Source organism: Garra rufa, chromosome 7, assembly GCF_049309525.1.
Source record: "Garra rufa chromosome 7, GarRuf1.0, whole genome shotgun sequence".
In the NCBI taxonomy this organism is placed as follows: Eukaryota; Metazoa; Chordata; class Actinopteri; order Cypriniformes; family Cyprinidae; genus Garra; species Garra rufa.
Genome location: NC_133367.1, coordinates 52,059,425 through 52,131,513, shown reverse-complemented (window position 1 = coordinate 52,131,513; position 72,089 = coordinate 52,059,425). Strand labels below are relative to the sequence as shown.

Sequence of the window (72,089 nt, the reverse complement as noted above, 5' to 3'; positions counted from 1 at the left end):
CAGATTGAATTGTTTCAGTTATATCACATTTAGAAAAGATGCTTCGATATATGAGAGATGTGAAAAGGCATTGCCCCCTGTTGTGGTTATTCTAATTTGTGTAAACAAATAAGTCATATAAAAAGCAAGTATTTATGTAATGTTCACTCTCCATTCTGCTATGCAAACCTCCACACATAAATTGGCAAAGCAAACAAATCTGCAAGCGTTTACTTGCAGTCTAGGTTACTGAGGACCTGATGGCTTCTATCCACCTTCCAAGAACGCAGGTAAGACTGTATTTTGTTATAATGTTTAATTTTAATTTTATTTGTACTGGGCAAAAGAAACTTATTTTAAACTTTTACTTTAAAACACTTTGATTTTTTTGAATTTTAATTTCCTCCTCTATCATATTTTTTTAAAATTATGTGATTCAATTTTTAAATTTTGTTCAGTTCAGCATCTTGGTAATGTTGAAGAATCTTAGTAATTTATTTACTTGTACTTGTTTGCTTTATCTACTTGTATTTTGTGATTATTTCACCTATTGAAATTGGATTTAACAGGTTATAACATGGTACACCACTCTCACTTGGTTCCAGTTGTTTACCAACTGCTTCATTATCCAATGTAAGATTAATTTCCAATACGTTTTTTTTTTTTTTTTCTTAATCTATTTTAAAAGACAGCGATTTTACAGCAAGAACATTTAAGGGGATTTAATAGTAGAAAAAAACATCCATTAAAGGATTAGTTCACTTTCATAACAAAAAATGTACAGATAATGTCATCTAAGACTTTCATGTCTTTCTTCAGTCTTAAAGAAATTATGTATTTTGAGGAAAACGTTTCAGGATTTCTTTGTATATAATGGATATGTATGGTGCCCCCAAGTTTCAACTTCCAAAATGCAGTTTAAACGCAGCTTCAAAAGGCTCTAAACAATCCCAGCCAAAGAGCAAGGGTCTTATGTAGCAAAATGATCAGTTATTTTCGAAACAAATATATAATTTAATTTTTAACCTCAAATGCTTGTCTCATCTTTTTAAACTGCATTTTTGGAAGTTCAATCTTGGAGCCGCCATACATATCCTTATATGGAAAGAAATCCTGAAATATTTTCTTCAAAGACACAATATCTTTCTGACTGAAGAAAAGCAAGACACGAACATCTTGGATGACAAGGGGGTGAGTGCATTATCTGTACATTTTTGTTCTGAAAGTGAACTAATCCTTTAATTAACACACACATACCACATTTGTCCACTGTTATTACCTAAAATACCACATGCTTCATTCAGGTTGTGCACTTTCAGCTCTCTTGCTAGGCTCTGTAGAGTCGTTAAACTGTTCTGAACCAACAACAAAAGCGCTCCTTACTGCCATGAGAGATGAAGTCCTCGTCTACAGCGATGCAAGGCCAGTTATAAGTCTGAGTACTCCCACCAACGTCACTTTGGACTTGACTCTCTATGGAATCTTAGGAGTGGTAAGCAACAAAATCATGAGATTTTTAGGTAACACTTTAGAATAGTGTTCGGTTATTAATGAATAACTACACAGGAACAAATGACTAAAGCACTATTTACATTCTAGTAACTACTATTAACTAACAAGAAAGCACTCAGTTGAACATGGTTGTTCACTTATCAGTAGCTAATCAGTAACTACAATTTTTTTCATATCTCCTGGAGATACTACTACTTAGATACTACTAACAACTACAATATATACAGTACAGACCAAAGGTTTTTACTCTACATTTGTGCAGTGTTCGGTGGGTTAGTGATATTTTTTTAAATATATATAAATTAAAAAATAAATATTTTTTAAATGGGTTTTTATACCCATTATAATATATGTAAAATTCACTTTATAAAAGACCCACATTTCTAACTTTAATTCATGGGGATAACATGGATAATTTAACATGGTTTAGTGTAAGATTTTTGCCCATCTTTTGAAAAATCCAGTTTTAAAAGTAAAAAAAAACAACAACTACAAATAACTTTTACCAGTAGGTGGCTGCAGAGCTCCACTATTTGCTATTTGCTATTTGACCACCTGAAATATATTTTTTCAAAAGTTTTTTCAGTTGAATTCATATCTACAGTACAGACCAAAAGTTTGGACACAACTGAATGAGAAGGTGTGTCCAAACTTTTGGTCTGTACTGTACATCTTAATAATTAATGTGAATAATGCAACATATATAATTAAATCTAAAGTAAAGATCATGGTAACGCACTAGTAATGATTCAGGTATTACCAAATCCTCTAATTTTAGCCTAGAAAAATGTGCACTGTTGAAGTGTCTGTGCGGAGTGTGGAAACTGAATAGTAGTGTGCTTTCGACATTTATTTGTGTGCACTCACAATAACAACAAAACATGGTGTTTTTGTAAAATAATGAAAGCAAACAGGATGCGCTTTCTGCCGTTTCAGTCTCTGTAAACTTGAGCATGCAAACTCGAAACTCTGTGTGCCTTAGAGACATGAAAATATATATCTATAGAGAGTGAAACGTCTACTTTTGAATAAGTCAATTAAAAAAGAAAACAAATATTTTCAGATTATGTAATCCGTATGAAACAAGTATATCTGTGCATCACTACTGTGGAAATGATGAGTCAGTGTCACCGACTTAATCTCTTAAACTGAAAAAAGCACTAATTTATTAATAAATTATTAAACACATTCATTATTATTATATCTGCCGGTGCACTGTGGCAACAAAATGTGGTGCTTTTATTTATAATAATTTATAATAATAGTTACTATAATGTTAACAGTGCATTACTCATTTGTTCCTGTGTAGTTCATTAATGATGGAACAGTATTTTAAAGTGTTACCCATTTTTATAGTACTAGTCCTACTTAATATTATAGAAATGCTTACAGATTGCATATATTTTCCTTTTCAGAATGAAAAAATACAGGTGTTGGAAACATATCTGTGGGTGAGGATGGTAAGTGTCAACAAATGCATGGTTTAGAATAATTTATTCAAACAATTCATTCAAAATGCCTGATTTGTTTAGAAATGATGTAAGTAACCAGTGGTGGGTAGATTACTTATTTGGCTCAATTACAAATTACATGAAAAAAAAAAAATTGTAGTTAGTGTCACGATCTGGCTGAGTGGAGTAGTGGAGAATGATGAAGAGAACCGGAGTAAATGAACATAAACAGTTTATTAAAAGAAACACTGAAACTAATACAAAAACAAACCAAAACACGGAGCAAGAGGAGAACATGTAACGTTAACGACGGACAGCTGAGGAGTGCTCAGACACAGACTTTATACACAGAAACATGGGCGTGGTCACAAACAAGATGATGAGGGGGAAATACAAATATGGGCAAGAACAAACCAAAAGGTCTAAACCAAAAGGGGGAGAACAAGGACTAAACCAAATGACTATGAAACATAGGGGGGGAAACACTAGGAGAACAGAACAGGACAGGACAAAATACTGACATTACACCCCCCTCCCCAAAAGGCGCGTCTCGCGCCGTCTAACATCCATAGGGGAGGGGGGGTGGGCGCCCTGGAGACCACTAGACAGGGATACAGGAACCAAAGGATACAGGGGTGGTCTCCAGGGCGGATCAGGGAGCTCCGGAGGCCATGGTCGGGTAACCAGTCCAGGAGGCCATGGTGGGTCTGGGAGCTCAGGGGGCCATGGCCGGGTAAACAGTCCGGGAGGCCATGGCGGATCTGGGGGCTCAGGGAGCCATGGTCGAGTAAACAGTCCAGGTGGCCATGGCGGATCTGGGGGCTCAGGAAGCCATGGCCGAGTAAACAGTCCAGGTGGCCATGGTCGAGTATACAGTTCAGGTGGCCATGGCCGGATAAACAGTCCAGGTGGCCATGGTTGAGTATACAGTTCAGGTGGCCATGGTCGAGTATTAGTGATGCGCGGGTCGGGGTTTTTTTCAACCCGCGGGTCCCGCAATTATGAAATTATTTGGCCCGCCCCAGCCCGCCCCGCAGTACTGTGTCTATTTTTACAACCCGCCCCGCCCCGCACCCGCGACAATTAAATAGACATACTATGCATTGTAATGCAAATGAAAACCGAAAGTGCTTTTCGCCCTTTAAACTGGCAACAATACTGTACGATTATGAATATGAACCATAAATCAAATCATATTAATAACAAGATAATCAGTGGTGTAACGTTAGTGGTGCCGGAAGAAATGTGGGTATATAGGCTATATGCTTCATTTATGAATATCGTTTTGAACTTTCTGTTTGAACGCATTCGTTTACTGGATCCTTGGACTGAAAGGTTTAAAGGTTCACTGGTTTAAGGAAGTTCTGATCATGAAAATCTGCTTCTTTTTATTTGTAAGATATTGTTTTCGTTATTATGTACTGTTTAAAATGACTAGGGTGCAGGAAACGCAGCGGGCGCAATCACCAAATACATTTCAAAGCAAGCCGGCGCCACAGTCCTGACTACATCATTGCTGTCTTTATTGTGTGTTTTTAGCGAATATTTACATTCATTCACATATAACTGGATGTGGTTGACTGTCATGATTTTGGCTAATGCAGGATAATGCGCATCAGAGGAGATTTAAACACGCATAGCACCAGGCCTGCAGAGCCGAATGAGCGTTCGCTTGATGCGCTTGTGGCTGGCAGCGGGAGCTGCTTGGCGCTTTCGTGACGTGACGTGTTGATAACCTTATTAAAGAACTTAATAAAATATGAAAATAGATATTCCCAAATATGTAATATGAGCTATAGGGAATTGCACGCAACATACATTGATTTTTTTATTTTATTTTGTATTTAATGACCCGCCCCAACCCGCCCCGCAAATAAAGTGACAGTTTCTTTACCCGCCCCAACCCGACCCGCGGGTTACCCGCGGGGCCCGCGGGTTATGAGACGACCCGCGCATCACTATCGAGTATACAGTTCAGGTGGCCATGGCCGGATAAACAGTCCAGGTGGCCATGGCCGGACAGGGGAGTAGCCCCCCCCCCCCCCAAATTTTCTTGGGGGAACCTAGGGTATAGTCCACCCAGGAGAGCACGGAAGGGCACGCAGGAGAGAGCTCCGGCTCTGGAGGGCACGCAGGAGAGAGCTCCGGCTCTGGAGGGCGCGCAGGAGAGAGCTCCGGCTCTGGAGGGCGCGCTTGAGGAGCGGGCTCTGGACGGCGCTCTTGAGGAGTGGGCTCTGGACGGCTGGACGACCCCAGCGGGGATTCAGGAGGGCTGGGCGTCTCCAGCGGAGATTCTGAAGGAGCAAGCTCTGGGCGAGCAGTCACTGGAGGGCGCTCTGGCGGCGCAGTCACTGGAGGGCGCTCTGGCGGCGCAGTCACTGGAGGGCTGGGCGGAACCAGCGGAGACTCAGGGAGGCTGGGCGGAACCAGCGGAGACTCAGGGAGGCTGGGCGGAACCAGCGGAGACTCTGATTTGACAGTAGCCATCTTGGGTGCAGATTCAGGCTTGGCGGCCATCTTGGCCGGGGACTCAGGCTTGGCGGCCATCTTGGCCAGGGACTCAGGAACAACGGCCATCTTGGCCAGGGATTCAGGCTTGGAGGCCATCTTGGCCGGGAATTCAGGAACGGCGGCCATCTTGGCCGGGGATTCAGGCTTGGCAGCCATCTTGGCCGGGAACTCAGGAACGGCGGCCATCTTGCGTGAAGACTCCTGCGTGGCAGCCATCTTGTGTGCAGACTCCGGCGTGGCAGTCATCTTGCGTGCAGAATCTGGCGTGGCGACCATCTTGTGAACTGGCGTGGCGGCCATTTTGCTTGCAGAATCTGGCGTGGCAGCCATCTTGCTTGCAGAATCTGGCATGGCAGCCATCTTGTGAGCAGGAGTGGCAGCCCTCTTGTGAGCTGGCTTGGCGGCCATTTTGTGAGCTGGCGTGGCGGCCAGAGGTACTGGGCTGAGGACCATCGTGGGGCTTAGGAGAACTTGGGGACACGTGGGAGGCAAGGAGGGAGTAAGGTCGCTGGAGTGATATGCGGAGGGTTTTGGCTTTTGGTGAGATGGGGTGACTGCATGCCTCCAGGTGGGAGGAGGATTACCATCCTCCACCTCAACTTGGAAATTGGAACCACATAAATCGAGAACAAAGTTGACAAAATCTGCTACGGGACGGTAGCAATCATTAGAGGTTATCTTTTGGAACAAAAAATCATCTTTGAGTCCCATCTGGAAGCATGCGTTTATCATTTTGTCACTCCATCTCACCAGATGGTAAACACTCAAAAACTCCTCCACATATTCCTCCAGTGAACGCTCACCTTGTTGAAGGTTCCAGAGGAGGTCCTCAGCCCGAGTCATGTTGTATTGGTCCGTCGTTCTGTCACGATCTGGCTGAGTGGAGTAGTGGAGAATGATGAAGAGAACCGGAGTAAATGAACATAAACAGTTTATTAAAAGAAACACTGAAACTAATACAAAAACAAACTAAAACATGTCAAATGTAGTTCTTCATTCGTTTGAGAATGGTAAAAGACCATTCCATTAATTGTGTCCAGTGTCGTGTTCACATTACATTACAATTATTATTATATTTAGATTTTTTAGATTAATTTTTAAAGACCCAACAATGAATGCACATCACATCTCTCTTCATCAATCTGCACTGACTACCAATAGCTGCTCGCATAAAATTCAAGGCATTAATGTTTGCCTACAAAACCACCACTGGCTCTGCACCCCTTTACCTAAATTCATTACTTCAGACTTATGTGGTGTCTAGAAGCTTGCATTCTGCAAGTGAATGGTGCATTATTGTGCCATCCCAAAGAGGCACAAAATCACTTTCACAGACTTATAATTGTCCCCTCCTGGTGGAGTGATCTGCTAAACTTTAGCCAAAGTCCTTAGCCATCTTCGAGAATCGGCTAAAAACACATCTCTTCCATCTTTACATGACCCTCTCACTCTAGCAAAAAAAAAATAAACAAATAAATTGCCCTTTTAGACTCATACTCTATTCATTTACTTACTGGTTGTTTTCTTTAAAAAATAATAACACTAGCTTCTCTGTTCGTTTTGTATTCTTTGTAGAGGTGGCAGATTGAAGGTTTGACCTGGGACCCTGTTGAGTGTGGAACAAAGAAGATTTCACTACCAAGAGAGAAAGTATGGATTCCAGACGTTGTCATCAATGAATTGTAAGTTGCAAATATTAAGTGAAATAGCTATGAATACTTAATAGGGGGGAAAAAATGTTGTACACACTTGCAATGAACATCCATAACATTTAACCTGCTACCCACCCTCATTTTGCAGCATGGATGAAAACCGAGCACCAGAAACGTATTACGTCTATGTGACCAACAATGGTCAGGTCCTTGACGGACGGCCGTTTCACGTGATCAGCTCCTGCAGACTGGACATCTACACCTTTCCGTTTGATTTTCAGAACTGCACCTACACTTTCAACTCTTATAAACACTCTCGTGAGTAAGCAAACCCGAGAAAAGTATATTCCTGTTTGGCTATTTGTGATTATATTCTACCTATTGGTCTCTTTTTCCAGGTGACGATGTTCAGTTGTTTTTCCTTCTGCCAGTGGAGCAGATATTCAAAAATTCTCTTGACGCAATAACAACTAAAGGAGAGTGGGAGCTGATAGACATGCGGGCAGAAAAACCTGTACAGCTCTATCTGGATGGGGGATGGGATAACCTTATTGTTTATGTTGGTGCCATTTTAGTTTTAGGGGCAATTCACTAAGAATCGTAGCCGATACTATCACGATTTTGTGCATGTTACTGGGACTGTGCACCACTGTGATCCAGACGCCAAAAAAAAAAAAAACAGCTAAAAGTGTAGTTTGACTTTACCAGGGGTGTCCAATCTTGCTCCTGGAGGTCCAATGTCCTGCACTGTTTAAATGGCTCCAACAAACTTGCCTAAATAATGCTCCAGAATTATTTAAAATTATATTTTAGGGTTATAATGACTTAATTATTTTATTTTCCAATGTGTAATGTGACAAAAGGTCAAGGTTTTCACAAGGTATGATGGTTTTCTATAGGAACTGTACAGTACAAGTAGGAAATACCACACACAAAAGCTGCAGAACTTCTTAGTGAATTTGCCCTATGTGTTATTTTTTCTACTGGGACATGAGATTTGTATTTGATAAGCACTAACGTTCTCACTCGTTATGAACTAGATTGTCCTGAGACGTCGAGCTACGCTGTATGTGGTGAACCTCCTGATTCCCAGCAGCTTCCTGCTTTCTTTGGATCTCTTTAGCTTCCTGCTGCCTCCTCAAAGTGTGGACCGTGCTTCCTTCAAAATGACCCTCATCTTGGGTTACACTGTGTTCCTGCTGCTAATGAATGACCTGCTGCCCGTCACAGGAAACAACTTACCGCTCATAAGTATGTTCTCAAACTTTCTTATTCACTTATTTTTCATGTTTTTGTCTTTACTCTGTGGTCCCAAATGGTCATCAGCATAAACTGATGGTCTCCATAATGGGATGCTGGTGTAACCTACACAGCAATACTTTCTTGGCATACCAAAGTTTGCAGTCAAAGTTTGGCTGGTTGGCATGGCCCAGTTAGGGCTGGTATATGTCAAAACTCAGGGGTGTCCAATCTTGCACCTGGAAGGCCAGTTCAGCTTTTTGTCTTTACTCTGCTAAAAAGAGGTGCCAGATGGTCTCCAGTTGATGATCTCCAGAATGGAATGCTGGCGGAAGGCTAGTATGCTCCAGAGTTTAGCCTTTTGTTCATCTGGTTAGCATGTCCCAGTTAGGGCTGGTATATGTCAAAACTCAGGAGTGTCCAGTCCTGCTACTGGAGGACCAGTATCCTCCAGAGTTTAACTTTTTTGTCTTTACTCTGGTAAAAATTGGTCACAGATGGTCACCAGCATAAGTTGATGGTCTACAGAATATGAGATGGTCTCCAGCAATACTTTCTTGGCAAACCAAAGTTTGTGGTCAAAGTTTGGCTAGTTTGCATGACCCAGTAAGGGCTAGCATATATCAAAACTCAAAGGTGTCCAACCCTGCTCTTGGAGGGCCGGTATCCTACAGAGTTTAGGTTTTGTCTTTCCTCGGCTAAAAAGTGGTCCCAGATAGTCACCAGCATAAGCTGATGGTTTCCAGAATATGTGGTATCCAATCCTGCTTTTAGAAGGTGAGAGTTAAGCTTCAACCAGTTCTAACAGAGTTGCCTAGAAGTTTCTAGTGAGCCTGAAGACCTTTACTTTGGTTCTGGTTCGTACTTTTGATTAGGATTGGAGCAACTGCACACATATCCTAAATAGTGAAGCCAAAACATTTTGATCACCATCTGGTGGCTGGCTGCAGTAATGGTCATAAACCCTGCCCTCTCCATGAAAACGAATCAGACGTGAGCCAAAACAGAAATAAATAAATCAAATTACACTTAAAATGACGTCCAAAAGACATGGGATGTTTTGGCTTCACTTTTCTACAGTGGAAGAAAGTGGAAATGCATTGTGCATGACAGCGGCTTTCCAGGACCAACGTTGTCTATCCCTGGTCTATGGGTTGGTGCTAGGGGTGCACAATTAATCGAAAGCGATTGCCATACGTATTTTGCAAATAAAGCCGGTTCTGTAATCAGTAGCAAATCTGCAGCACATGCTTTCAGATGGAGCAGCATTTACTACACAGAGCCGTAGTTCACTGACAAGCTACGCAATATAGCACTCATTATCGCAGATGTTTTAATCACACAATAATGTAATTAAAGCCATCGTTCTGCGATAATGACAGGTTTGCATAGCTTATTTTTTTTTTCTTTACTTTTGTTTGTTGGTCATGCTGAATCAATAAAAACAGTTAAAACTTCTGTTTATTCAGCTGCAGCGATCTTGATTTCCTGGGTTTCTTCTTCGGGGTGTATTTGGAGTTTCTGCGCGAGAACACCCTCTGGCCTTTGGATGGAGATTTACTGCTGATCACAGAATCGTGCTTCCCTGACAAGATGTGCATGACAATCGCAGCTTTTGCTTAACCATGATTGCGATTTCATTTCAAATTATCGTGCAGCCCTAGTTGGCACTAAACTCTGCAGGGCAGTGGCCCTCAAAGAACAGGTTGTTGGACATCCCTGTCCTAACTTAAAATAGTAGGAGCATATTTCTTCATTGACAGACATCCTTGCGATGAACTGAAATGGTAACAGCTAAATTTCTCAAGGTATTACAGACCTCTTTGAGCTGTCCAGTTGTATCACAAAGATTATCCTGGTTAATCAGCTTAAGTCCAGGTGCCCAATCCTGTTCCTGGAGATCTAACTTCCTGTTCAAGTTCAGCTCCAACCCTGATTAAACACAACTGAACTCTGCAAGTAGGTTGATCTCCAGGAACAGGATCAGGCCCCCCCTAGCTTGAGTTTTTTTGCTCTACTAACATAAACATTTCTAAAAAGCTTTGTACACCATCAATAGTGTCAATGGTCTCCACAGCGGTTTACAATGCTTTTGGGAAACAAAGCCTAGGCCTCTAACCTGATCTTTTCAGAAGATTAGGTGATCCTTCTTAACCTCCAATCTTATCTTTCTCTCTTGATCTAGATGTGTTTTTCTCACTCTGCATGGCCTTGATGGTAGCAAGTCTCCTTGAGACTATCCTCATCACCAATGTTCTGTATGGTTCCAGTGACTTGCCTCCCTTACCTAATTGGCTAAGGATTCTGGTTCTGAAATATCTTGCTCGACTTGCTTGTATGAAGAAACCTTGCGACAGACACCTTGAAGGTAAAACTCTTTTTGGAAGCCAATATATTTTTGTAATATATCTTCCAGTATGCTTTCACATTATTGCTGCTCACCTGACGTTAGAATTCATATCATTGGTGTAAAAGATGTTGGAATTGTTTCTTGCAGCAGCAAACAGACCTGAGAGCCCTTTCTACAAAAACCCCATGACTGATAACGCCATGACTAATATTCCAAAGAAAGAATTAGTTAGTGCAAATCCAGTGAAAGTCTGGGAACAATGTCTTGATGAAATGAAGAAGATGAGTCAGGATTTATTGGCCATTCGTCACCAAGTTGAAGAGCACTTGAATAATGACGACAAAACAGATGATTGGAAGATGTTTGGTCAGGTCATTGACCGTGTACTCTTTATAATGTATAGTCTCTTTATCGTTGTGAGTTTAAGCACAATTATGGTTCTGTGGCTGTACTCGTACAGTCTAGACAAAAGGTCATAATTTATTATTGCCTCTGCTGTAATCTGAAGACACCAAAACTCTGTTGATGTCGATGGGGGCATGATTTATTTCTGATGTAAGGTTGAATGGATCTTCAACAAAATACTGTAGATTTACACTCTTTATTGGGGCTTTAAAGAGGTGGTTCACCAAAAAATAAATTTATGTCATCATTTGCTCACACTGAAGTTGTTTCAAACTCAAAAGAGGATATTTTGAACAATGTTAGTAACCAAACAGTTGGCAGTACCTTTTGACTTTATGGGAAAAATGGCTACTGGCAAAATGTTTATTTTGGAACAACTTAAGGGAAAGTACAAAATGACAGAACTTTGGGAGAACTATCCCTTTAAGTGTCCAAATACTTAAAATTCCATAGACCAGGGGTGCCCAACCCTGTTCCTGGAGATCTGCCTTCCTGTAGAGTTCAGTTCCAATGCTGATAAAACACACCTGTCTGTAATTATCAAGTGCTCCTTCAGATCCTGATTAGTTGGTTCAGCTGTCTTTGATCAGGGTTGGAGCTGAACTCTGCAGGAAGGTAGATCTCAAAGAACAGGGTTGAGCACAACTGTCATTGACATTCAAGCTGTAGAACATAGAACAAATAAATATTAAATTATAGTAAATGTGTAGATTCTATTTCATCTGTATCATCAAAACATGTTTTGTAGGTTTGGTATCATGAATAGCAAATATGACTTAACGTCACTGTCGTTGAGAAATATTATATCATTAAATAATATTAAATATTATTAAAATATCAAACAAACCTCGCTCCTGGTTTTATGTTTGTTTGTTTTTAAGGATTTATTGAGGTGAGTTCTTATGGTTCAATGTACGATATACAGTGCCTTGCAAATATGTGCATACTCCTTCATTTTTTCACGTTTTATGTTGCAGCAGTGAAACTGTTTTAAATTTCTTTTTTCACATCAGTCAGAACTCAATACACCACAATGACAAAGCACAAAACAGATTTGTGACAACTTAGCAAATTAAATATTAAAAAATAAAACACTGAAATAAATACATTGCATAAGTATTCATACCCTTAACGCACTACTTAGTTAAAGCACCTTTACAGGTGTGTGCCTTTCCAAAACAGCTAAAACCAGAGTTTTGGACACTTTTTTAGCTGGGAAACCAGCTAAAACCAGCCTGGCCAGGCTGGGAGACCAGCTAAAACCTATGCTGGTTTTAGCTGTTTTTTTCAGCAGTCCCACCAAATGTTATGCAATGTAATCAATTCAGTTAGTTATTTCTGGGGAAAAAAAAATTAAAAAGTTGTTACAAACCTGTTTTTAATTTGTCATTATAGTGTATGGAGTGTAGAATTGGAACCGATTTTAGCAGTTTAACATAAAGCAACAAAAAAAACGTGAAAAGTATGAATAAGGGGTATGAATACTTTTGAAAAGCACTGTATGTACTGAAATAAACATAGTTTAATACATTTCTTAATTACAAGTAATGTCATTTATTAATTTAATCTATGAATGTAAAAGAAGTCACAAGAAAATGCTTTAAAAAATGCAGTATGTTAACTACCATGCAAACAAGACCAGTCTGTGGATTTATAAAACTATAAAACTGTAAAAATATAAAACTATCCATGGTGTATATAACAACTAGAGACATGTTCAAGAGGATTTATTCTGTCAAAGTAGATTTCATAATGTCTTGAACAGCCATAATAGCTCAAGTGTGAATCTGGTGTTCTTTCCTCTAATTAAATGTGTGGCACTGAACATGTTTTTTCGTCTAATGGAAAAACAAGCTACAGTAGTTCACTAATGAGTTCAACCAAACGATTACAAAGCTATTAAAACAAGATAGGTCAGTGGTTACTGAAGGTGTTAAACAACATGTAAGCGCACATGATGGTGCCAGTAAAGTCTTCACATTTCACCCGTGGAAGTAAACCGTGAGCAGCTTTGAAAAAAAAGGATATCTCATCCACACCAGGCATTATGGGACATCTTTGGCGTTTTCTTTTGGCATTTTTCATTCTACTTACAGGTAACTAATTAAATTTATATGTCAGTCATAGACTTTGTGTTTTGGTCAGTTATAAGTTTGTCTTTGTTAACAAAGCATAATCATAGTTGTTTAGTCAAATCCATTTATACTCCAACGTTCCCATATGGTTGCCATTTGGTTATTTTTATGTTCTAGGGACGTTCCCTGTAGGTTTTCTTTTTAGGTTATTTTTTGGTTTAATTTTATAACCTAAATAGAACCTTCCCAGAACATTTCCTTGCAGGTTATTTTACTTTCTTACTTCAAAAAAGGTTTTTGTCAAGTAATTACAGCATCTGTAATTAGATAATGTGCAATAAATATGCTAAAAAATATCTATTAGGGATGATCTAACAACACACACTTAAATGTACACTTAAAAATGTTTTTACTAAACACTTGTATATTTTTATCATTTTACCAAAGACACCATAGACAAATATTTTTTGGTGAAATATCAGTACATTTTTAAGTGTGTTTTAAGTATCCAGATACTTTTTGAGGTGACTACCCAGCAGACATAGAATGTTCCCCAAACGTTCCCATATGGTTCCCATTTGGTTACTTTTTGGGAACCAACTGAGATGTAGGTTCTCTTTTTATGTTATTTTTTGGTTTAATTTTATAACCTAAAAAGAACCTGCCCAAAACGTTCCCTGCAGGTTATTTTGAAGTTTTGATTTTAGAACCTAGAGAAAACATTTCCAAAACGTTCCCTGCAGGTTTTTTGAAGTTTCATTTTTAGAACCTAGAGAAAACATTCCCAGAACGTTCCCTGCAGGTTATTTTTAGTAGTCATAACCATGTAAACTAATTAAAACTAAAATATTTAAAATATTTTTTTTATATAAACAAACTATTTTTGCAGAATTTCATGCCCGAAATAAGCTTCTAAGACATCAAAGTGGTCAAATTGCATTATACTTATAATATAGCTAAAAATAAGCCAAGGCTAAGCGTAGTCTGAAAATCATATCATAAACACTGGGTTTAGTTCTTTACGCGCTTCTCCAGCACACGCTTCCACATAAAGCCGCGCTCGTGTAATTTAAAAATTAACGGTCATTTCCTTTTATTGACTGACTAACATTCGTTGATTGATCTCTTTATTGGATAATTACTTATAATTAATATATATAGGAGAGTTAATGTTGTTATTTCAGGGAGATTTGACACCTCAATTGAGGAGAACATGATGTTAACCGAGACATTTTTGTTTATTGACCAAAAGAAGGAAGCACATTATCGTTAAATCAGTGGTAGAAACGAATGTAATGGTATCCTAGTTAAAGTCAAATAAATGTCATCCGATTTTTAATGTCTGTAAAAATATACACATTTTTTAAATCCAGTATTTTGTTGAAGTCATTGATATTCGGTGCTTTAATAAACATAAAATCTGGACGCGGGAGTCCGTTCTGGAGGAGAACGTTCTGGGAACCTTCAGAGAACTTTCAGGGAACCTTCTAGGAACATAAATAGAACGTTCACTGTTGGTTAGCCAGGAAAGTTTTCTTAACGTAAATAGAACGTTCCCTTTAGGAGAAGGGAACATTCCCAAAATGTTTCCCCAACCTAAAGAGAACATTTTATTTATGTTAAGAAAACGTTCGTGGCTAACCAACACAGAACATTCTTGGGAACGTTCTGGGAACCAAAAATTGTTAGCTGGGTATATAGAAAAGTCAGCTGACTTCAAATAAATAATGCTAATAAATGGACGTGGCTAAACTAGTTTCCCTGGTTTGTGTTCACGTTAAGTTTCATGTTTGGCGAACATGCTTCGATGTAAAGAGGGACAAAGTGGACCCACGTATGAATCCATACAGGAAGTCATTGACAAGAAGTCCTTCAGGCCTTCTGTCAACCTCAGCACCCCCACCATAACCAACATCTCCTTCACTCTCTACGCTATCTTGGGAGTGGTGAGTCAATGCAGGACCAGTTCTATGTTTCTAGTTGTGTCTGAATATTTAAGTCTGAATATTTGATTCTTGTTCTGTTTTGCAGAATGAAAAAGCACAAATTCTTACCACATTCCTCTGGCTCAGGCTGGTAGGCTTGGTCTTTAATGCATGAACACTAAGGGTGTTTGAGTTTGAATAATTGCTTGAATATGTCACAGTTTTCTAATTATGTTTTGTTATAGTACTGGTTCCATGAGTTCCTCATCTGGGATCCAGAAGTCTGTGATGGCATTACGAAGATCTCTCTTCCTGTCAAAGATCTCTGGACTCCCGACATCATTGTTTATGAGTTGTGAGTGCCCTCTGCTGGGGAGGTTTGGGTGACTTTTATTGGTCTGAGGGGGATTATTTAGGCCCAATTCCAATTCTATTTTCTACCCCTTCGCCTACCCCTCGCCCCTTCCCCTTGTCCCTTGAAACAAAGTGTAAATATTTCCCCTAAGAAATGGGACACCACTACAACACTGTTATACGTCATCATAGGTTGTCGCTAGTTCCTGATGTTACGTCAGAGGACATGCGCAGATGTTTATCACTCATTCCAAGATGTCAAAATGTTGTCATGTTGCAAAAAGTACAAATGTACGGTGTACACACCGTTTCATTCACATGTGGCCGTAAGCAAAACAAACAACGCATTATCACATGCGCGGCAAATTGCTAATCAGTGTAGTGGTGCCTGGAGAAGTATATATGCTTCATTTGTGAATTTCGTTTTCAACTTTCTATTTGAACGCGTTCGTTTTCTGGATCTTTGGACTAAAATGTTTACAGGGGTTCACTTGTTTAAGAAATTTCTGATCGTAAAAATCAGCTTCTTTTTATTTGTAAGGTATCGTTTTTATTATTATGTACTGAATTAAATTACTGGTGCGGTGAGCGGGCGCAGGTGCATTAGGCGCAATCATCAAATACATTTCAAAGAAAGCCGGCTCCACGGTCCTGACTGCATCATCACTGCCTTTATTGGGTGTTTTTAGCGAATATTTACATTTATTCACATGACTGGATGTGGTGGACTGCCATGATTTTGGCGAATGCAGGACACTACTGAATAATGCGCATCAGAGGGGATTTAAAAAGTGGAAGTGTGTATACACCGTATACCTGCGTACACCCTCCACTACACCACCGTTGCAAATTGCCGTGCCACTGGTCTTTTATGTTTCTAACATGCAGTCAAGTGTATATGACATAAAAATATATTTTGTAATATCGTGCAATCAGTGCTATCTGCTTGCAAACTTTAGCGATTTTTTTGCAAACGTTTATTTACAAAACAACACCATAAACACAAACACAAGATTGAAGGTAATATACATAAAAAGAAACATTGTCATCAAAATCCTTATTAAAGGCAAAAATTACTTATATTTACGAGTCTGCTTGCTCGAGTGAGCAGCCATGTTGGAAATTTCTCTTAGCCCTTCGTTTGAAGTGAGGTCCTGAAAAATCTTCGTTTGGAGGGCTATCTGGCCCTTCCCCTTACCCCTACCCCTCCAACCAAAAGAGAAATGAGACACCCCTACCCCTTCACGTGAACGCGCCAAACGGAGGGGTAGGGCTAAGTGTAGGGGTAAGGGGTAGAATTGGGATTGAGCCTTAGTTTCACTAATATAACAGCTTAAATTAATGTTGATTCTTCACAGCAATCTCAGCGTTGTTTCTATCGCTCATCTAAAGCACAATTCACACCAGACAAAATCAAAAAGTTACCATAGTTTAAAAACCCATACATTTGCGTCCATATAAAAACATTAAGTAACACTAAGGTTTATCCCATTTGTGTTTATTCCAATTTGGACTTTCATTTAGAATTTTTAATTTCTTAGAATTCTGAGTTTGTATGAATCACATCTCTAAACTTTTTTCTGTGAATTCTAAATTTACATCTTAAATACTTTATGTATCGGATTTCTAACTGTTTTTTTTTTTTTCATCTCATAATTTGGAATTTTTTCTTGTAATTTTGAGTTTTTTAGAACTTTGAGTTTATGTATCGCAATTCTAAACTTTTTTTTCTCTTTAAATTCTAAATTTACATCATACATTTGGACTTTTTTTCTTAGAATTTTGAATTTTGTAGAATTCTGAGGTTATGTACCGCAATTTTAAACGTACCGGCTCGATTCGGCTCCTCAGCGAAAACCTGAATGAGTGGTTGCGTGCCGCCATCTTATATACCCGCATGTACGGGGGAGTGGCTTGGCATGCAAATACCACTTGCTAATGTTCATTGGCCTTTTGAATAAGGCTCAGAGATGATTGGTCTCTCAAGCGAGTTCCCATATGTAACGTTGTAGTGAAACGACTGAAGGGGAACTTTTTTTCCCCCTCTGAATTCTAAATTTACATTTCATAATTGACTTGTTTCTTAGAATTTTGAGTTTATGTATCACGTCTCTAAACTTTTTTCCCTCTGAATTCCAAATTTACATTTCATAATTTGGACTTATTTCTTAGAATTTCGAGTTTATGTATCGCGTCTCTAATCTTTTTCCACTAGAATTTTAAATTTGCATCTCATAATTTCTACTTTTTTCTTGTAATTTTAAGTTCCTTAGAATTCTGAGTTTGTGTATCGCATTTCTGAAAGTTTTTTCTCTGAATTCTAAATTTACATTTCATAATTTGGACTCTTTTTTTTGTAATTTTTAATTTTGTAGAATTCTGAGTTTATGTATCAGATTTTTAAAACTTTTTTCTCTGAATTCTAAATTTACATCTCATAATTTTGTTTATGTCTTGTAATTTTGAATTTCATAGAATTTCTTAGATTTCTGAGTTTATGTATCATAATTTGAGTTTATGTATCACGTCAGTAAACTTTTTTCCCTTTGAATTCCAAAATTTAAATCTCTAAATTTTAATTTAGAGAGTCTTTGTATCTTATTTCTAAACATTTTTTTTCTCTCTAAATTCTAAATTTACATCTCATACTTTGCACTTTTTTTCTTTGAAATTTGAATTTCTTCGATTTCTGAGTTCAATTATCACATTTCCAAACGTTTTTTTTTCTAAATTCTAAATTTACATCTCATAATTTGCACACGTTTTTCTTGGAATTTTGTATTTAGTAGAATTATGAGTTTATGTATCAAATTTCTAACCCTTTTTCCTCTGAATAGTAAATATATTTGTAGACATTTTCTCTGAAAGTTTGTGTTAGAAAAGTTTGATTATAAACAACAAGGCTGTGAAAACGACTAGTGAGTAGATAAGTTCACTTGTTCGGTGTGATGAACCTCTGTAGTCTTTGCTTTTTTCAAAATAACAAGGGGGTTTCACTGTTTTTTTTTTATGTGGTAGAAAAAGTGTAAGAATATCTTGAGCTTTAACCAAAGCGTTTAACCAAAAACCCTTTCAATACCCAATTGACTTCAGATGTGCTAAGAGTCTTATTTCCAGGTTTTGGCATATAAAAATATATCATCTCTGCACTCTATATAGCTATTGTTAGATTTACCTAGTTAACTACATAGTTAACAGGCTTTATCTGAAAAGGCAGTACTTTCCTGTGTCATGTCAATGTGGACTCTCTCGTTTCACAAACACAACTGTGGCAAAAATGACTTCAGAAGATTTAAAGCATTAAATATTATCTATGTAATACTGTTGCAGCATTCGTCTTGTATTAACTTTTACTGTCAGTCTCTGTTCTTCCTTCTCTAGTGTGGATGACGATGTATCTCAGGCCTGTCCTTATGTGTATGTGAACCACACGGGCCACATCCGCTACGACAGGATGTTGAGGCTGGTTAGCGCCTGTAACCTACAGATCTTCAGTTTCCCTTTCGACATACAGAACTGCTCTTTCACCTTCGGCTCCTACATGCATACCAGTAACGTTTCCTCTTTCCTTATTTCCTGCCATCTCAGCACATATCTGTCATCAAAGCATTTTCTTATACGTGTTTTGGAGGTTTGTGACGACCCACTTAATCTGTTGTTCTAGTTTCGATGGATTTTCCAACATAGCAATTATAATAGTGAAGTCAAAATAGGACAGTAAGAGAATGTCAATTCTGAAAAGTTTGAGTTTAATCCCTCTAAAAATCTAATGTGGTGTTACCATCAAGTAAAATGTCCTGTTTTATGAATGTGTTTCTTTAAGTGTAAAAATTCTATTACCTGTAACACCTTTAACTCCTTCAGTAAGAGATGTCCGTGTCAGTCCTGCCTTGTCCTTTAATGAGATGACAGCAAACTCGAAGAGTTACCTGCAGGCCAGTGGAGAGTGGGAGCTGGTGGTTATCTTGGGTGACGCTGACATTTTGAAGTTTGGAATAGATGAATGGGACATCATAACTTTCTGGGTAAGAACAGGTTAAAAGCAGGGCGTAAAAACATACTAACTCTATTGATCTATTTGTATCTAGTTGTATGGGCACACTTTTACACCCAAATGACATACTACATTTGACAAATAATTACATATAATATGTGTACTATGGAAGCTTATTTCTGTCAAAAATCTGAAAATCGTAATTCTGACCTTTTTTATATTTTTAAACTTTTTTTTAGTTTATATCACAATCCTGACTTTTTTTTCTGTATTCTGAGTTTACGTCTCACAATTTGGAACTTTTTTTTGCAATTTTGAATTTCTTTGAATTTTGAGATTCTTGACAATTTTTCTCACAAGTCGGAATTTACATCTTGCAATTTAGACTTTTTTCTAAGAATTCTGAATTTACATCTCACAATTACATTTTGATTCTCTAAATTCTGAGTTCCCATCTTACAATGGACTTTTTTTCTTGGAATCTTTAATTTCATAGAATTCTGAGTTTACATGTCTCAATTCTGACCTTTTCTCAAAATTCTGAATTTTTTTTCTTACAATTCTAAAAAATTTTCCCAGAAATTTTGAGTTTACATATAACAATTCTATTTTTTTTTCCCCACAGAATTCTGGTTTTATATCTCACAATTTGGACTTTCTTCATGGAATTTTAAATGTTTAGAATTCTGAGTTTACATATTACAATTCTGACTTTTCTTCCTCAGAATTCTGAGCTAAAAAAATTATTGTGAGATACAAATTCAGAATTCTAAGGAAGAAAAGTCAGAATTGCGATATGTAAACTTAGAATTCTACAAAATTTAAGATTCAAGAAAAACGTCCAAATTGTAAGATGTAAACCCAAAATTCAGAGAAAAATTTTAATTGTGAGATATAAATTCAGAATGAATTCTGAGTTCATGAGTTTACATCTCAATTCTGACTTTGTTTCTCAGAATTTAGAATTTACATCTTGCAATTCAGATGTTTTTCTCAGAATTCTGAATTTACATCTCACAATTACATTTTTATTCTCTAAATTCTGAGTTCCCATCTTACAATGGACTTTTTTTCTTGGAATTTTTAATTTCATAGAATTTTGAGTGTACATGTCTCAATTCTGACTTTTTCTCAAAATTCAGATTTTTTTTCTTACAATTCTAATTTTTTTCCCAGAAATTTTGAGTTTACATATAACAATTCTATTTTTTTCCCCACAGAATTCTGATTTTATATCTCACAATTTGGACTTTCTTGTAATTTTAAATGTTTAGAATTCTGAGTTTACATTATTGCAATTCTGACTTTTTTTCTCTTTTAGAATTCTAAAATTATATCTCACAATTCAATTTTCCCCCCTCAGAATTCTGAGTTCACATCTTACAGTTTGAACTTTTTTCTCAGAATTTTGAATTTCATAGAATTTTGAGTTTACGTATAGCAATTCCGATTTTTTTTTCTTTACAGAATTCAGAATTTATATCTCACAATTCATTTTTTCTCAGAATTCTGAGTTTAAATCTCACAATTTGTACTTTTTTACATAAACTTAAATTTTGTAGAATTCTGAGTTTACATATCACAATTCTGACTTTTCTTCATCAGAATTCTGAGCTAAAAAAATAATTTTGAGATACAAATTCAGAATTCTAAGGAAGAAAAGTCAGAATTGTGATATGTAAACTTAGAATTCTACAAAATTTCAGATTCAAGAAAAATGTCCAAATTGTAAGATGTAAACCCAAAATTCAGAGAAAAATTTTAATTGTGAGATATAAATTCAGAATGAATTCTGAGTTCATGAGTTTACATCACAATTCTGACTTTGTTTCTCAGAATTTTGAATTTACATCTTGCAATTACATTTTTTTTTCTCTAAATTCTGAGTTCCCATCTTACAATTTGGACTTTTTTCTTGGAATTTTTTATTTCAAAGAATTCTGAATTTACATATCGCAATTTTGACTTTTTTTCTCAAAATTCTAAATTTAATTCTTACAATCCTAAACTTTTTGCCCAGAAAAGTTGAGTTTACACATAACAATTCTGATTTTTTTTCACAGAATTCTGAATTTATATCTCACATTTAATTTTTTTTTTTCTATGAATTTTGGGTTTACATCTCACAATTTTGACTTTTTTCTTGGAATTTTACATTTCTTAGAATTCTGAGTTTACATATTGCAATTTTGACCTTTTTTTTTTCCTCATTCACAATTCTGAAATTATATCTCACAATTCAAATTTTCCCCCCTCAGAGTTCACATCTTACAGTTTGAACTTTTTTTTCTTGGAATTTTGAATTTCATAGAATTTTGAGTTTACATATAGCAATTCCGATTTTTTTTTCTTTTGTTAGTTTACATGTTATAATTAGAATTTTTTCTTGGAATTTTGAATTTGAATTTGAGTCCTACATATTTCTAGAATTCTACATTTTACACAATTTTGACTGCTTTTCCTCAGAAGTCCTCATAATTCTTCACAATTCTATTTTTTTTAATATCAGAATTCTGAGTTCATGAGTTTACATCTCAATTCTGACTTTTTTCCTCAGAATTCTGAATTTACTTCTCATAATTTGAGAAAATTTGACTAAATGTGTGATCTGTTCAAGTCTGTTTCAATTCTGCAGGTGGTGATAAAGCGGCGGCCGATACTGTATGTGGTGAATCTGATCATCCCCAGCTCCTTCCTCATGATCATTGACATCCTGTCATTCTACTTGCCACCACACAGCGTGGATAGATCCTCCTTCAAAATGACCCTCATTCTGGGCTACACAGTCTTTCTTCTCATTATGAACGACCTGCTTCCCAGCACTGCTAATGGAACGCCTTTAATAGGTCAATTAGCCACAACACACTTGAGTGAGGCAATGTGTGAACATCAAATGACGAACATTGGCCATTACACTCAAGAGTGTAGTCTACATTATTATTATTACTCTACTTAATGGAACAGCTTATCCAAACATTCAAATCATGGACAATGACCAATAAGTATCAAGTATTTCAGAAAAAAATTAAGAATGTACTTCTGTGCACTTATTTATTTATTTAGTTATATCTCTAAAATTTGGTTTCACCTCCTTAGGTATCTATTTCTCCGTGTGTCTGGCATTCATGACCATAAGCCTACTGGAGACAGTCCTCATTACCTGCGTTCTCCACCACAATTCAATGAAATACAGGGAGGTGCCGCACTGGGTTCAGGTGCTGGTGATGCGCTTCATTGCTCGACTTATTTGCTACAGTTTTCCCGAAGATCCTTTAGCCAAACTAGAAGAGAAACAAGAAACCAATCCGTGGGTCGTCCAGCCCTCAGAATCAACGTCTGGGCATCAGACATCCACTAATGGTGAGACAAGAATAGAAACTAATGCTAACATTCAGATCGAACATTTCCAGACCTGTTCCTGGAGGGCCACTGCTTTGCAAAGTCTAGCTTCAAATCTAAATAAACACCTGAGTCAGCTAATCAAAGTCTTCAAGATTTACTAGAAACTTCCAAGCAAATGCATCAGAGCTGGCTGTGTTTTCAAAGGAATTGCATCTGTATAATGGCAATATGTGAATGTACATAAATGTTAGAGAATGTAGCAGAAGACAGAACGCACAGCAATGCTCTGGTGTTTTATTATTGGAATCTGTTACAGTAACTGAACAATGGTTTCTACATGGTGTCAGAAGTGGGATTTGAACCCACACCTCCATTCGGAGACCAGAAGCTAAACTCTGGACGTTGGCCCTACAGAAGCAGGATTTGGACACCCATTTAGATGCTAAATTTGTGCTTGTTTGTTCCTTTAGCGTCTGGAACCATGACACTGGATGTGCCTGAACTCAAACAGATCAGTCAGGATCTTAGAGAGATGAGCACTTATTTGTCGATTCTACGAAAAGAAGACCATCTACAGAACCAGTGGTGCCACGTGGGCTACATCCTGGACTTCCTTCTTTTCCGCGTTTACCTGCTGATAATCACAGGATACGCGCTTGTAATCATATGCATGTGGTGCATTTGGATGAACCAGTAGAAAAAGTATAGGCTAGCAGATAAGAATATATAGACATTTTGGTTGTTTTCCTTGATAGAAATGTAGTGAGTAGGGGTTACACATTTGGTCTCTACATTAGAGATCAACCAATAATTAGTTTTACCAATATTTTGCCCGATATTTGTGCATTTTTCCATAATCTAATATTGGTTTTTATGTCATGGCAGATCCACCAGTAAATGATTCAGTTATGGATATTGGTTATCAGTATATAAACTTGCAAATAATCGATATTGGTTATAACAGGCTTTTCCTGTCCTGGTCAGAACTTCTAAATGTCCAAAAATGTACAGATTTTAGTTGTTTTCCTATTGATATTTTCCTCATACATTGTTTGTATGTGAATTTGCATTACTTTGACTGTTCTCTGTAGATCCTGCCTTCTTGTGTGACACATTGCACGATTATGTACTCTTTAGTCATTACTTTCTACAAGTATACAATAGAAAAACAATACCAAATATAAAAATAGAAATGCAATAGAAAAACAATACCAAAGCCTGAACATTTCAGGCAGTTTAGATATCTCAGCTAAGAAAAAGAGTCTAATGGTCACCGTATTATAAAAATTATTTACCTTATTATGTTCTGATAACTGATATGCATATCTGTAAAGCCGATTACTGGTTGACCTCTAATGTAGAGACCAAAGGTTTTAAGTGTAAAACAATAATACAATTATGACTCCGAAACAATAAGACAGTTAAAACATCTCGCATATCTTGCAACATCTTGCACAAATGCATCTTGCATATCTTGCAACATCTTGCACAAATATCAGGAAAAATATTGGGAAAACCGATTATTGGTCGAGCTCTAATGTAGAAACCAAACATTTTGACTGTAACACAACATTACAACAATGACTCCAAAGCAATAAGACAGTCTAAATTTCTTGCACATCTTATAACATCTTGCAGAAATGTACATATGTCAGGAAAAATATTGGGAAATCCGATTATTGGTCGATCTCTAATGTAAAGACAAAGTTTTGAATGTAACACAGTAATGAGTCCAATGCAGTAATACTGTCTAAATATATTGCACAAATGCAAAAATATCAGTAAAAATATCGGAAAAAAATGATTATCGGTTGACCAAAAGTTTTGAGTGTAACACAACGATACAATAATGACTCCAAAGCAATAAGACAGTCTAAACATCTTGCATGCATATCAGGAAAAACGATTATCGGTTGATCTCCAATGTAGAGAACAAAAGTTTGGAGTGTAACACAACAATACAATAATGACTTTAAGAAACCAAAACATTGGGCAATTATATAGGTAAAACCGATTATTAACACAATATCAGTTGATAACACAATATCGGCTGATCTCTAATGTAGAGACCAAACGTTTTGAGTGTAAAACAACAATACAGTAATTGACTCTAAAGCAATAATGTAATGTAGAGAAAAAAGTCTGAGTGTAACACCAGAATACAACAATGACTCCAAAGCAATAAGAAAATCTAAATATCTCGCACAAAAATCAGGAAAACTATCGGTAAAACCGATTATTGGCTGATCTCTACTGTAGAGACCAAAAGTTTAGAGTGTAACACAACAACACAATAATGACTCCAAAGCAATAAGAAAGTCTAAATATCTTGCACAAATGCACAAAAATCAGGAAAATTATTGGTAAAATCGATTATCGGTTGATCTCTAATGTAGAGACCAAAAGTTTAGAGTGTAACACAACAACACAATAATGACTCTAAAGCAATAAGAAAGTCAAAAAATCTTGCACAAATTCACAAAAATCAGGAAAACTAATTATCGGTTGATCTCTACTGTAGAGACCAAAAGTTTAGTGTAACGCAACAATACAATAATGACTCCAAAGCAACAAGAAAGTCTAAATATCTTGCACAAATGCACAAAAATCTGGAAAACTATCAGTAAAACTAATTATCGGTTGATCTCCAATGTAGAGACCAAAACTTTAGAGTGTAACAAAAAAAATACAATAATGACTCCAAAGCAATAAGAAAGTCTAAATATCTTGCACAAATGCACAAAAATCAGGAAAATTATTGGTAAAATCGATTATCGGTTGATCTCTAATGTAGAGACCAAAAGTTTAGAGTGTAACACAACAACACAATAAAGACTCTAAAGCAATAAGAAAGTCTAAAAATCTTGCACAAATGCACAAAAATCAGGAAAACTGTGGGTAAAACTGGTTATCGGTTGATCTCTACTGTAGAGCCCAAAAGTTTAAAGTGTAACAATACAATAATGACTCCAAAGCAATAAGAAAGTCTAAAAATCTTGCACAAATACACAAAAATCAGGAAAACTATTGGTAAAACCGAATATCGGTTAATCTCTACTGTTTAGACCAAAGTTTAGAGTGTAACATAATACAATAATGAAATTAATCAATAATGTTTTACCGATAGTAAATATCTTGCACAAATCAAGAAAACTATCGGTAAAACCGATTATCGGTTGATCTCTACTGTAGAGACCAAAAGTCAAGTGTAACACAACAATACAATAATGACTCCAAAGCAACAAGAAAGTCTAAGTATCTTTCACAATTGCACACAAAAAAAAAATCAGGAAAACTATCGGTAAAACCGATTATCGGTTGATCTCTACTGTAGAGACCAAAAGTTTAGAGTGTAAAAATACAATAATTAATTCAAGCAATAAAAAAGTCTAAGTATCTTGCACAAATGTACAAACCGAACAATTAACCGATTATCGGTTAATCTCTACAGTAGAGACCAAAAGATTAGACTGTTACACAATACAATCATGACTCCAAACACAATAAGACAGTCTAAACATCTTTAATTGTCAGTTACATATATACATTTAACAATAAGAAAGTATCTATATACATTTTCTCAAATAGTGCATCAAAAGCCCCTGAATAAAAAGGGCAATTCAGTAATTTCACAACAAAAAGCTCAAGTGGACGCATCGTCAGCAGGATCAAAGCAAAAGTTCAAACCTTAATATCAGATCTCATAAACAAGTTTGTTCATTCATTCAATCTCATATACTTAAGGTCAGTGCATTCAAGTCATTTAATGCTCGTGGCAGAGTAGCACATGGTCGTTATTGCTTCAGATATACTCACAGCAGCAAACAAACGGGCTCTTGAATAGATTTTCTATTAGTTACTATAGCTTAGGTTTAGTATGTATGAAAAATGTATGAGAATTCTTATACAGCTTATCAATGTAATAAACTCTTTTAAACAAACACTTTGGTAACACGTCTTCTTCATTGGAAAAGATTTTGGACTGAATGTGAGATGTTGGAATGATGTTGCGGCTCAAACATTAATACAATCAAACTAGTGCAAATTAAACAAACGAGACACGATTCGTCAAAGGACAGAAAAACATACAAAGTGCCATTTTTTGGTAGGTGCAAAAATGTTAAAGCAAAAAGGTCTTTAAATTTGCAAATAAAGACCAGCGTTGGGCCTCATTTGAGAAATTTGAGAAATGGGCAAAACTTGTGTTGTGCTCAGTACAATAAGGCAATTTCGTAGTTTCCTTATTGTTGGATTCAATTATTTATTTACAAATGATTAACAAATGTGCTTCGCATTTCACAAATGAGGCCTTTCGTTTTAGTAGTTTTGATCTTTAACACAGTAAGCTGGATTCTGGCACTTCTCTGGAAACAAAGCTTGTGCAAAACTCGCTGGAGTTCAAACGAAAAGTTATTAAAGAGGCATACAACAGGTTATACACTTATATAACCAACAAAAAGCGGACTCAGACACAAACAAGACACATAAATGTTTTAACGATTAAAACAAACTTGCTTTTAAAGGACGGAGGCAACGAGCGAACAGAATCTGGGCAAATAACAAATATTGTATCTGAAGGTAGCAGTCCTTAAAAGCAGAAAGGTCTTGTTCGCACATAAAACTCTTTGTAGCTTTAATGATCCATGGTGCTGTAGACTGTAGAGCGGCTTGTTTGGGACGGGAATGGAGAAACGTTTGGCTGAATCTCAGTCACTACATTCACTGTGCTCTTGTGAAGTCTTGCTGGCATTGTGTGTTAGGTCCCGCTGGCCTCGTCTTCTTCTCTGTCTTCTTGCTCCTCCATGTTTTTGCGAGCCATCCGCTCTCTTCTCTCGGCGAGTCTTAGACAGCGAGGACACTGCTTTCCTCCCTTGAAGCAGGTCTTGTGATAGCATGCATGACAATCTGCGCAACAAAACAAGAGACCAAGCATTACAAACAACCACCATAACAACGGAAAAACAAAACATTAGGTTTGAGCTAATGGAGTGCAAGATGCACAGAAAATATTGTAGTTTAGATTAATAAATGTGTAAATAAATGCATAAATGCATATATAAATAAAAGGAGAAATGTAGAACTGCATATAAGCACAAATGCATGAATAAATGTATACATTTATACATATTTATGCAGAAATAAATGCACAGATATTTCAATTAAATGTACAAATAAGTCCATAAATAAATGAATAATTGTAGATGTACATGCATAAATGAATGTGTACATAAATGCACACAGAAATAGGTATATAGATAAATAAATGTATAAACACATATGCTTAGAAATAAATGTATAAATGCATAACAAACTTAGAAATAAACAAATGCATATATAAATGTAGAAATGTAGAAATAAATGCATAAACTGAATTAAAAATAATTTTCAATTTATAAATGTATAAAAGCGCCAAAATGATAAATAAATGCATAAATAAACAAATGCATATATAAATGTAGAAATAAATGCATAAATAAACTGAATTAAAAATAATTTTCAATTTATAAATTATTGTATAAAAGCGCAAAAATGATAAATAAATGCATAAATAAACAAATGCATTTATAAATGTGGAAATGTAGAAATAAACGCATAAATAAACTGAATTAAAAATAATTTTCAATTTATAAATTATTGTACAAAAGCGCAAAAATGATAAATAAATGCATAAATAAACAAATGCATTTATAAATGTAGAAATGTAGAAATAAATGCATAAACTGAATTAAAAATAATTTTCAATTTATAAATGTATAAAAGCGCAAAAATGATAGATAAATAAATGCATAAATAAACAAATGCATATATAAATGTAGAAATAAATGCATAAATAAACTGAATTAAAAATAATTTTCAATTTATAAATTATTGTATAAAAGCGCAAAAATGATAAATAAATGCATAAATAAACAAATGCATTTATAAATGTAGAAATGTAGAAATAAACGCATAAATAAACTGAATTAAAAATAATTTTCAATTTATAAATTATTGTATAAAAGCGCAAAAATGATAAATAAATGCATAAATAAACAAATGCATTTATAAATGTAGAAATGTAGAAATAAATGCATAAACTGAATTAAAAATAATTTTCAATTTATAAATGTATAAAAGCGCAAAAATGATAGATAAATAAATGCATAAATAAACAAATGCATATATAAATGTAGAAATAAATGCATAAATAAACAGAATTAAAAATAATTTTCAATTTATAAATTATTGTATAAAAGCGCAAAAATGATAAATAAATGCATAAACAAATGCATTTATAAATGTAGAAATGTAGAAATAAACGCATAAATAAACTGAATTAAAAATAATTTTCAATTTATAAATTAATATATAAAAGCGCAAAAATGATATCATATAAAATATGTGTATAAATGCATAAAATTATAAATTAATGCAGAAATAAATAGATGTATAAATAAATGCAAAACATTAATTCAAAATACTTTTACATTTATAAATTAATGTATAAATAAATATATATATATATATATATAAACTAAATTAAAATTACTTTTCAATTAATAAATGTACAAAAGCGCAAACATTATAAATGCATAAATAAATGTATATATAAATGAAGAAATGTCTAAATACATTTTTATACAATTTGTAATTGTTATATATATATATATAATATATGTATAACAAACTTACAAATAAATGTTAAAATTAATGTTGAAATAAATGTATGAATAAATGCAGAAATAAATACATGTATAATAAATGCAGAAGTGTGTAAATGAATGCTAAAAGAAATGAAAACGTTTCAATGTATACACACACTTATAAACAAATGCAAAAAAAGCATAAATAAATGCAAAAGAAATGAAAATACTTTTCAATTTATAAATAAATGTACACACACACACACACACACACACACACACACACACACACACACACACACACACACACACACACACTTATAAACAAATCATAAATAGATGTATAAATATATGCAAAAAATAAATACATACAGAAAGGTATTTTGAATTTAGTTTAATTCTGCATGTATGTATAAATGCATAAGTTAATGTAGAAATAAACAGAGAAATGCATACATTACAAATGCATAAATGAATGCGAGGCTCACCTTCACAGCGCAGGCACTTGCTGAGCTCGTAGGGGAAGATGATGTCTTTGTCATTTCCACAGAACTCACAAATGAAGCCCTTGGCCTGGCAAAGCTGAAGGAGAACAAGAGAAGAACTAATAAATCTGACAATCTACATCAAGAAATATCAATTGCACATTTCAGACACCCTGAAGAAATGGCTCCTCACCACACAGTCTGTGACGTGGCTGGAGCCGAGGCGCAGCAGATCTCGCAGTTTTGGGGCCAGACTGCCGTTGCGGACGGCCAAGAGATCGTTGAGAGAGAAGAGGTGAAAGTCTTCGGTCAGGTGTCCAGGAAGAGTGTCAAACTGATCCAGAACCCTGTCAACACAACAGAGATTGAGACGCAATGCTCTTCAGAGTTGTCTCAAAGACAAAGAGTGAGGAAAAAAACTCGTACTCTTTAGCCAAACGGCACGTTCTTAGGAGATTCTTCATGTGGTTCAATTGTTCCCTCAATGCCTGCAACACAAAGAGACAATTCATTCTTAATAAACCAATACACAGCACAAATAAAATGCCCCTAGAAAAACATTCAATATTATATCTAGTGCGGTCAAATCGATTAATCGGGATTAATCGCATTCAAAATAAAAGTCTGTTTACATGATATATATGCGTTTACTTATTTATATTACATACATTTCTTAAATATATAAATGCACACACAAATATATTATGTAAACAAACTTTTAGTTTTGGATGCGATTAATCGCAGTTAATCGATTTGACAGCACTCATTATATATTATATTATTAATTAAAAGTATTCTTTTAAAATTTTATTTTAGAACAAGACAATAAAAAGAGTAATATTGTGAAATGTTCCAAATCTTTTTGTATTATTGTTTTTGTATATTTTAAAATAGAATTTGTTCCAGTCAGTGCAAAGCTACATTTTCAGCAGCTGAAATGTTGCTTTGACTAATTCAAAAGAATTATTTAATAAAGAAAATATAATAATTTAAAGAAAAGAATAATTTAAAATAAAACAGAAATATTTAGTAACATTATAAATGTCCTAAGTCATAAATATTACTAAAACAAACAAACAAAAAAAATAAATATATCATTAATATATATTTATATTTAATTCACTGTATTTTATATTACATAACTTATTTATATTTCACGTTATAGATTATACAATTTTATCATATTAACACACATTTATTATACATATATATAAATTCATATATGTAAATTTATATAGATATATAATAAATGTATTAAATAAATAATAAATATATTTATTTTCCATATTAGATTATGAGATTAAAATATAAATGTTATTTTATTTTAAATTTAATGTAATTTTATATTATTATTATTATATGTTATATTATATTATATTTTATTGTATTATGTGTTCTTCAAGCTGAGTAAAAAAGTTGCGTTTAGTGGTTTAATGCATCCTTGCTAAATAAACATAAAAAAAATATATAAATATATTGTTTATATTCCATATTTTTTATATATTTTTAATAACAGTAAAATTTATGTCATCACATAAATATTACTAAAAAAGAGATTAAAATGTTTTAATTTTAATTTATATCAATTTTATTTAATGTCTTTTTATATTTTGTGTTATAGATTATAAAAAAAATTTAATACTGAGCAAAAAAGTAGCTTTTAGTGGTTTAATGCATCCTTGAACAAAAATATTACTATATTTCATACTATAGATTATTTTATTATTACATTCATAGTTATACATTATCACAAAAAACTAGGAAGGGATTAAGATATAAAATATATAAATAATAAATATAAACTGAATTTATGTTTGTATTTATTTTATTATATTTAAATTTTATTTTGGATTGTTTTATATATTTATTTATTTAAATGTCATGTTATATATTATTATTTGATATAAATATTTCTACATTATGTTTTCTTCATGCCGAGCAAAAAAAGAGTTACTTTTAGTGGTTTAATGCATCCTTGCTAAATAAACATAAAATTAAACAAAAAATATAAATATATTATTTATATTCCATACTATATAATATTTTATAATTATATTAATATTTAGATACTATCAGATAAATATGAAATACTAACTGATTAAATTGTAAATATATATAAATATATTAATAATAAATATAAAATGCATTTATATTTTAATTTTTAATTTGAATTATATTTGTTTTAATATGACCCATTTTTTTTTTTTTATTGAGATACAAGTTTTTAGCAATGTATATACTAATCAAAAATTAAGTTTTGATATATTTATGGCAGGAAATTTACAAAATAGTTTCATGGAACATGATCTTTAATTAATATCCCAATGATTTTTGGCACTTAAAAAAAAAATCGATATTTATGACCCATACAATGCATTGTTGGCTATAGCTACAAATGCTACTTACGATTGGTTTTGACTGACAGTTTTACATAATTTTTAGATTTTATTATATTAATATTTACATTACTATCACATTATTACTTCAAAACTAACTTAATTTTACTTTTGGTGATTAAAAAGACGCCACTATTATGTTCATGAGACTCAAGATGTGTATGCATGTGTTTAACGTACGCGCACTGTATCCAGGGCTTTGACCTTCTTGTAAAGGCCGCTGTTGATGTCGTTGAGGTTAAAGAGCGGATCTCCTGAGATCTTAGCCAGCAAGTCCCTGGAAAAGTTGCTGACGTAGCTTTTACCGAAGTCCCACTTCCTGAGGATCTTTCCCGGCACTACGGCCTGCGAGTTCTCATGACAGCACTGGCAAAAGTAGCGGCCCAGATACTCACAGTACCTCAGCCTCTTGATATAGTCTATAAAAAAGACAAACCACCAGCATAAACCCACAGACTCAAGTAAATCAAGCTGTATTTGTATTACGGATGTGCATTTGGACCTGGATCGATGCGAATGCCGCAGCCAGCGCAGCGGTAGTTCTGTTTGGCCACAACTACTTTCCTCCTGAAAGGATCGATAGAAAGATATAAAAGTTAGAAAGTCATGTAATAATAGGAATGAAGCTGAACTCCCAGAACAAAAATGTACAGATAGTGTGCTCACCCCCTTTCTTCAGTCGTAAAGAAATGATGTTTCTTGAGGAAAACATTTCAGGAATTATCTCCATATAGTGGACTTCTATGGTGCCCACGAGTTTGAACTTCGAAAATGCAGCTTCAAAGGGCTCTAAACGATCCCAGATGAGGAAGAGGAGTCTTATCCAGCGAAGCAAACAGTTATTTTCGAAACAAACTGACAATTTTATACTTTTTAACCTCAAATGCTCGTCTTGTCTCTTCGACATACCCTACAGACTACGCATGCGCATCAACAAGATGAGCATTCGGGGTTAAAAAGTATATAAATTGAAAATGTTTTTAGAAAATAACCAATTGTTTCACTTGATAAGACCCTTATTCCTTGGCTGGGATCATTTAGAGACCTTTGAAGCTGCGTTTAAGATGCATTTTGGCAGTTCAAACTCGGGGGCACCATAGAAGTCCATTATATGGAGAGAAATCCTCAAACGTTTTGCTCAAAAACTATTTCTTTTCGACTGAAGAAAGAAAGACATGAACATCTTGGATGACAAGGGATGACATTATCTGTACCCTTTTGTTCTGGGACTAAAACTAATCTTTCAAAATATGATCTCACTTTGGAGGAGGGTGGATGTTGAAGATGATCTGTGGTCTGGGAGGAGCCCACTCCAAATTGCCCCGCACTCGGATGCGTAATTTGTAAACGTCTGCGTGTTCGCCGTCGTCGGGTGAAATGGGAAGAGAATCTGGAATTGGAAGGAGCTTAAAAAAAAAAGAAAAAAGAAAATGCTAAAATCAGTGGAAATTCTAACATTTTAAATAGAATTTTACAAATAAATGAAGGAAAGATACTACAGGTTTTACTTCAGGCACTTTTAAATTTGGAGATTTTGGGCTGTTCATAACGTGACTTATTTCAGACTACCTTGCTCAACAGCTAAGACCAGCCTGACTGGGAAAGTGGCCAAAACCCCTCTAAAACCAGCCTGCTAACCAGCTAAAACCAGCTAAGGCTGGTTTTAGCTGTTTTTTCACCAGGGTAGTTGAACAAATACATAAAAGATGCCCATTTAATTTTGAAGCACTTGTAAAAACTTGAATAAGTTTGAAAGTTTAGATAGATTAGCTATATGTTGATAGCTGCTAGCATGATTTAGCACATTGTAAACATGACTGAACATGTTGCTAGGATGATTAGCATATATTGAACACGTTGTTGGCATGTTTCTAACATTAACATGTTTCAAACTTGTTTGTAGCATAATTAGCATGTTTATAACATAACTAATCATGTGTAGCATGATTAGCATGTTGTCAACACGCTGCCATCGTAAGCATGCTGTTAACGTTTTTAACACAATTAGCACGTTGCTAGCATGTTCCTGTTATTATTAGCATATTTTTAATGCCGCTACCATGTTTCTGGCAAGTTACAAGCAGGTTTGTAACAAGTTGTTGCCATGTTTTAGCATAAATAGCATGATTAGCGTGTTGTTAACATGTTTATAACATGACTAACATGTTGTAAGAATGTGTGTAGCATGATTAGCATGCTTTTAACATTTTTTAACATGATTAACATATTGCTAGCACGTTGCTTCCATGGATAGTATGATAATATGCTGCTAGCTTGTTATAAGCATGTTTGCAACATGCTTTTAACATGCTTAGCTAGTTGCTAGTATGTTTTCATCATGATTGGCATGATTAACATGTTGCTAGCATGTTTCTGCCATGATTAACAGGTTGTTAATGTTTATATTATGATTTGTATACTGCCAGCATGTTTTAACATAATTAGCATGTTGCTACCATGATTAACACGTTTTTAACATGTTTTTTTTAACATGCTTAGCATGTTGCTAACATGTTTTCACCATGATTGGTATGTTGTTAACATGTTTCTAAAATGGCTAACTGGTTGTTAACATGTTTTTGTATGGTTAACATGTTGCTAGCATGTTTTCAGCATGGCTAACTGGTTAACATGTTTCTGCATGGTTAACAGGTTTCTACCAAGTCTTTAACAAGATTACCATGTTGCTAGCATGTTTCTGCCATGATTAGCATGTTATCATGATCGGCACGTTTTTAACATGTTTTTTTAACAAGCTTAGCATGTAGCTACCATGTTTTTATCATAACTTGCAGGCTGTTAACATGTTTCTAACATGACTTACATGTTGTTAGCATGTTTTAGCATTATTAACATGGAGCCAGCATGTTCTTAACATGATTAGCATGTTGAAAGCATGTTTTCATCATGATTAACATGTTGTTAACATGCTTTTAACACGCTTAGCATGTAGCTAGCATGTTTTCATCATAACTGGCAGGCTGTTAACATGTTTCTAACATGACTAACATGTTGTTAACATGTTTTAGCATTATTAACATGGTGCCAGCATGTTTTAACATAATTAGCCTTTTGCTACCATGATTAACACGTTTTTAACATGTTTTTTAACAAGCTTAGCATGTAGCTAGCATGTTTTTATCATAACTGGCAGGCTGTTAACATGTTTCTAACATGACTAACTGGTTGTTAACATGTTTCTTTTCATGGTTAACATGTTGCTACCATGTTTTTGTCATGATTAGCATGTTATCCTGTTTTAAAATAATTAGCATGTTGCTACCATGATTAACATGTTATTAACATTTTTTTTACACACTCAACATGTTGATAGCATGTTTTCATCATGATTGGCATGTTGTTAGCATGTTTTAGCATGATTATCATGGTGCCAGCATGTTCTTAACATGATTAGCATGTTGCTAGCATTTTTCTGCCATGATTAGCATGTTATCATGTTTTAACATGCTTAGCATGTTGCTACCATGATTAAAAGGTTAACATGGTTTTAACATGCTTAGCATGTTGCTAGCATGGTTTTATCATGATTTACATGTTTACGTGTTTCTAACATGACTAAAATGATGTTAGCGTGTTTGTAGCATGCTTAGCACGTTGTTAACATGTTACCATGATTAGCATATTGTTAACATGTTTTTGACATGATTATTATGCTGATGCAATGTTTCTAACATGTTTAACATGATGGGCATGTTGTTAGATAACATGTATGTTGCTAACATGTTTAGCTAGCATGCTAGCATGATTTAACATTGTCTAAGAAAGACAGTCATTAAGTTTGTGCTAGTGACAGACAGCTTAAACACCCAATAAGTCTTACATTCCAAAGGTTTTGACCCCCTCAATGAAAGGGAAACTGCGTAGCTTTGATTGTCCGTTTAACGGAAACCGTAAGTCGGATCAGTTAGAAGAGGTGTAGCAACTAACTTCAGAACAGTTTGAAGGTGGTTGTAGCTTTAAAGCTCTAAGAGGAGATACTGACTACATTTTTGGCTTAGAAGAAAAAACAGCAGCCAACTTAACAAGTTTGAACTTGGCTTTGTCCAATGTTCAGATTTCTATTTTGGAAAGGTATGCAATTAAATTCAAAGTTCAATTAAATTTAATTAGATAACACCTCATTTGGTTATTGACATAACCGTTTCAGAAAAACTGAGGTATCTTTACAACCCCAAAGTGGCTCTGTGCCTGTTCAGTGTAAAAACATAACGTCTAACTAACGCCAAATTTCAATGCTGCCTAGAGGTGGCATGAATGCATTTACACAGCAATTACAACTGTATACTTTGTTAATAGGGGCTGAGGTGGGTCAGACATCTTCACACTGAATTTTGGCACAGATCAGTCTTAATTTGGCTGTGTAAAGACACCTACAACAGAGTATAAAGGTGAAATTGCTGTGTAAATGCATTCATGCCAACTCTGAGCAGCATTAAAACTGTGTAAAGGCACTAAATGCTGCTTCCAGGTACTCCCCCCTTGTCATCCAAGATGTTCATGTCTTTCTTTCTTCAGTCGTAAAGAAATTGTTTTTTTGAGTAAAACATTTCAGGATTTCTCTCCATATAATGGTCTTCTATGGTGCCCCCGAGTTTGAACTTCCAAAATGCAGCTTCAAATGGCTCTAAACGACCACAGCCGAGGAAAGAAGGGTCTTATCTAGCAAAACGATGGGTTATTTTCTAAAAAAAATGACAATTTATATACTTTTTAACCTCATATGCTTGTCTTGTCTAGCTTGGCAAGCTGTCTGGCTTATAAGTTGCAAATGTCAATCGTTTCGCTAGATAACACCCTTCTTCCTCGGCTGTGGTCGTTTAGAGCCCTTTGAAGCTGCATTTTGGAAGTTCAAACTCGGGGGCACCTTAGAAGACCATTATATGGAGAGAAATCCTGAAATGTTTTACTCAAAAAAAACACCATTTCTTTACGACTGAAGAAAGAAAGACATGAACATCTTGGATGACAAGGGGGTGAGTACATTATCTGTGAATTTTTGTTCTGAAAGTGAACTACTCCTTTAAGCAAGATAAATGAATGTATAAACCAATATATTCCAAAACTATCAGTATCACCCATTATAAATTCATCTTAGTTGACCACTAATGCAGAAAAACACTGATGAAGTGAATTGAGGATGTAAATGGAGAAGTCCTGGTACTTTTTGAGGAGCGTCGTCTTCTGGAACCAGCCAGTCGAGCTCTGAGGCGGCGGGCAGCTGCATGCCCTCAAACTGTCTGAGGAGACCCATCGCCACCGACTCCGCCGAGTTGGATTGTAGCATGGATGGAGATCTGTCCAGAGAGACATTACAGCAGATCACAGATCAGTTCTGGATACCATTCAGAACTCAAAACTGCTGAACTTCATGGTGGAGATGTGCTTACATGGAGTCTGAGCTGAGGAAGGATCTGCTGCTGGACGCACTGCGTTTAATGTCTGCGTCTGAGAGCAATAAGAATAAGCGGTTAATGCTTTTTTTTTAACCAAATAACATGTTTGAAATAAGGTTTAAATTTAACTGGTTGGGTGAAACTATGCAAAAGGTTGATTTATTTTCATTTCTAAAATGCCCTGTGCCCTTTATTACATAACAAGTTGATAAAGACAGATAGGCGATTCATGGCATTTGCTATGAATTAAAGCATTAAGATAAGAAAGCTTTAGAATTGCTGGTTAATATTAACTAAAGTGATTAGGGCACATGATTAAATCCGTTCTTATATAATAATATTACATCATTTTGAAAGCTTCTGAGACACAATGCAGGAAGCAGTGCTAAAGGTTGCAGGTTTATTAGCACGTACAATAAATAAAAGCCAGAAAGCAGCGATGTGGCAAACAAGAGGCTTATATGACATGCATATGGGATGGAAACGTGATGGGAAAAAGCAAGAACAGCCACCAACTACTGCTAGAGTCTAAAATAGCTCACTCCTCTGATCCCACATTATATTTATCACTGATCAAGCAGCAAAGGCTTTGAGACGACAGACACAGCTTCCCTTTCTCTGGTACCTGAGAAGAGGGACGCGAGTGACAGGGACAGGCCGCTCTGAGACACCACCAGCAGGGACTGACCATCACTGCCATCTGAGAGACAGAGACCAGACACTGTATTCTCAACCAGACGGCCTGTTTCTGGTGTTGTGCAATTTATAAAAACAACAGGAAATCTGTACGGGCCACATTTACGTTCTTAATAAATGTCCTGGTCACTTTTCTTCAATGCAGGAATTTCACATTATTCTGAAATGATTTGTAATTTATATTGAAATTATAATAATATTTACTTTTTTTTTTATTTTGATCACAAAAATAATTGTAACTATACACAACTGATCAAAAAGTTTTGGTAAAATTTTATGGTTTTAAAAATAAGTCTGAGTTTATTTGATCAAAATATAGTAAAAACTGTAATATTACCTATACTTGATTTTTTTTTTTCTTTTTCTTTGATGAATCTAAGGTTTAGAAGCTTGTAACACTATATGTCGTTACTATCATATAATGTAGTGTCTTTTAATAAATTGTGACCCTGGACCACAAAACCAGTCATAAGGTTACATTTTACAAAACTGAGGTGTATATATAATATGAAAGCTGAATAAATAAGCTTTCTATTGATGTACGGTTTGTTAGGATAGGACAATATTTGGCCGAGATACAACTATTTGGAAATCTGGAATCTGAGGGTGCAAAAAAAAAATCAAAATACTGAGAAAATCACCTTTAAAGTTGTCCAAATTAAGTTCTTTACAATGCATATTACTAATAAATAAATACAGTTTGATATATTTATAGTAGGAATTTTACAAAAAAATCTTCATGGAACATGATCTTTACCTAATTTCCTAACGATTTTTGGCATAAAAAATAATCAATAATTTTGACCCATACAATGTATTTTTGGCTATTGCTACAAATATACCCCAGCGACTTAAGACTGGTTTTGTGGTCCAGGGTCACAATTTAATTTTAAATATTTTTACATTAATAAAAAAATCCAACTAACCTCAAACTTTTGAACGGTAGGGAATTTATTGTAAATGTTATAAATATATCTCACTAGCTAAATAGTTATAGATTTGAGACAAATTTTAGATGATGACATTTTAATTGTACCGTTTTATTAACTATTTTTTAGCATCACTAACATCTTCATTTTGCTGAAGTTTATAATATAATATAATATAATATAATATAACATGCTATAATATACTATAATATGCAATAACATACTATAATATAATGTGCTATAATATGCAATAATATACTATAATATAATATAATATAATAAATATAATAACCAAATCTAGAGGTTTTTCATTATTTACTCACCCTACATGTTTTTTTTTCTAAAACCATATACATTTTTTAGAGAATTTATGCTTTTTTTATTGCAGTGAGAGTTATAAATGAAAATTTCTGTCAAACTCAAAAAAAAAAAAATAAATAAATAAAAACAAATGTAATGGTAATTACATTATATTATATTATAGCCAAATATAGATGTTTTTCATTATTTTTTTAAACTATATAAATATTTACAGCTTTTTTAACATTAAAAAATATATATATATACTTTATAGCAGGTACATAAGACAATTTTAGACTGTTATATTTTCAATTAAAAATGTTTTATAAAAAAATGTTTAGATGTATCACCTATAAGTCTCAGAATACATTATTTCAGCCAAATATATCAATAATTCATTATATCAGGACAGTTGCACCACATGACATTTTAATTCTATTTTACTTGCCATCATAAAAAGCCCAAATACAGTTTTTAATGTATGTTTCAACATGTTGGTTGTATTAAATCATTTTTTTGTTGCACAATATGACAGTTTTGTTGTATTAAAATGTAGATATTTTAAATATTTTACCTATAAGTCCCACAGTACATTATTTCTAGGTAAATTTATTAATAATTCTTTGAAATACATCATATTATGAAGTTTTTTTTTCTTAATTATATCGGGAGAGTTGCACTACATGACATTTTACAACTAGAACTAATCTTAACATCATAAAAGACCAACTTTTCTAATATTTTAAGGGACTGTTTTTATGTGCGTTTCAGCGTGTTGGTTGTACCAAATGACTTTTTGTTGCACAATATAGTAAGTCCCACAATACATTATCTCTAACCAAATATTTGAGTAATTCTTTGAAATGTCACATTATGAAGGTTAAACGTGCTGCAAATGTGCTTTTCAAATGCAATAATGTGACATTTCCAAGTACAGTGAGATTTTTGAACCAGACAGAATGACTATTCTGCTCTTTCCTGCTAAAACAAAGAAAGGAAAAATTGATTCAAAGTTACAAATTAAAAATCAAAAATGAGCATAATCAGTTAGGAATCAGTCATGAGATTGCGATGCCAACACATTTCGCATCACATGGCATTATGGGTAATGAGGGCAATTGTGAGGATGATCACACGATCACAAGCAGGAATGAAGTCATCACAATTAAAGATGCACTTCCTGTCTTGAGTTCCTACCTTTGAGCTCGATATCCTCCACGTCTCTGTCTGAGCCAGAGTCAGAGGCGTGAAATGAATCCTGGGAGCTCCTCCGTGAGTCACCACTATCCACAGATGGGACCTCTGTGAGGGAAAAAAGCAATAAATATACATAATATACATCCTGTTTACATTTACTGTCTCCCTCTTAAACGCCTCAGTCTTACGGTTACTGGAGGAGACCGCCGGCTTGATCCGGGTGCGGCGTATCTGCAGTCTGCGCAGACGGATTTTCTGTTTTAGCTGCTGGATTTCCGTGTCACTGTCGCCCTCTTCCTCTGCCTCCTCCACCGGCCTGCGCATGTTGCACTTCATCAGCTCGATGGCCGCGATCAGAGACTCAGAGATGCTGAAGTGGGCGTTTTCCTGTGGTGATGGGACATGAATGTGAGTTATGAACACCATATATGAGATGCTGAGCGCAGCAAGAAGTTTGCGCTTGCCTTCTCTAGATCAGCACAGCTGCCAAAGTCCTGCTCTGAGAGGTAGCTGATCAGACTCTGACCCTCGGACGGTCTGCGGAACAATCCGTCTGGAACGCTGTTGTACTGGCTGCCGTCTGCAAATAAGCATGTTTAAGAAGATTATTATTTTAATATGATTGAGATACGCAAGTGTCCATGAAGAAGCAAGGGAAATCTAGTTAGAAATGTATTGCACTTTGTATTCATGTTCGTTTTGGGAGAAGCCCAAAAGAAGAAGCCTGTGGCCTCTACTGCATATATATATATATATATATATACTCCCAAAAATATCATTTTCAAAGAAGTGGTGTATTTGGGTCATTGTAAGCATGAATTGCATTTAAATGTATTTTTAAACGAATTTACAGATAGAGAGATGAAAGATGCATTTACTCACTAGACTCCATATAAAGGGAACTGTTTGTGCTGCTGTCACTGCTCTGGGGTGAGAAAGGACCACAGCTCTTTGACATTGGTGTAGCCGCAACAGATTCTGGGAAATACAGAAAAACATCATAAGAATTATGCACAAATACATGATATTAGGATAAGGAAGCTAACAACTGATATTTCCTGGTTTCAGGATCTGATCCAATGACAAACACTGATCAAAATGAAACGAAAAATCTGCACAAAATATAGTGCTCGAAAGTTTATAATTGATAACACAATGTCCATAAAAAGCAGAAAAGACTGAAATGAAACTGAGAAAATTAAATATTCAAAACTTTCCAGGCACAACTGTGTAAAATTCCACCACAAAGAAATAAGAAAATAGCGGAATGGCACTGGACAGGAATGTTGTGCAACAGCTTAAAAAGACGATGCAGAAGGCTGGAAAAAAATCCACAAAATAAAAAGCAAAAAGTGAATCATGCGAGGGGTGACAGAAATGAAGGGGTGGACAAGATGCAGCACCATGGCACTGCAAACCTGCGACGGGGTCCTCGATAATAATGGTGATTTTCCTGTGATTCCCGCCTTTCCATACAGAGAAGAAAAAGAGAAAGAATAGAGTTGAAGCAGAGAATAAATCACCTGGATCCACAGCAAGACCAAAGAGCTCAGCAGGTACAGCAGCTAGAAGCAAGGTTTGGAGATCTGTTTTTACTTTGTTTGTTTGCATTTGTGTGTGGAAAAGCCACATTTTTTAATTAAAATCAAGCTAGTTAACATTACAGATCATTTAAAGTGTGTCAATAAGAAATGCTGTTCACAGCCAATTTGACTTTCGTTATATTTTTAGTATTTTCTTTTTCATATTTCATAGCATTTTTAAGCAAAACACAACAGAAAAAAACAGGACTTGATTTTATTAATCAGAAAAGGAATGATACCAAAGACAAAGACTATAGAATACCCAAGACATGTCACTCGTATAGTTTTGAATGGGGAAAAATGCAACGTTCATTATGGCCACGAAGCCCCGCCTTCTTAGTGAAAGAGCCAATCGTTGATTAGTAAAGTCAGCGCGTCACTGCAGCTGCCGTTAGAAGTCCCGGTTGCTATAGAAACAATCGGTGCTCTAAGACGTGTGCTCAGTTCTTGTTCAGGTACTGCGCTCAGTACCTGAACAAAATCTCACAGGAACCTCAATTTTTGTGATATCAACTTCAAATTCGGAACATAACTTAGACATCTGGCTTTATTTTACAGCAAGTTTTGACTCCAAAATGTTTTGTTAAATATTTATTTTATATAAAATATAAAATGTAATAATTTGGGTGTTACCTGGTGGCTATTTTTGGCATAGCACCTGAACAAAATCTAACCTAAAGAACCTAAATTTGTGTGATATCAACTTCAAATTTGAAACATAACTTAGTTAAACATGTGGCTTTTATTTTACAGCAATTTTATATTCCAAAATATTTTCTTAAATATTTATTTAATGTAAAATATAAAATTCAATGAAGTTTGGCCATCACCCGGTGGCTATTTTTGGTATAGCGCCTAAACAAAATCTCACAGGAACTTCAAATTTGGACTTTTATTTTACATCAATTTTAGATTGCAAAGTATTTTGTTAAATATTTATTTCATATAAAATATATTATTGAATAGAGTCTGGTTGTCAACCGGTGGCTATTTTTGGTATAGCACCTAAACAAAATAACCCTTCATTCATCTTCGGTACACATATTAAGATATTTTTGTAAAAATTGTTGAAAAAAAGCCATATTTGTTTTTTTACACAAAAAAGTATTCTTGTAGCTTCACAACATTATGGTTGAACCACTGATGTCACATGGACTATTTTAACAAAATTCTCATTATCTTTCTGGGCCTCGAACTTGTCAGTTGCGCTGCTGTCTATGGGTCAGAAAGCTCCCGGATTTAATTAAAAATATCTTAATTTGTGTTCTGGAACAACACAAGGGTAATTAATGACAGAATTTCATTTTTGGGTGAACTAACCCTTTAAATGAGTGGATTCTGATTGGCTGTCAATGTTTTTTTTTTTTTTTCGTTTTATGTTCTAAAAGTGATTCCAACCATATTGTTCCTCTGTGCCATTATTCTTATAGCTGTGGTGTGGATATCAATATTCTCATAAAATTAGTATGATTATCTGGGGTTAGGATAACTATTGCCAAAATGCTGTTTTTTTTACTGTAAATGAGACAAACATATATCTAAAAGCATAATTACGACAAACGAGCAGTTTTCGAGATTGACCGTGATTTCGTTTTGTGGTCAATGGCCGGTGAATGGGAATACTAGGGGCATAAATTTGAGCACATCAAAATCGATATTTTTATAACACTAAGAAGGCTAGACACACCATGATACTTTGCTCGAAGTATCGCCTGGGTCTCTACACATGAACTTGAGCATTGAGAACATTGTTTGTGTACACAGAGTTTACTAAAAAGAAAGGTTTTGAACAACTCACTCACACTGTTTGAGTTTCCGCTCGCGGCCGTCTCACCAGTCAAGAAGTGTCGATCTCCGAATGCGAGGATGGATAGCTCCTAAAGCATATTTCCATATAAACGCACAGCTAATTTGTTGTTTTGTCGCAAGTGAAAAACAACATAAACCTTCTAGTTGTAAAAAGAGCCTCATATAAGCCTAATATTTCGTCCTACGGAGTCCATTCATTCGCATTCGGAGATCGACACTTCTTGACTGGCAAGATGACCGTGAGCGGAAACCCAAACAGTGTAAGTGAGTTGTTCAAAAACTTTCTTTTTAGTAAACTCTGTGTACACAAACAATGCTGTCAATGTAGAGACCCAGGCGATACTTCGAGCAAAGTTTCATGGTGTGTCGAGACTTCTTAGTGTTGTTAAAATATCGATTTTGATGCGCTCATAAGTAATGCCCCTAGTATTTCCGTTCACCGGCCATTTGACCACGAAGCGAAATCACGGTCAATCTCAAAAACGGCTCGTTTGTCGTAATAAGGGTTTTAGGTATAAGTTTGTCTCGTTTACAGGAAAAAAAAAAAAACAGCCCAGGTTGCATTTTGGCAACAGTTATCCTTTAATGTGTTAACGTCATTTTATACATCAAATGTTGTTTCGTTAGTAATTCCGCTATTTTTCATTAGGCTTGTGTTTGAAAAAACTGTTTGTACGCACCATTGTTCTGTTTCTGCGTGATGCCCGTGTCGGACAAAGACCGGATGTGACCCCTCGAGCTCCGCCCCGTAGTTCTCTGAGCCTCTGAAAAAGAGCAGCGGCGTGGTGGAGGCGGAGCCAAAGGAGTGTGGGCGTCGTCCTGAGTCGCCATGTGTTCACTGCTCTGAGTGGAGCTGGACGAGTTGCGCCGTTTGTGCTTTCCCCGATTACCAATAGCCAGATACTCCGGGCCGTCATCCAGATCCGCTTCCACGCAGTCCCGGATCTCAGGCGGAGCGGGTGAGGCAGGTTCAGTCAAGGAGACCTGGGGTATTACTGCCTCCTGGTTTCCCCTACCGCACACCCATGGAGCTCCCTGAGTACTGCTGGATGGAGTGACATCTTGAAGACAAACAAAGAGATGCACTGTGATACCATTTCTTCACTGCAGACATTGTTAACTGCCCACCTTCCATGCCCAGTTTTCTCGCCAAATAACGTACTGTTTTCTGTCTGGGACATTTTGTGCTTAAACAAGGCAAGCATTTAGTGAAGAAATGGAGCTCTGAGCAGCCTGTTGTTCTGTGAAATCTGCTGACCTGAGCTGCTCTTGGACTGTGGGGTGCTGGGAAGCTCTGTAAGGCAGCTCTGGGATGTTGTTAGCCGATGGGATTCTGAATTGTCCGCAGGCCTCCAACTTCCTGTGGCCCCAGGCAGCAAACACAAACTCTGACTCTTCAGCAAACCAAATGGAGACTCTTTTAAATGTGAAAGCTTGAAAAACACAAGAGACGGAAGAAATTTACACATCTATATGTAGAAATGCACAGCTAACAGTGATATAAGATGGGTAGCTATACTGTATAATATTTACCACCAGAGGCTAAAAGGACTATGCTAAGCAGCCAAACAATGACCCTTTGAAAAACTGAATGTTATGTAGTTAGCTAGCTAGCTAGCTATATACATGTTGACATTTTAACTAACTCATCTTGAAATTGGTGTAGTTACTGTATCTACCAGCAGGGGTTAAAAGGGCTATGCTAACTAGCCAAATCATGACCCCTTAAAAAATACTATGTTATTTAGCTAGCTATAAACACGTAGACATTTTAACTGACATATCTTGAAAATGGTGAAGTTACTGTATCTACCAGCAGGGGCTAAATAAGCTAGCTAGCTAGCTATAAACACGTAGACATTTTAACTAACTTATCTTGGAATTGGTGAAGTTACTGTATCTACCAGCAGGGGCTAAATAAGCTAGCTAGCTAGCTATAAACACGTAGACATTTTAACTGACTTATATTGAAATTGGTGTAGTTACTGTATCTACCAGCAGGGGCTAAATAAGCTAGCTAGCTAGCTATAAACACATAGACATTTTAACTGACATATATAGAAATTGGTGACGTTACTGTATCTACCAGCAGGGGCTAAATAAGCTAGCTAGCTAGCTAGCTATAAACACGTAGACATTTTAACTAACTTATCTTGAAATTGGTGTAGTTACTGTATCTACCAACAGGGGCTAAATAAGCTAGCTAGCTAGCTATAAACACGTAGACATTTTAACTAACTTATCTTGAAATTGGTGTAGTTACTGTATCTACCAGCAGGGGTTAAAAGGGCTATGCTAACTAGCCAAATCATGACCCCTTAAAAATACTATGTTATTTAGCTAGCTATAAACACGTAGACATTTTAACTGACATATCTTGAAATTGGTGAAGTTACTGTATCTACCAGCAGGGGCTAAATAAGCTAGCTAGCTAGCTAGCTATAAACACGTAGACATTTTAACTAACTTATCTTGAAATTGGTGTAGTTACTGTATCTACCAGCAGGGGCTAAATAAGCTAGCTAGCTAGCTATAAACACATAGACATTTTAACTGACATATATAGAAATTGGTGACGTTACTGTATCTACCAGCAGGGGCTAAATAAGCTAGCTAGCTAGCTAGCTATAAACACGTAGACATTTTAACTAACTTATCTTGAAATTGGTGTAGTTACTGTATCTACCAACAGGGGCTAAATAAGCTAGCTAGCTAGCTATAAACACGTAGACATTTTAACTAACTTATCTTGAAATTGGTGTAGTTACTGTATCTACCAGCAGGGGTTAAAAGGGCTATGCTAACTAGCCAAATCATGACCCCTTAAAAATACTATGTTATTTAGCTAGCTATAAACACGTAGACATTTTAACTGACATATCTTGAAATTGGTGAAGTTACTGTATCTAACAGCAGGGGCTAAATAAGCTAGCTAGCTAGCTATAAACACGTAGACATTTTAACTAACTTATCTTGGAATTGGTGAAGTTACTGTATCTACCAGCAGGGGCTAAATAAGCTAGCTAGCTAGCTATAAACACGTAGACATTTTAACTGACATATCTTGAAATTGGTGAAGTTACTGTATCTACCAGCAGGGGCTAAATAAGCTAGCTAGCTAGCTATAAACACGTAGACATTTTAACTGACATATATTGAAATTGGTGTGGTTACTGTATCTACCAACAGGGGCTAAATAAGCTAGCTAGCTAGCTATAAACACGTAGACATTTTAACTAACTTATCTTGAAATTGGTGAAGTTACTGTATCTACCAGCAGGGGCTAAATAAGCTAGCTAGCTAGCTATAAACACGTAGACATTTTAACTGACATATCTTGAAAATGGTGTAGTTACTGTATCTACCAGCAGGGGCTAAATAAGCTAGCTAGTTAGCTATAAACACGTAGACATTTTAACTAACTTATCTTGAAATTGGTGAAGTTACTGTATCTACCAGCAGGGGCTAAATAAGCTAGCTAGCTAGCTATAAACACGTAGACATTTTAACTGACATATCTTGAAAATGGTGTAGTTACTGTATCTACCAGCAGGGGCTAAATAAGCTAGCTAGCTAGCTATAAACACGTAGACATTTTAACTGACATATCTTGAAAATGGTGTAGTTACTGTATCTACCAGCAGGGGCTAAATAAGCTAGCTAGCTAGCTATAAACACGTAGACATTTTAACTAACTTATCTTGAAATTGGTGAAGTTACTGTATCTACCAGCAGGGGCTAAATAAGCTAGCTAGCTAGCTATAAACACGTAGACATTTTAACTAACTTATCTTGAAATTGGTGAAGTTACTGTATCTACCAACAGGGGCTAAATAAGCTAGCTAGCTAGCTATAAACACGTAGACATTTTAACTAACTTATCTTGAAATTGGTGTAGTTACTGTATCTACCAGCAGGGGCTAAATAAGCTAGCTAGCTAGCTATAAACACGTAGACATTTTAACTGACATATCTTGAAATTGGTGTAGTTACTGTATCTACCAGCAGGGGCTAAATAAGCTAGCTAGCTAGCTATAAACACGTAGACATTTTAACTAACTTATCTTGAAATTGGTGAAGTTACTGTATCTACCAGCAGGGGCTAAATAAGCTAGCTAGCTAGCTATAAACACGTAGACATTTTAACTGACATATCTTGAAAATGGTGTAGTTACTGTATCTACCAGCAGGGGCTAAATAAGCTAGCTAGCTAGCTATAAACACGTAGACATTTTAACTAACTTATCTTGAAATTGGTGAAGTTACTGTATCTACCAGCAGGGGCTAAATAAGCTAGCTAGCTAGCTATAAACACGTAGACATTTTAACTAACTTATCTTGAAATTGGTGAAGTTACTGTATCTACCAACAGGGGCTAAATAAGCTAGCTAGCTAGCTATAAACACGTAGACATTTTAACTGACATATCTTGAAATTGGTGTAGTTACTGTATCTACCAGCAGGGGCTAAATAAGCTAGCTAGTTAACTATAAACACGTAGACATTTTAACTAACTTATCTTGAAATTGGTGAAGTTACTGTATCTACTAGCAGGGGCTAAATAAGCTAGCTAGTTAACTATAAACACGTAGACATTTTAACTAACTTATCTTGAAATTGGTGTAGTTACTGTATCTACCAGCAGAGGCTAAATAAGCTAGCTAGTTAACTATAAACACGTAGACATTTTAACTAACTTATCTTGAAATTGGTGTAGTTACTGTATCTACCAGCAGGGGCTAAATAAGCTAGCTAGTTAACTATAAACACGTAGACATTTTAACTAACTTATCTTGAAATTGGTGAAGTTACTGTATCTACCAGCAGGGGCTAAATAAGCTAGCTAGCTAGCTATAAACACGTAGACATTTTAACTAACTTATCTTGAAATTGGTGTAGTTACTGTATCTACCAGCAGAGGCTAAATAAGCTAGCTAGTTAACTATAAACACGTAGACATTTTAACTAACTTATCTTGAAATTGGTGTAGTTACTGTATCTACCAGCAGGGGCTAAATAAGCTAGCTAGTTAACTATAAACACGTAGACATTTTAACTAACTTATCTTGAAATTGGTGTAGTTACTGTATCTACCAGCAGGGGCTAAATAAGCTAGCTAGCTAGCTATAAACACGTAGACATTTTAACTGACATATATTGAAATTGGTGTGGTTACTGTATCTACCAGCAGGGGCTAAATAAGCTAGCTAGCTAGCTATAAACACGTAGACATTTTAACTGACATATCTTGAAATTGGTGTAGTTACTGTATCTACCAACAGGGGCTAAATAAGCTAGCTAGCTAGCTATAAACACGTAGACATTTTAACTAACTTATCTTGAAATTGGTGAAGTTACTGTATCTACCAGCAGGGGCTAAATAAGCTAGCTAGCTAGCTATAAACATGTAGACATTTTAACTGACATATCTTGAAAATGGTGTAGTTACTGTATCTACCAGCAGGGGCTAAATAAGCTAGCTAGTTAGCTATAAACACGTAGACATTTTAACTAACTTATCTTGAAATTGGTGAAGTTACTGTATCTACCAGCAGGGGCTAAATAAGCTAGCTAGCTAGCTATAAACACGTAGACATTTTAACTGACATATCTTGAAAATGGTGTAGTTACTGTATCTACCAGCAGGGGCTAAATAAGCTAGCTAGCTAGCTATAAACACGTAGACATTTTAACTGACATATCTTGAAAATGGTGTAGTTACTGTATCTACCAGCAGGGGCTAAATAAGCTAGCTAGCTAGCTATAAACACGTAGACATTTTAACTAACTTATCTTGAAATTGGTGAAGTTACTGTATCTACCAGCAGGGGCTAAATAAGCTAGCTAGCTAGCTATAAACACGTAGACATTTTAACTAACTTATCTTGAAATTGGTGAAGTTACTGTATCTACCAGCAGGGGCTAAATAAGCTAGCTAGCTAACTATAAACACGTAGACATTTTAACTAACTTATCTTGAAATTGGTGTAGTTACTGTATCTACCAGCAGGGGCTAAATAAGCTAGCTAGTTAACTATAAACACGTAGACATTTTAACTAACTTATCTTGAAATTGGTGAAGTTACTGTATCTACCAGCAGGGGCTAAATAAGCTAGCTAGTTAACTATAAACACGTAGACATTTTAACTAACTTATCTTGAAATTGGTGAAGTTACTGTATCTACCAGCAGGGGCTAAATAAGCTAGCTAGCTATAAACACGTAGACATTTTAACTGACATATCTTGAAATTGGTGTAGTTACTGTATCTACCAGCAGGGGCTAAATAAGCTAGCTAGCTAGCTATAAACATGTAGACATTTTAACTGACATATCTTAAAAATGGTGTAGTTACAGTATCTACCAGCAGAGGCTTCAAGGGCAATGTTAATCAACCAGATAATAACCCCTTGAAAAACTGAATGTTATTAAGCTAGCTAGTTATAAACAGCTTGACATTTTAACTAACTTATATTGATAATGGTGTAGTTATGTTATCTACCAGTAGGGTAGGTAGTAGGGTAAATAAGCTATGCTAACAGTCAACCAGACCTTTTGAAAACTCAATGTTATGTAGTTAGTTAGCTAGCTAGCTAGACAGATGTTTGAAAGTTTGGATTAAATTGAAGCAAGATGGTGTAGTTATGTGCTGCGTCCCAATTCGCATACTATCCGTCCTAAATAGTATTCGAAAATAGAATTAGTATGTCCCAAATCGTAGTATGTTTAAAAAAGTATTCCAAAGATTCCCGGATGGTCTACTACTTAACTTCAGAATTCGAAGTGCGGATCAATACACACTCTAACGGCTAATATTGCCCAAATTTGGTGAACGAGGATTCGATTAGAACTACAAACACGCATAAAAAGTGTTAAAAAACTACAAACATGGAGGATATGCGCGACCAACGGACAGGTAGAGAAAGGGTTTTGAGTGATAAATAATCAGTGTGTAATGTGATAAAAAAATATATATTTTTTGATGTTATCCTCCTTATATTTCATGTGCAGCAACATTACTTTTATAATGATTTAATGAAGGTTTGGTCATTAACGTTTAAATGCATAATTATGCAAACAGGAGCAGAGTTCTCGGCATGAAAGACTCCTGAAAGAACGTGCCTCTTCATCTCTCTCTAATACGGTAGGAAATTAAAATAAACAAATTAAATGAAATGTACATAATGTTAAGTGTTATGATTGACAGGGCAGTTTAAACAGTGACAGGATTCAGGTAACTAAGCAACAGAGCGTTATGACGAAGCAGCATGTCCCAAAGCTTGCCTACTATTCTGCTACATACTCAAAAGTATGTACTTTTTCTTTACAAAAAGAGTACGCACTTTTAGGGCGTAGTATAAGTAGGCGAATTGGGACGCAGCAATGGTTTCTACAAACAAAGGCTATGCTAACCAAACATGAACACGTTTAGGTAGCTAACTAACTATAAAGATGTCAGAAGTTTATCTATTTTAACCTGAATGAAGATGGTGTAGTTATGGTATCTACCAGGAAAGGCTAAAGGGGCTATGCTAATCAACCAAACCCTGACTTCTTAAAAAACTGGATGCATCTCAGCTATCTAGTCTTAAACATGTCAACACATTAACTAAACTAAATTGGCATAATTTTTCCTAGTAGTTCATAAAAAAGCAATAAAATGTTTGTATACCTGTCTAAAGGGTATTCTTTCTCAAAACTACTTTTCTTTATCACGTATATTGAGCTCTCAGTCGCTGATAAGAGAAATGTTTATTGGATAGATCAATGAAAGCTCTGTGAGAAGAGGAATTTGTGCCAGACATTCAAATCAGTGAGATAACAACCAGGAGTGTGAGATCATGGACAAACGCAAACACTGATTGTCATTATCCTTCAAATACACATTTCACAGTACAGGATTATAAAAGAAACTCTTTAATTATATTATTAAACCCTTCTCAGCTTATTGCAAAAGCATTCTCTGGACTTTGGCCTTTATAAACCCAAACAAATAAATTCCTTCTAGTAAAGAATATTCAAAACCTCTTAAACCTAGTTTGCCCAAGCAGTTTTATTTTTACATCACAGGGTCACTGCTGCTCATGTCAGGTTTAATGTGCACACACTAATAGTAGTTAAACTTATTTCAGTTAGTTAGCATTTCAAACATTCTGTATTTTTTCAGTTAGTAACTTTAATACTTAAACTTATTTCAGTTTGTTACCATGGAAACATTTCAAACGTTCTGTATTTTTTCAGTTAGTAACTTTAATACTTAAACTTATTTCAGTTTGTTACCATGGAAACATTTCAAACGTTATGTATTTTTTCAGTTAGTAACTTTAATACTTAAACTTATTTCAGTTTGTTACCATGGAAACATTTCAAACGTTCTGTATTTTTTCAGTTAGTAACTTTAGTACTTAAACTTATTTCAGTTTGTTACCATGGAAACATTTCAAACGTTCTGTATTTTTTCAGTTAGTAACTTTAATACTTAAACTTATTTCAGTTTGTTACCATGGAAACATTTCAAACGTTCTGTATTTTTTCAGTTAGTAACTTTAGTACTTAAACTTATTTCAGTTTGTTACCATGGAAACATTTTAAACTATGTATTTTTTCAGTTAGCAACACCGTGTCTACATCAGACGTGAGCGGCGCGACTCGACAAAATACATTAGAACCTATTATGCTGTCTACACTGGATGTGGCGCGACACGGCAAATCCCCGACAATAATCTGCTGCCGCGTTCTATTTATGACGTGCTCACACAAAGATGCAATGGTTTGCAACGGTTGCTTTGTCGCGTCCAGTGTAGACACGGTTTAACTTTAGTACTTAACTTTTTTCAGTTTGTTACCATGGAAACATTTCAAACGTTCTGTATTTTTTCAGTTAGTAACTTTAATACTTAAACTTATTTCAGTTTGTTACCATGGAAACATTTCAAACGTTCTGTATTTTTTCAGTTAGTAACTTTAATACTTAAACTTATTTCAGTTTGTTACCATGGAAACATTTCAAACGTTCTGTATTTTTTCAGTTAGTAACTTTAATACTTAAACTTATTTCAGTTTGTTACCATGGAAACATTTCAAACGTTATGTATTTTTTCAGTTAGTAACTTTAATACTTAAACTTATTTCAGTTTGTTACCATGGAAACATTTCAAACGTTCTGTATTTTTTCAGTTAGTAACTTTAGTACTTAAACTTATTTCAGTTTGTTACCATGGAAACATTTCAAACGTTCTGTATTTTTTCAGTTAGTAACTTTAATACTTAAACTTATTTCAGTTTGTTACCATGGAAACATTTCAAACGTTCTGTATTTTTTCAGTTAGTAACTTTAGTACTTAAACTTATTTCAGTTTGTTACCATGGAAACATTTTAAACTATGTATTTTTTCAGTTAGCAACACCGTGTCTACATCAGACGCGAGCGGCGCGACTCGACAAAATACATTAGAACCTATTATGCTGTCTACACTGGATGTGGCGCGACACGGCAAATCCCCGACAATAATCTGCTGCCGCGTTCTATTTATGACGTGCTCACACAAAGATGCAATGGTTTGCAACGGTTGCTTTGTCGCGTCCAGTGTAGACACGGTTTAACTTTAGTACTTAACTTTTTTCAGTTTGTTACCATGGAAACATTTCAAACGTTCTGTATTTTTTCAGTTAGTAACTTTAATACTTAAACTTATTTCAGTTTGTTACCATGGAAACATTTCAAACGTTCTGTATTTTTTCAGTTAGTAACTTTAATACTTAAACTTATTTCAGTTTGTTACCATGGAAACATTTCAAACGTTCTGTATTTTTTCAGTTAGTAACTTTAGTACTTAAACTTATTTCAGTTTGTTACCATGGAAACATTTCAAACGTTCTGTATTTTGTCAGTTAGTAACTTTAATACTTAAACTTATTTCAGTTTGTTACCATGGAAACATTTCAAACGTTCTGTATTTTTTCAGTTAGTAACTTTAATACTTAAACTTATTTCAGTTTGTTACCATGGAAACATTTCAAACGTTCTGTATTTTTTCAGTTAGTAACTTTAATACTTAAACTTATTTCAGTTTGTTACCATGGAAAATTTCAAACATTATGTATTTTTTCAGTTAGTAACTTTAATACTTAAACTTTTTTCAGTTATTTACCATAGCAACAGTTCCAACTTTTTGTAACTTTTCAGTTAACTGTGTCCACCAAAAGCAAAGCGACTATTAGTAATGAGTTACTTTCTCTAGATTACGTGCGTAAGGTTTTCCGCATCACTCGCACAAATAAAAACATCAGGGTTGCCAGATTTTCACAACAAAACCCACCTAATTGCTACTCAAAAGTAGCCCAATCGCATTTTGAGTGGTGTTCCCCGGTAAAAATACACATTTTGGTGGGATAACCCCAGTAAAATTAGCATTCCAGTGGCTAAATATTACATTATTTGGGCTTGCTTCAACCCACAAACATGAAAAACAGCTTGCGGTAGTGTTGGGCGATATGCACAATTTTCATATCGTCCTATCGTCAGCCTGTGAGATCGCCGATACACCATACTATCGTACTAATTTATTTAATGATATGTAAATATGTCAATATGTAATAAATTCCTTATTCGTTTTGTAAGGGTAGTGCATGTGACTAAGTTGTGCGTATACAGAGCGCTGACGGTAGTTCTGTTGGATAGGTTTAAGTTTACTTTCGGTTTCATTCTCTGCTGTCTTCAGGGAGCGGTAAATGTGCGTGCGTGAATGTAAATGTATCTTTCTATACCCGTCATATTGCGATAATTTTACCGCTGTATGTCTGATCTTTGTCATCAGTTCATGTTGTAGTTCAGTTCATATTGATTGTGGAGAAATGGTGCCTGTGTAATTCACGTGCGTATGTTTAGCGCCATTTTATCGCATCGTAATTCTAGTTAACTCATACAGATGTTACTGAGGTGAATGTTTATGTTTACTATATACAGACGGATTCTCATATATCAGCCTAAACCACATTTTACTACCTCTGTTATTCTAATGACTGTCTACACTTAATCTATGTACACTGATGAATAAATCTCTTACCCATTTTCACCGCACGTGTATACCGCGGCAAGTTTCTGAGGCATCCTAGAACCGACTCTCTGCGCTGCATCGCTAAAGTTAGGTGCCTTTTTGACGCATAATAATAATGATAATCGTCTTACTATCGTCAAAGGCATCAGCAACAGGCGATATCTTTGACTATCGTCGATACACGATACTATCGTCTATCGGCACAACCCTAGCTTGCGGCAACAGTGTTAAACTAGCCCAATTCCGTTGGAAAACACTGAAAAACATTGTGCTGAAACAAAGCCAATAATCTCTTTGCTGATTGGTTTGTGTGACGTGTCATATGATTTTCCCAGTCAATTTAAAATTTCCAACTTGCTCAAAAGATGCAAATGAGATGCAAATGAGGTGCAAATGAGACGAATAACACATGCTTGCGTTATTTGCATAGTATTTGCGTCTGTTCAAATCTATGCATTGACTTTGTATGTAATCTACTTTTGCAAATAATTACAGTACATTCGCTTTTGGTGTGCACACACCATTGGTACTTAAACTTTTTCAGATAGTTACCATTGCAACGTTTTGGTTTAGTGTTTCATCTCACATTTGTAGTTTATTTTCTTTTAGCTTTATTTAAATTAATGTTAAGTATTTTTTAAGAGTTTTCGATATTTAGATATCAACACTGTTAAAAATCTCAAGTCAGCTGTTTACAGGTTGAGTCAATGTTGCTTTGCGTCTTAAACGAGAAGTCCACTTCCAGAACAAACATTTACAGATAATTTACTCACCTCCTTGTCATCCAAGATGTTTGTGACTTTCTTCCTTCAGTTGACAAGAAATTATGTTTCTTGAAGAAAAAAAAACTAGGAATTTTCTCCATAAAATGGATGTCAATGGTGCCCCCAAGTTTGAACTTGCAAAATGCAATTTAAACGCAGATTCAAAGGACTATAAACATATATAAGGTCTTATCTAGCAAAACAAACTATCTTTTTTTAATTATTATTAAAAATTATATACTTTTTAACCTCAAATGTTCATCTTGTTTAAGTCTGCGCGAACGATTTTTCTGGCCAATACAGTTAGGGTATGTCGAGAAACTCCCAACTCGTGTTCAAAATCATTCTAAATCGCTGCAGAAGCACCAACCCAGTGTTTATAAAGTGAACATGCAAAGTAGATCAAACGGCCTTTACAAAAAAAGGAAAAACAACAATCAAGGACGATTTTGACGTTGAAGAAGAAAACGAGATGGGAGTTTTTTGACATACCCTAACTGTATTCACCGTATTGAGCTGGAAACAAACACGCAGTGTTGGAGTTCAGGCAGACTTAGCTTTGCTAGATAAGACCCTACTTCATTGTCAAGAATCGTTTAGAGCCATTTGAAGCTGCGTTTAAACTGCATTTTGGGAGTTCAAAGTTGTGGGCACCATTGAAATCCATTATATGGAGATGTTTTCCTCAAGAAAAATAATTGTTGAAAAACTCCCATCTCATTTTATTATCCAACTTCAAAATCGTTCTAAATCGCTGCAGAAGTACCGATCCAGTGTTTACAAAGTGAAAATGCAAAGTAGATCAAACGGCCTTTACAAAAAAAGGTAAAATAGCGATGTAGGATGATTTCGAAGTTGAAGAAGAAAACAAGACAGGAGTTTTTCAAAATACCCTAACTGTATTGACCGTATTGAACCAGAAACAAACACGCAGTGTTTCAAGTTCAAGCAGACTTAGCTTTGCTAGATAAGATCCTTCTTCATTGGCAAGAATCATTTAGAGCCATTTGAAGCTGCGTTTAAACTGCATTTTGGGAGTTCAAACTTGTGGGCACCATTGAAATCCATTATATGGAGATGTTTTCCTCAAGAAAAATAGTTCTTGAAAAACTCCCATCTCATTTTATTATCCAACTTCAAAATCGTTCTAAATCACTGCAGAAGTACCGATCCAGTGTTTACAAAGTGAAAATGCAAAGTAGATCAAACGGCCTTTACAAACAAAGGTAAAACAACAATCAAGGACGATTTTGACGTTGAAGAAGAAAACAAGACAGGAGTTTTTCAAAATACCCTAACTGTATTGACCGTATTGAACCAGAAACAAACACGCAGTGTTTCAAGTTCAAGCAGACTTAGCTTTGCTAGATAAGATCCTTCTTCATTGGCAAGAATCGTTTAGAGCCCTTTGAAGCTGCGTTTAAACTGTATTTTGGAAGTTCAAACTTGGGAGTACCATTCAAATCCATTATATAGAGATAGTTCCTGAAATGTTTTCCTCAAGAAACTTCTTATCGACTGAAGAAAGAAAGAAACGAACATTTTGGATGACAAGTGGGTGAGTAAATTACATGTCATTTTTTATTCTGGAAGTGGACTTCTCTTTTAAAGAAATAAACAGTTTGGTTACCAATATTCTTAAAAATATCTTCTTTTATGTTCAGCTTGAGAAAAAAAAACTCATACAGGTTTGGAACAACTTGAGACATGATTAAACCATGGCAGATTTGGGTGAACTGTCCATTCAAATCTGACCACTGTTTGGATCAATGCGTTCGTTTATCTTCTCTGTTAGTCTCTGTTAACCACATCCCCTAGAATCACACTAAAGAAAAACCCTCACTAATATGAATCAACTAGTTTCTCAAGTTTCTCACCCTGCCGGTGTCTATGAGGGCGAGCAGCCGAGGATTATTCTGCTCTACGGCCTCCAGACACTGGAACATGGCAGACACGTGTGGTTCACTCAACAGGAAGGCCCCGTCTACAGAAGAGGACAATCAACTCTATTATCACACACAACACCACCAGGAAAAATGTATACGTAAGTGAAGATGCCAAAGGTTTGAAAGACGCTGAGTTACCATTGTAATATTTCTGTGTGTTTGTCTTATGTTGCAGAAGTGGTCTGAGCTGGGCAGATAAGATGTGACCTTGCAAACTGTGTAAAAGCCAACGCTCGGCTTTATAACCTTCGCCGAAGCACTGAACACTATTGCTCATCACCGGCTCCAGCTGACTGAACTGCAAAGAGGAATAAGGAGTCAAAATTCTCTCTGAAGATGTCAAAACAAGATTTATGTGGGAAATAGTCACTGGATTGAGAAATACCTGTTCTACGTGACGGGCGAGATGAGGACAGAGATACCGCACACACCACACGAAACGCCAGTAGTCTTTTTGTTTATAGTAAATCTGCAAAACAAAATAACCAAATTAGACATTGTACCACAGCAGAATGATTCATACACTGAAAAACTGTGTTTAGTTACTTCTGTCCATGCAAGCCAAAACTATTAAGAAGAATTTTTTAAAATAAAATCTTAAACATTAAAATTATAAATCAAATTATTTTAGTGAATTTTAGTCAAATAAAAGTAAAATAATAGAGAAGCGGCCTTTGATTAATATCTAACTGCCACTGTTTTAGCTGGAAAAAAAAAAACAAGTCAGATGTAAAAAAAAAAAAAATAATAATAATAATTTAAACATAAAATTAAAAAAATATGAATTCAATTAAATTAAAATGTAATAATTTTCACAATATTATTGTTTTTACTGCATTTTTAATCAAACAAAAAATGCAGCCTTGCTGAGACTTTCTTCAAAAACATGTTAAACAAATCTTACCAACCTTAACATTTTAAGATTAATCTATAAACTATCACAATATTTGCTTTGTTGGAAAGGTCACAGAGGCCATTTCTTATCTCCGATTAGGTTCAGAAAGTAAAACAAAGAAGTAATGCAACTTTAAAACATCCTTCCTGGTTTGATTAGCCGCAGGGCGTATTTGCATCTAATAGCTACTGGTAAATCAGGCTGTTTTTCTGGATATATTCCTGCTGTGACCACAGGATATTTTAGGTACTTTCAGGAAAAACCCCCAAGATATTTTATTATATTTTTTATATTATCTCATTCCTCCACACCTGTTCGTGTTTTAGGCCATGGCCCAGGATGTTGTTCATGTCCTTGTGGAGGCGTTGAAGACCACCATAGCGGGACCAGACGTTAGGGTTGTTGGTGGACAGCAGCCCTTCAACAGTCGTCTTCAGATTAGACAGAAGCTTCCAGTGTTCCCATCTGAAATAAAACAGATGTAAATTGCAATTGCAATACATTAAGAATACAGTGTGCTGAAAGTGTTTCAACCCTTTATTATCCTGAATGTGCATTTAGTCATCTTAAAAGAATATTTAAAAACCCACTACATTTTAATATAAAACTACTTTAAATTAGGGATGTAACGGTATCAAAACTTCACGGTACGGTATTTATTGAATCATTTACAGGAAAAACAAAAAAACTAATGAAAAGACTCAAAAAAAGTGGCAGAAGTGTTTATTAAACAATTTACATGAACACTGAACATATCAATGGCATACAAATTAGCCATCTATCTGTAAACTTTGAAACAGGAACTTAAATTTTTCAATTTTAATAACAAAAAATTATGAAACCATGTAACCACGTTACTTTTTTTTGCAGTACTTTAGCCTACTTTGTGTAATAACGAAAACATTAATTTCAGTGGAAAATAAGTCCAAAACTCTCTATTTTAACATTTTGAACAACAGGGCTCTACAATCTTTTTCTTTTTTTTTTCTTTTTTTTAGAAATTCCTATGTGTTTTAGTTTTTCTGATAATCATGAAATGAAAGCATAAACATTTATTTATTTTTAATCAAATGAAATATAAACCCTTTTCATTTTTGGCAAACAAACAGAGGTTTACTGTTAAAATCAATACATGGAAGAAAAAATTATATTCATTTTAAAACGTTTAAATAATAATTGTAGTATTTTTTTCTACAATTAAGTGGTTAATCTTGTTGTAATATTAATATTTATTTTCTTAAATGAAACGGTAAAAGTGACACTCACAGCAGCTTTGGAGATTGAGTTTATCTGTTCATGTGAGATGCAAATGCCAAATATTACCGGGAGCGTCACGCCTGCTTCAGTGTAGTAAAAAAAAAAAACGCGTCTCCACCATTTCATACAGAGGCAAACGGAACATGCAGGATTCATATTAAAACGGTCTTTTTGCATTTCAGTTTTCACAGACACTAGTCCATATCGCGATTTGAATTAAGTGACAGACCAACTTGGTTTATTAATCAAAAAAATCAACGAATTCCGTGGCATTCCGCGCTATAGTAGATTACGTTTTTATGAATGGAGTCCTGCGTGTTTTCGCGGAGGAGACATTGTAAACGCGCGACCATGATGAGACAGAAATTACATGCCTTCGTATAAATAAGATAAATAACATAAGGCAATTTAGTTTGTTTAATAAAAGAACAATGTATAGACCTGTTCTATAGGAAAGATAACCTTAAATGACTTCTATAGTGATCTAGCGCTATATCGAAAATAAAATGAACTTGACGTTCAAGGGGGGCGGGCAACAGACCGCAAAGGATGATGGCCACGCCTGGGCTGATGGGAATTGTAGTTCCCCGTTCCCGCTACCTCCCGTTCGCTCCATTCGCCTGAGCAAACTTTTCTCAGAAGACCTATTGTTTTATCGAGTCATGCGACCACGGTAGTATCGAAAAAATTTGCTATTGCGGTACGACGGTATTTACAATACCGTTACATCCCTACTTTAAATTATTTTAAATAATACAAAAGAGTAACACAAAACTGGGGTATAAGTTACCTGAAAAAAATTGATTGTGTAACTCACTTTACTTGTAATGCTTTATCTAAACACTGTTTACTAGTTACTCGAAAAATGTAATCTGATTACATAACCCCCCTGACTTGTAACGCGTTACCTCAAACACTGTTTACTAGTTACTTCAAGATTAATCTGAATACGCAAGTTGCATTACCCCAAAGCTGTTTACTAGTTACTTGAAAAAGTAATCTGATTACATAACTGCGTTACCTTCAACACTGTTTACCAGTTGCTCGAATAAAGTTATCAGATTATGTAACTTGCGTGACTTGTAATGCGTTACCCTAACACTGTTCACTAGTTGCTTGAAAAAAGCGATGTGATCATGCAAGTAATCTGATTTCATAGCTCACGTTACTTGTAATGCATTACCCCAACATTGTTTACTAGTTACTTGGAAAAAGCAATCTGATTACGTAGCTCTTGCTACTTGTAAAGTGTTACTCCAACGCTGTGCACTAGTTGTTTGAAAAAAGTAAACGGATTACAAAGCTTGTACTACTTGTAACACGTTGTTTACTAGTAGTTACTTGAAAAAAGTAATCTAATTACGTAACTCGTATCACTTGCAATGCGTTACCCCAATGCTGTTTACAAGATGCTTGAAAAAAGCAATCTGATTACGTAGCTTGTGTTACTTGTAATGCGTTATCCCAACACTGCTTACTAGTTACTTGCAAAAAATCTGATTATGTAGCTTGCATTTCTTGTAATGCATTACCAACAACACTGTGTACTAGTTACTTGAAAAAAGTAATCTGATTACATAGCTTGTGTTACTTATATAATGCATTATCCCCCAAAACTTTGTACTAGTTACTTGAAAAAAAGCAATCTCATTACGTTACTTGTAATGCGTTACCAACAACACTGTTCACAAGATGCTTGAAAAAAGCAAACCTGATTACGTAGCTTGTGTTACTTGTAATGCGTTACCAACAACACTGTGTACTCATTACTTGAAAAAAGTAATCTGTTTAAGTAACTTGCATTACCTGTAATGCCTTACCCAAACTGCTTACTAATTACTTGGAAAAATCAATCTGATTACATAGCTTGCGTTACTTGTAATGCATCATCCCCAACACTGTGTACTAGTTACATGAAAAAACAATCTGATTATGTAACTCGCATTACTTGTAGTGCCTTGCCCCAAATGCTTACTAGTTACTTGCAAAAATCAATCTGACTATTTAGCTTGCGTTACTTGTAATGCATTATCCCCAACACTGTGTACTAGTTACATGAAAAACAATCTGATTAAGAATCTCGTGTTATTTGTAACGTGTTACCCCAACACTGTTTACTAGTTACATGAAAAAGCAATCTCATAATGCGTTACCAACAACACTGTTTACAAGATGCTTGAAAAAAAGCAAATCTGATTAAGTAGCTTGTAATGCATTACCAACAACACTGTGTACTCGTTACTTGAAAAAAGTAATCTGTTTAAGTAACTTACATTACCTGTAATGCCTTACCCATGAACTACATAAACTGCTTACTAATTACTTGGAAAAATCAATCTGATTACGTAGCTTGCGTTACTTGTAATGCATTATCCCCAACACTGTTTACTAGTTACTTGAAAAAAGTAATCTGATTATGTAACCTGCATTACTTGTAGTGCCTTACCCCAAATGCTTACTAGTTACTTGCAAAAATCAATCTGACTATTTAGCTTGCGTTACTTGTAATGCGTTACCAACAACACTGTTTACTAGTTACTCGAAAAAAGTAATCTGATTACATAACCCCCCTGACTTGTAACGCGTTACCTCAAACACTGTTTACTAGTTACTTCAAGATTAATCTGAATACGCAAGTTGCATTACCCCAAAGCTGTTTACTAGTTACTTGAAAAAGTAATCTGATTACATAACTGCGTTACCTTCAACACTGTTTACCAGTTGCTCGAATAAAGTTATCAGATTATGTAACTTGCGTGACTTGTAACACTGTGTACTAGTTACTTGAAAAAAGTAATCTGATTACATAGCTTGTGTTACTTATATAATGCATTATCCCCCAAAACTTTGTACTAGTTACTTGAAAAAAAGCAATCTCATTACGTTACTTGTAATGCGTTACCAACAACACTGTTCACAAGATGCTTGAAAAAAGCAAACCTGATTACGTAGCTTGTGTTACTTGTAATGCGTTACCAACAACACTGTGTACTCATTACTTGAAAAAAGTAATCTGTTTAAGTAACTTGCATTACCTGTAATGCCTTACCCAAACTGCTTACTAATTACTTGGAAAAATCAATCTGATTACATAGCTTGCGTTACTTGTAATGCATCATCCCCAACACTGTGTACTAGTTACATGAAAAAACAATCTGATTATGTAACTCGCATTACTTGTAGTGCCTTGCCCCAAATGCTTACTAGTTACTTGCAAAAATCAATCTGACTATTTAGCTTGCGTTACTTGTAATGCATTATCCCCAACACTGTGTACTAGTTACATGAAAAACAATCTGATTAAGAATCTCGTGTTATTTGTAACGTGTTACCCCAACACTGTTTACTAGTTACATGAAAAAGCAATCTCATAATGCGTTACCAACAACACTGTTTACAAGATGCTTGAAAAAAAGCAAATCTGATTAAGTAGCTTGTAATGCATTACCAACAACACTGTGTACTCGTTACTTGAAAAAAGTAATCTGTTTAAGTAACTTACATTACCTGTAATGCCTTACCCATGAACTACATAAACTGCTTACTAATTACTTGGAAAAATCAATCTGATTACGTAGCTTGCGTTACTTGTAATTAGAGGTCGACCGATGTATCGGTTTTGCCGATTAATCGGCACCGATAGTTGATTGGCCGAACTATCGGTTATCGGCAAAAATCCTTGCCGATGGTTTTTCCGGGTTGCATTCTTTGCTGAAGCGGCTCACGCTCCGCTGTCATGGAGTATGAGAGGTTAAGCCCCAGACCAATGTTTAATGCCAGGATTGTTACCATATATTTGTATTGATTTATATCCAGCTGTTCATATTTTTAGCCAGCAAAGTTGCAGATTTAAAGACATGAGAAAGCAAACTGTGTTCATTCAGCCGACAAAATCAGTCACAGCGCGCCTTAGTTTTACATTACACATCTGTCCCACATCGTTCATAAAGACTTGACCCTGGGCTGGAAAATTAAGTATTGTGCATTTAAGCAAACTATTTGTATTTCTGTAGCTCTAATTAAGTCTGTATGCTTAATATAGAGCTATAATTTATGTTTTAGCCTTTTCTTCAGGCCGTTGAAGCATGGTGAGTTTGCATCTTGTTACGCACTTTATTTCACAATGCCATTTTCCTGTTCCTATTTGATTTTAATAACTGATCAACAAAAATATCTATTAAAAATTAAGATAAAAATAATACAAAACGAAATTCGTTAAAGAAGGGATTTTCCACAAATAAAAACGTACGAAGTGGTCAAAAATTGTGTCTGACCCTCTCCAATTCTCCTGGCGTATTGCCGTCCAATTCATACCACGTCCTTTATGACATTTACAAATTACACAAACTTCTTTCGTAATTAACAGATTAAACTGAAACAAAACAAAAACAAATCATATTTAAACATAAATGTAAAACAGAAAAGAAATTGTTTCTGAAATGGCTGCAATATAGATCGCACTTTCTCTTTCCGTTTCACTGCAACACTGTGTACTAGTTACTTGAAAAAAGCAATCTGATTACATAGCTCACGTTACTTGTCACGTGTTACCGCAACACTGTTTACTAGTTAATTGAAAAAGCAATCTGATTATGCAGCTTGTGCTACTTGTAATGTGTTACCCCAACACTGTGTACTAGTTACATGAAAAAAACAATCTGATTACATAGCTCACATTACTTGTCATGTGTTACCACAAAACTGTTTACTAACTACTTGAAAAAAGTAATCTGATTATGTAACCTGCATTACTTGTAGTGCCTTACCCCAAATGCTTACTAGTTACTTGCAAAAATCAATCTGACTATTTAGCTTGCGTTACCAACACTTTTTCTAGTTACATGAAAAAAGTAATCTGATTACATAGATTACGTTACTTGTAATGCATTATCCCCAACACTGTGTACTAGTTACACGAAAAAAACAATCTGATTAAGAAACTCGTGTTATTTATAACGTGTTACCCCAACACTGTTTACTAGTTCCTTGAAAAAAGTAATCTTGTTACGTAACTTGCATTACTTGTAATGCATTACCAACAACATTGTTTACTAGTTACATGAAAAAAGCAGTCTGATTAGATAGCTTGCGTTACTTCTAATGCATTTCTCTAACAGTTTAGTAGTTGCTTGAAAAAAGCAATCTGATTACGTAGCTTGCGTTACTTGTAATGCATTACCAACAACACTGTGTACTAGATACTTGAAAAAACAATCTGATAATGTAGCTCGCATTACTTGTAATGCATTACCAACAACACTGTGTACTAGATACTTGAAAAAACAATCTGATAATGTAGCTCGCATTACTTGTAATGCATTACCAACAACATTGTTTACTAGTTAAATTAAAAAAGCAATCTGATTAGATAGCTTGTGTTACTTCTAATGCATTACTCTAACAGCTTAGTAGTTGCTTGTAAAAAGCAATCTGATAATGTAGCTCGCATTACTTGTAATGCAGCAAACACAGAACGTTCCCCTAACGTTCCCATATGGTTCCCATTTGGTTATTTTTTTCGGGAACCAAATGAGAACGTTCTCAGAACGTTCCCTGCAGGTTATTTTTTGTTTTAATTTTATAACCTAAAAAGAGCCTTCCCAGAACGTTCCCTGCAGGTTATTTTTAGGTTTTAATAGTATAAACTACAGAGAACGTTCTCAGAACGTTCCCTGCAGGTTATTTTTAGTTTTTATTTTATAACCTAAAAAGAACGTTCCCAGAACGTTCCCTGCAGGTTATTTTTAGTTTTTATTTTATAACCTAAAAAGAACGTTCCCAGAACGTTCCCTGCAGGTTATTTTTAGGTTTTAATTGTATAACCTACAGAGAATGTTCCCAGAACGTTCCCTGTAGGTTATTTTTATATTTATTTATTTATTTACCTACAGAGAACGTTCACAGAACGTTGCCTGCAGGTTATTTTTAGTTTTTATTTTATAACCTAAAAAGAACCTTCCCAGAACGTTCCCAGCAGGTTATTTTTACTAGTCTGTTGCTGAAATGTATTTTTTTCATCATAAACAAACTAGAATCTCATGTCCGAAATAAGCTTTTAATAAATGACATCAAAGTGGTCAAACCGCATTATAATGATAATATAATTGTAATTTTATATCTAAAATAAGCCAAGATTAAGTGTCTGGAAATGATATTAAAAACACTGTTTATTTCTTTTCCCCAGCACGCGCTTTCTCATCACGCGTTTTCTCCTGTCCTCAACATAAAGCGCGCGCTTGCGTAATTTAAAAAATAACGGTCATTTCGTTTTACTGACTGACTAAAGCTCGTTGATTGATCTCTTTAATGAATAATTACTTACAACTAATATATATACGAGAGTAAACATTGTTATTTTAGGGAGATTTGACACGTCTTATTGAAGAAAACATAATGTTAACCGAGACGTTTTCGTTTAGTGACCAGAAGAGGGAAGCACGTCATCGTTAATTCAGTGGTAAGAAACGAATGTAATGTTATCCTAGTTAAAGTCAAATAAATGTTATTTGTTTTTAATGTCTGTAAAAAATTAAATACACATTTTTAAAGTCGAATATTTTGTTGAAGTCATGTTATTTGGTGCTTTAATAAACATAAAACCTTGGTTGTTTTTGGAATGGTACTTCTACATCTTACATTAACGAAATCTAACATAGTATAGCATAATTCAGTCTCATTTAATGCTCCTTATGATGGTTAAATGTGCTCTGATTATCTGTAATGACTAAACAATTGTTTAAAACAAGACATTGTGTGTAGTAGTGATTACTGAGATTCACATCCGTCCATGCCGCTTACTTCGGGACACGGGAGTGCTGATGTGCAGAAGCGGTACCGGAGTGAAGAGGTTAGGAGAACGTTCTGGGAACCATCAGAGAACTTTCAGGGAACCTTCTAGGAACATAAATGGAACGTTCCCTATTGGTTAGCCAGGAAAGTTTTCTTTACGTAACTAGAACGTTCCCTTTAGGTTAGGGGAACGTTCTGGGAATGTTCCCAATAGGTTCCAAGAACGTTCCCCTAACCTAAAGGGAAAGTTCTAGTCACGTAAAGAAAACTTTCCTGGCTAACCAATAGGGAACGTTCTGAGGAACGTTCCCAGAACGTTCTCGGAACCAAAAATTGTTAGCTGGGTAGTTACTTGAAAAAAAAGCAATCTCATTAAGTAACTCGTGCTCCTTGTAACGCGCTACCCCCAACATTGTTTACTAGCTATTTGACATTAAGGTCAAACATTATGTCAAGTTTAGATTTAAATACTTATCCTTGAAGTATAAATAATAAGTATTTGAAATATAATAAATACTAATACTGATAGCATGATAAAGTGTGTTTCTTTAAATATTTAGGTTATGAGTCATGAAGAGTTTCTGTTACGACGTTTTATGCAAGTCAGCTCACAGGAGCGAAACCCACACAAAAATAACGGCTTAAAATGAAATGTCGCGCTTACGTCTGCTATTTAACAGCTAAATGCGAGCGTGTCACAAGACTGGTGTCATTTCCAGCACGTCTATTGATTATCTGGATGAAAACTGCTAGAACATACGATGCTTCATCCCACTATGGCGAGGGGGCATCTCATTAATATTAATTACGTCATGGAACTCTTCCGTGAGCGCCAAGTATCCTATTGGTTGATTCGTCTGCTTACATATTAGATATCCACAGGTGAGCCAATCAGATGATACGCTTCGCCTCGTAACGTAATTAATATTCATTGATGAAGTCTTTACCATAGTAGGATGTACAAATTCATTAGCCGGCTAGCTTAATATTAATCTGCAATCGTCAACCGTTTTAGCAAACAAGCTGGTTAGTGTATATTTATGATTATTATGTTCTCAAATACATATATACAAAAGTGTGCGGTGGTAAAACTACTCAGTTTAGCAGAATAGTCTCCTAAACTAGAGCTGCGAGTCTAGCTGTCAAACTCAGGACTGCTGTAGACCTTCATGTTTTTATTTACCTGCGCTCTCCATCTTCCGCCTCCATGGATATCTCCATCTCCAGGCCAGGTAATGGCTTGATTTACAGTTTAGATCCGATTTATATAGTGAAAATCTCCGGACAGGTTGAAGGTGTTTCCACTGGGCGTCCCGCACCATAACAAGACAGAAGAGAGTGAAGCCAGAGATAAAGCGCGCTCGGACCGGATGCGCATTCCTGGAATAGCGGAAGAAGATTCATTTCTAAAATAAAAGGTTTTATGGTATCTGAGCATGCACTGTATTGGGCAGTGTATATATTAATGCCCTCATAATGTATGTTTTGATATATTAGATAAAATATTTAGTAATTTATAAAATGTAAACTTATTTATTTTATGTATTACTTGTATGTATAATTTTATGTATTTCATTAAGTTTCTTAATTTATTTGAATTTTAAGAGGGGCAATGCACAATAACATAAGCACTCAAGTCAATTATGCACATGTGTCAGATTTAGCCATTCATGCTAATACATAGAAAACAAAACAAAAACAAATGTTTTTATTTTGTATATTTTATTATTTTGCATTTTTTTATATTTCATGTATTGCTTTTAATTTATTTTAATTATTCATTTTATTTGATGCGTGTTTAAAACTAAATATTTATTTATATAGTTATTTATACATCAACAATTTATTTGGCATATTTAATTTATTTAGCATTTACTTTTATTTATTATATTACCTTATTTTAAATATTAATTACATTTACATTTTTTATACAAAACGTGTAAAACAAAACATTCATGAATTCATTGTATTTTATTATATTTTCATTTTTAATTATTTATTATATTTGAAATGTGTTTAAAACTAAATGTTTATCAACAATTTGTTTTTATGGTGTATTTAATTTATTTTGCAATTATTTGTATTTTATTTATTATTTTATGTTTATTATTTATTACATTTAAATTGTATTTGAAACAAATGAACAATTTTGTGTGTATTTTTATATTTCATTTATTATGTATATTTTAATTATTAATTCAATTTAAATTGCATTTAAAACAAAACATTAATACATTTATCATATCAGTTTTTTATTTTAATTATTCATTATATTTAAATGGTGTTTAAAACAAAATATTCATCAACAGTTTGGTCTTTATTTGGCATGTAATTTATTTCGCATTTATTTTATTTATTATATTAAGTTTATTTTAAATATTAATTACATTTAAATTGTATTTGAAACAAAACATTTGTGAACAGTCTAGTTTTAATTTGGTACTACATTTCGTTTATTTTGCATTTATTTTGTATTTCATTTATTATATTATGTTTATTTCAATTATTATTTAATTTTAAATCGTATTTAAAACTAAACGTGAAAAGCAAAACAAAACATTCATAAATTTATTGTGTTTCAATTTTTATTATTTTGATTATATTTGAAATATATTTAAAACAGAACATTAGTGAAAAAAAAAACATTCATGAATTTATAATTATTAATTAAATTTAAGTTTTATTCAAAGTCTATTTGGTTTTTATTTGGCGTATTTCGTTTATTTTGTATTCATTTTATATTTATCATATTATGTTTATTGTAATATTAATTAAATTTAGAACAAAGAAAGAAAGAAAAGCATTTATTTTATACTGTAGTTACTATATTTTTATATTATATATTAAATTTTATTTAATATATGCACGTCTCATATTATTGATCTATTAAGTTATACAATATATATAAATATTTCAGAGACGGCCCCATATTTTTTAACTGTATTCGGCTTCATTTGTGACATTACCTGTATTGACCACACGGTGGCGCCGTTTAACTACAACATTTCCCAAACGCCGGTTTAGTACACTGTCGCTGAACTGCAGAGTCACTCAGTAGGCGTGTCGTGTCGTGTCAGGTTGTTATACAGGCTCATGAAAATGTAGACTTTTTAAGGCTTTTTGCATTGACAGTTAGAGCCAAGGGCAGCATATTTCCACTTCGCTTCTGAAGGGATAATTTATGGTAGCCTATATTTTGCTATGGCAACCACCCACAACAACAAAATATAATATAAATATAAACATAATACTTCTGTAACATAATACAGTTTGAACGTGGAAGTATATGGGCGAGACTGCCGGTTTATTAGCCGCTATTGGAAAATAACAAGAAGAACTAGATAAAAGCATTTGTCAAGACATTTGTCAAGACAGACTTTACCTTGGCTTAAGCAAGCCAGACCAGAAAGTTTGAAAGCTTTAATAATTTTAAAAAAGTTTGAAAGTTTTAAGTTTGACTGTTTTCAGTCTGAAATACTTTAAAGAAGTTTAAAGTAGTTTTAAAACTTTAAAAGTGTCTAACATTATTAGCAAGTTGCTAGCATGTTTTTAGCATAAGTAGCATGTTATTGACATGATTCTAGCATGATTAGCATGTTGCGAGCATGATTCTAGCAGGATTAGCAAGTTGCTGGCAAGTTTCTAGCATAATTACCAATTTGCTAGCATGTTTTTAGCATAATTAGCATGTTGTTAGCATAATTAGCATGTTGTTGGCATGTTTCTAGCATGATTAGCATTTGCTAGCATGATTCTAGCAGGATTAGCAAGTTGCTGGCAAGTTTCTAGCATGATTAGCAAGTTGCTAGCATGTTTTTAGCATAATTAGCATGTTGTTAGCATAATTAACATGTTGTTGGCATGTTTCTAGCATGATTAGCATTTGCTAGCATGATTCTAGCAGGATTAGCAAGTTGCTGGCAAGTTTCTAGCATGATTAGCAAGTTGCTAGCATGTTTTTAACATAATGAACATGTTGTTAGCATAATTAGCATGTTGTTGGCATGTTTCCAGCATGATAAGCAAGTTGCTGGCATGTTTTTAGCATAATTAGCATGTTTTTAACATAATGAACATGTTGTTAACATAATTAACATGTTGTTGGTATGTTTCCAACATGATTAGTATTTGCTAGCATGATTCTAGCAGGATTATCAAGTTGCTGGCAAGTTTCTAGCATGATTAGCAAGTTGCAAGCATGTTTTAGCATAATTAGCATGTTGTTGGCATGTTTCCAGCATGATTAGCACGTTGCTGGCATGTTTTTAGCATAATTAACATGTTTTTAGCATAATTAGCATGTTGTTAGCATAATTAGCATGTTGTTGGCATGTTTCTAGCATGATTAGCATTTGTTAACATGATTCTAGCAGGATTAGCAAGCTGCTAGCATGTTTCCAGCATGATTAGCAAGTTGCTGGCAAGTTTCTTGCATGATTAACAAGTTGCTAACATGTTTTTAGCATAATTACCATGTTGTTAGCATAATTAGCATGTTGTTGACATGTTTCTAGCATGATTAGCATTTGCTAGCATGATTCTAGCAGGATTAGCAAGCTGCTAGCATGTTTCTTGCATGATTAACAAGTTGCTAGCATGTTTTTAGCATAATTAGCATGTTGTTGGCATGTTTCTAACATGATTAGCAAGCTGCTAGCATGTTTCCAACATGATTAGCAAGTTGTTAGCATTTTTAGCATGTTGTTACCATTATTAGCTAGTTTGCTAGCATGGTGTTAACGAGTTTCTAGCATGATTAGCAAGTTGCTAGCAAGATTTTAGCACAATTAACATGTTGTTAGCATGTTTATAGCATAATTAGCAAAGTTGTTAGCATGATTCTAGCACGATTAGCAAGTTGCTAGCATGTTTGTAGCATGATTAAAATGTTGCTAGCATGTTGTTAACGTGTTTCTAGCATGATTAACATGTTTTTAACACGTTCCCAACATGATTAGCAAGTCGCTAGCATATTTTAGCATGATTAGCATGTCGTTAGCATGATTAGCTAGTTGTTAGCATTTGGTTAACAAGTTGCTAGCACGATTAGCAAGTTGCTAGCATGTTGTTAGCATGATTCGCTAGTTGTTGTTAACATGTTTCTAGCATGATTAGCATTTTGCTAGCATGATTCTAACATGATTAGCAAGTTGTTAGCAC

The 72,089-nt window shown here is 34.9% G+C and overlaps 3 protein-coding genes across 5 annotated transcripts; 2 read left to right on the top strand and 1 right to left on the bottom strand.

Moving 5' to 3' along the window:
- Positions 1 to 1,366: 1,366 nt before the first annotated feature.
- On the top strand, positions 1,367 to 11,173 carry LOC141338239 (5-hydroxytryptamine receptor 3A). Its single transcript, XM_073843783.1, has 7 exons — positions 1,367 to 1,471; positions 7,029 to 7,135; positions 7,254 to 7,423; positions 7,504 to 7,664; positions 8,146 to 8,356; positions 10,530 to 10,712; positions 10,842 to 11,173. The coding sequence occupies exons 1-7, from the start codon at positions 1,367 to 1,369 to the stop codon at positions 11,171 to 11,173; spliced, it is 1,269 nt and encodes a 422-aa protein (XP_073699884.1).
- Positions 11,174 to 13,146: 1,973 nt separating this feature from the next.
- Positions 13,147 to 23,486, top strand: LOC141339323 (5-hydroxytryptamine receptor 3A). Its single transcript, XM_073844941.1, has 9 exons — positions 13,147 to 13,195; positions 14,957 to 15,120; positions 15,206 to 15,250; positions 15,345 to 15,454; positions 18,835 to 19,004; positions 19,318 to 19,478; positions 22,083 to 22,293; positions 22,544 to 22,807; positions 23,260 to 23,486. The coding sequence occupies exons 1-9, from the start codon at positions 13,147 to 13,149 to the stop codon at positions 23,484 to 23,486; spliced, it is 1,401 nt and encodes a 466-aa protein (XP_073701042.1).
- Positions 23,487 to 26,296: 2,810 nt separating this feature from the next.
- LOC141338438 (run domain Beclin-1-interacting and cysteine-rich domain-containing protein-like) lies at positions 26,297 to 68,248 on the bottom strand. Of its 3 annotated transcripts, XM_073843980.1 has the most exons (22): positions 68,113 to 68,248; positions 59,195 to 59,348; positions 58,374 to 58,457; positions 58,127 to 58,286; positions 57,920 to 58,026; positions 45,480 to 45,654; positions 44,902 to 45,282; positions 42,248 to 42,295; positions 41,712 to 41,807; positions 41,294 to 41,409; positions 41,018 to 41,216; positions 40,830 to 40,934; positions 38,333 to 38,407; positions 37,702 to 37,759; positions 37,476 to 37,608; positions 33,554 to 33,699; positions 32,796 to 32,860; positions 32,474 to 32,712; positions 30,324 to 30,385; positions 30,091 to 30,244; positions 29,901 to 29,994; positions 26,297 to 27,694 (listed from the first exon to the last, which is right to left on the bottom strand). In XM_073843980.1, exons 1-22 carry the CDS (start codon positions 68,148 to 68,150, stop codon positions 27,546 to 27,548), a joined length of 2,838 nt encoding a protein of 945 aa, XP_073700081.1. In that variant the 5' UTR covers positions 68,151 to 68,248; the 3' UTR covers positions 26,297 to 27,545. The 3 variants fall into 3 exon arrangements, with proteins under 3 accessions (XP_073700081.1, XP_073700083.1, XP_073700082.1); XM_073843982.1 differs by lacking the exon at positions 38,333 to 38,407; XM_073843981.1 differs by lacking the exon at positions 42,248 to 42,295.
- Between the last annotated feature and the right edge of the window lie 3,841 nt (positions 68,249 to 72,089).

Excerpts from the sequence above, each read along its gene's own strand:
- LOC141339323 (XM_073844941.1), top strand. The coding sequence starts at position 13,147 with ATGGGACATCTTTGGCGTTTTCTTTTGGCATTTTTCATTCTACTTACA. Across the intron at positions 15,455-18,834 it reads GACATCATTGTTTATGAGTT|TGTGGATGACGATGTATCTC; the intron begins GTGAGTGCCCTC and ends TTCCTTCTCTAG. Across the intron at positions 22,294-22,543 it reads TAATGGAACGCCTTTAATAG|GTATCTATTTCTCCGTGTGT; the intron begins GTCAATTAGCCA and ends TCACCTCCTTAG.
- LOC141338438 (XM_073843980.1), bottom strand. The coding sequence starts at position 68,150 with ATGGAGATATCCATGGAGGCGGAAGATGGAGAGCGCAG. Across the intron at positions 37,760-38,332 it reads ACTCGCGTCCCTCTTCTCAG|ACGCAGACATTAAACGCAGT; the intron begins GTACCAGAGAAA and ends TATTGCTCTCAG. Across the intron at positions 30,386-32,473 it reads AAGCCCTGGATACAGTGCGC|GCATTGAGGGAACAATTGAA; the intron begins GTACGTTAAACA and ends TTTGTGTTGCAG.
- LOC141338239 (XM_073843783.1), top strand. The coding sequence starts at position 1,367 with ATGAGAGATGAAGTCCTCGTCTACAGCGATGCAAGGCCAGTTATAAGT. Across the intron at positions 7,665-8,145 it reads GGGATAACCTTATTGTTTAT|ATTGTCCTGAGACGTCGAGC; the intron begins GTTGGTGCCATT and ends GTTATGAACTAG. Across the intron at positions 10,713-10,841 it reads TTGCGACAGACACCTTGAAG|CAGCAAACAGACCTGAGAGC; the intron begins GTAAAACTCTTT and ends TGTTTCTTGCAG.